General features: G+C 42.9%; 1 protein-coding gene across 4 annotated transcripts; it reads right to left on the bottom strand.

Moving 5' to 3' along the window:
- LOC110256379 (nmrA-like family domain-containing protein 1) lies at positions 28,721-63,754 on the bottom strand. Of its 4 annotated transcripts, none has more exons than XM_021070000.1 (6): positions 63,619-63,741; positions 59,438-59,548; positions 59,095-59,333; positions 56,817-57,066; positions 54,752-54,942; positions 46,910-49,980 (listed from the first exon to the last, which is right to left on the bottom strand). In XM_021070000.1, exons 1-5 carry the CDS (start codon positions 63,656-63,658, stop codon positions 54,761-54,763), a joined length of 822 nt encoding a protein of 273 aa, XP_020925659.1. In that variant the 5' UTR covers positions 63,659-63,741; the 3' UTR covers positions 46,910-49,980; positions 54,752-54,760. The 4 variants fall into 4 exon arrangements, with proteins under 4 accessions (XP_020925661.1, XP_020925659.1, XP_020925658.1 ...); XM_021069999.1 differs by lacking the exon at positions 46,910-49,980 and adding an exon at positions 50,361-50,964 and having other exon boundaries at positions 63,619-63,740; XM_021070001.1 differs by lacking the exons at positions 46,910-49,980; positions 59,438-59,548 and adding an exon at positions 50,361-50,964 and having other exon boundaries at positions 63,619-63,754.

The raw sequence follows: 70,359 nt of genomic DNA, 5'->3' as shown, positions 1-70,359 counted from the left end.
GCTCTCCTAGATATGTTCTTTTCTCCCATTATTTTTTCAGCACGCATCTTTTTTTCTTAGCAGATCTCACAATTTGAATTATTTGCTTATTTGAAAGATTAGTTGATTGTCTTCCCCAAATAGACTGTAAATCCCATGAAGGCAGCACCATATGCACTTTGCTAACTGTTTTATCTCCAACACAGAGCAAGTGATTAAAAACTATCTATTGAACAACTAAACACAGTAATGTACCTTTTTATTCATTTATGACTTTCAGGATAAATTCCTAGAAGGTGGATTGTTTGGGCAAAGTGTAGGCACATTTTAAGGTTATTTATATGGACTTTAAAAGACCCACCAAAAAGATTGTTATAATTTGTACTTGTATCAGGAGACGACCTTGTTCTTACCATCTTTGTCCACATGGACTTTTTATATTTGCACATCTATTTGCCACTCCCTTCTTTATTTATTCCAATGTTATTTATTGAGCACCTATTATACACCATGTACCAAGCCAAATGAATTAGATCAGTAGTTTTTACATTTTTTGCTCATATAACATCTAAAAGAATTTTGAAGAGCAGGATATCCTTTAGTACCAAGTTGACCTTTAGTATTTTCCATTCTATTTTTTAAAAATTGAAGCATATGTAATGTCCAATATGTTGTAAATTCTGACATTTTAAGGTATAATTTGTTCTAATTTAACAATAGATTATATAAACACTAGCAATTTAATTACCACCATCAGTGAATTATCACCATTAATGATCACCAAAACACACAACCTCCTTCTTAACAGAAATTTATGTCCCTCCTTTTTAATCTTGAATCCATATTTCCAAGTATGCCCCAAAAGTATTTTATCCCAATATATCTTTATGCTTGAAGTGTTTATGCTACTTTTTATGTAATCTTACCCATCATACCTGAACACAACAAATTAAACAATTTCCTTTGACGATAAGGCTTTACAAGTTAAAAATTGTTCTGTATGAGTGATCATTACAATTAGTTCACAGTTGATCAAAACTACATAAATATATAGCCAGATCTGTTGTATAATTATAAAACATAAAAAGTAAAACTTTTTCAGAAATAAATCTCAATGATCTCATTAGGATGGGAGTATTATTGTTTGGTTTTTTTTTTTTTTCCATTTATTCACTGCAAGAATGAGATAGGGTTTAGCATCAGTTCTGTTCCTGATTTTCAATTTTAAGTAGGTCCTATGAAATATCATGTGACAGAGAGTGCTAGCTGTCCACCAAAAGTATTTTTCTCCTCCTCCTTTGGTAAAATAAGATGGCAGCCAGATATGTCCTAGCCTGCATTCCCTAGCATCTCTTGCATTGGGCTGCACTGGTTATCAATATATTGCCTCTCAGCTCAAATTCATCCTTTTTGTTTGCTCTGTGAAATGGATCTGGGCCTTTTCAACATTTTTACTTTGCTAGCTGGCACTGAGGCTTTGTCAATGGAGGGCACCAGCGTAACATTAAAGGAGAAGAGGGTTTTACTTCCTAGTTCCTGTGTGCAAACTCCTGATGTAATCACAGATGCTCCAGGGTCCAATCACTGCAGTGCACAGCAGCCAGCTTCCATCGGTTTTCTGCGGCACCACTTATCCTGGGTGATTTTGTAGCAGAGTGCTTCTGACTTCTGCCATGCTCACAGCTTCTCCAGAGTGCCTGTGAGGGCTCCTGCCATGCACAGCAGCCAGCCGCACCAGCCACCAGCAGTTCCCTTGGCATCATACACTCCCAGGCAATTTCACAGCAAAAGGCCTTGAGAAGCTTTCTCTGGCATCCAAGAGGGCAGATTTCCAGGAAGTTCCACCAGTCAGGCATTTCTCTGTCTTTCAGTTAGCCATAGTCATACCCTCTACTGCAGCTTTCATTGTCCAAACTCTTTCCACATGACAAAAAAAAAAAAAAAAAAAAAAGTTTGGCCTTTGCCTGGTTCCTAGGAGATAACTTCTGAGCCCTTGCAATATTCTGCTTGAGATGGATATCTTTGTTTACCTAGGACCTTGGGTTGTGCTGACGATATATGTGATTTATGGGGGCAGGGAGAAGCCTTGGACCACACAGTATAGGTCAACCTCGGGAGGAGCTGGAAACTGAATAACTAGAGTCAGCCATGGGAGGCAGTAAGCCTTGGACAACAAGGCTCAGGTGAGCTTCCCTCATGGGCAGTGCTGCATGAATGTTTTCTCACATCACTGCTGCAAGAGTTGAATGCTGTCCAGATGACTCCACCGAGACAGCACAGGAGGCAACTTGCACCTGTTCTCCCCTGGACTCTGCTCTGGTACCTTTTTCCTTCCTGATTTTAATCTATATCCTTTCATTCTCATAAACCATAACCCACATCTTTTCTGCATTCTTTGAGGCCTCAAAAATCACTGAACCTGAGTATGATTTCAAGGGCTCTCAGATACACCTCTCCAACAAGTGCCAGACTCCTCCCTGAGGGTGGTGGAGAAGGGACCCTTCCTGGGGTCCTCAGCCCTGCGAGTAGTATCTGTTCTTTATCTGTTATTTACTTCTGAACTGCCAATCTCTTGTTACTTCAACCTCCTGCTACGGTTACTAATTCTTCATATTAAACTTTTCCTATTCAAATTACTTTGTGGTTTCTCTCTCTTGACTCTTGACGGAACCAAGATAGATACAGTGGTCACATTACTCAGTTCTCTCTGAGGGAAAATAACATATGCTATTTCTGAGCCAGGGCTATTAGAAAGCACGTACCTCCTGCACGCCCTCTTCCAGTTGGATGTAGGTGATGGCAAGATCCTATAGATGGTGGAGGCACAAGATGAGAGAAGCCAGGGTCTCTGATTCCCTACATGCAGGAGACCACCTGCCAATTAAGAAATAACTTTGGAGTTCCCGTCATGGCGCAGTGGTTAACGAATCCGACTAGGAACCATGAGGTTGCGGGTTTGATCCCTGCCCTTGCTCAGTGGGTTAATGATCCGGCGTTGCCGTGAGCTGTAGTGTAGGTCGCAGATGCGGCTCATATCCCGCGTTGCTGTGGCTCTGGCGTAGGCTGGTGGCTACAGCTCTGATTGGACCCCTAGCCTGGGAACCTCCATATGCCGAGGGAGCGGCCCAAGAAATGGCAAAAAGACAAAAAAAAAAAAAAAAAAATGAAATAACTTTGAGGTCCTGTTGTAGCTCAGTGGTTAATGAACCACACTAGCAGCCATGAGGACGTTGGTTCAATCCCTGGCGTTAAGGATCAGTTGCTGTGAGCTGTGGTGTAGGTCACAGACATGGCTCGGATCCCTCTTTGCTGTGGCTGTGGCGTTAGGCTGGCAGATACAGCTCCAGTTCAACCCCTAGCTTGGAAACGTCCATATGCTGTAGATACAGGCCTAAAAAGACAAGAGAGCAAAAAAGAAAAAAAAGAGAAAAGAAAGAAATAACTTTGACATGTTTGAACCATGTATGAGTCTATTTGTAACAGCAGTTTAACTTACGCAAATACACTTTGTTCACCTAAACAAGTACTTGGGAATGGAAGGAGTTGTGTGCTTGTGTTTTTATTAGAAAGCCATTCCATTCTTGGAAATCTTTCCAACTTATATGCCAAAATTCACACACTGATCTTTCATCAGAAAATATTTTAAATGCTCTATCAATTAACAACTCTATCAGTCCTCCTCCACTTTTCAAAAATAAAAGATTGGAAACAATTAAGCTTACAAAAGTAGAAGTTACCAGTCACTAGGATCTAGTCATTTTCTCAGTTCTGATAAGTATACTGAAAAGTTTACCAAGACTTAGCTACCAAATGCCTCTAAATGCCTCAAATGTGTGCCCTAAAAAAAAGAAGAAAAAAAGAGATGCAAATTTTCAGGCCCCACCCCAGGGCTGCCAAATCAGAAACTAGCTATTGCGCCCTCTAGGCGCTTCTGATGCGTGGTCTCAAGCCTGAGAATAACTGCTGCCGTTAGGTCTGTAATTCTTTCATTTGGACTTGTATTTAATCTGATAGTTTCCAAAAGGGTTCAAATACTGAAATATGAATTTCAACACATCTGTGCCATTTGTACTAGCTATCTGTTGGTGCACAGCAATATTACCACACACATAGTGGCTTAAAACAATATGCATTGGAGTTCCTGCTGTGGGTTAAGAATCCAAATGCAGCTGCCCGGGTCGCTGCGGAGGCACAGGTTAGATCCCTGGCTCAGCACAGTGAGTTAAAGGATCTGGCATTGCCACAGATGCAGTGTAGGTTGCTGCTGCTGCTCAGATTCAATCCCTGGCCCAGGAACTTCCATATGCTGTGGGTGCAGCCATAAAAAAAATTAAAAATTAAAAAAACACCCAACACATTTATTTTCTCCCAGTTTTTGTGGGTCAGAACTCCAGGCATGATTTAACTGGGTCCTCCACAGTCTCCCGTGGCTGCCATCAAGGAGTCAGCTGGGATGGCAGTCTTATCTAAGACCTAGTGGGGACAGGACCCACTTCTAAATTCATGTGGTTGTTGGCAGCACTCAGTTCTTTGCTGTCTGCCAGCTAGAGGCTACCTTGACTTCTTGCCACATGGGTCTTTCCAAGCAGTCACTTGCTTCTTCAAGGTCAGCAAGGGGAAGTCTCTCCTACCAACTCTGGTGCTACCTTGTGTAAGAGTATCGCACACAATGCATTCATCTGCCATAGTATGCTTTAGAAGCAAGTCTTAGGTCCTACACTCAAGAGGAAGGGGTAACAGACCGGAACCCCAGGAAGCAGGGATCATGGAGCAACTTCAGATTCTGCCAGATCACTCAATATTTTTTGTTTAAATGCCTTTGTTGTATCACATGTTCTATTTTATCGAAACTTCAGAGGTCCACTTAGATCATTCCATACTAAATATTCTGAAAAAAATTTACTACAACACCTTTGGCCAAGCTGGAGCTCGTGGTCAAACCTATCAGCCAAATCTGGCTGTGTACTACTTTCTGTCAGAAAGTCTAATGTCATTTTTAAATTCAAATAAATGTGTTAGTACAAATTTTAAGAAACAATATAAAAAGTTTGGGATGGTATGTTTTTATCTTTTATTTCTTAAAGTTTTATTGAAATAGAGTTGATTTATAAGGTGGTGATAATTTCTGCTATAAGAAATAATAGGCTTTGTAGCCCATGATGTAAGAAAGATTACTAAAAACAGTCCGGTCAAGATCAAACTGATGCAGAGCTAATAAAATTAATCATATATGAGTTATCAAGACAAGATGATAATGGTAGTATTCATTATCTTCTAATTATCCAGTGTGATGTGTGGCTAAAGTTATCAATTACTATTGATGTGATGAGTATTGCTGAAGGCAAGGTATTCCTTCAGTAAATGTGTGTTCATGTGAATAGTGAACTCTAGTGGACAGCTTTTGGGGATAATGCAATAAAAAATGCATTAAAAAGCCAAAATAGCTCCATTTATTTCATTAGACATGATTAAATTTCTCATGTATTTAATTAAAAAGAAAGGTATGTATATTGCTAAAACTAATTGGCCTGGCAGCTAGCATATAATTTTATTTTTTGTTAATAGAAGCTGGAAAATCTTATTATAAGCTGAAATAAGATGAGTATTGACTATAATTGTAATGCACATTTCACAATATGATTTGACAAAATAGGCTTTAACTGTTTAATTGAATGATGTACACCAAATTTGCAAGCACGTGAGAATTTTATATAGAATATATCTTGTGTGCTTCTATGAAAGATAATTTATTTCATTTGCAATTTTTTTTCAAGTCTATGAACTTCTGAGGAAAGGCCAACAGCAAATGTATTCTCTGCCTTAAAGACTAACTTACCTATTTTGATTTTATAGAAGAATTCAAAGAGTAGGTGATGAATATGATGAACACATGTAAACATTTTCTTTCAATTCATCTACCCTCCTACCTATGTAGGTACTTTTCAGTGAAAGTGTATGAGGTGCAAGCTTTTAAGTGAAAGGACATTTCCTGAGCCTCCTGTCTAGGAAAAGCTCTCAAAAGCTGAATTTGCCTGATATGTTCTCATGATTGCATTCAGGTTAAACATTTTTGGCAGGACTGCTACTTACATGTTATTTTGTGTTTCCTTTTTTTTTTTAATGATTTTTATTGTTTCCATTAAAGCTGGTTTATAGTATTCTGTCAACTTTCTACTGTACAGCAAGTTGACCCAGTCACACATATATATATACATTCTTTTTTCTCATATTATCATGCTGCATCGTAAGTGAGCAGATATAGTTCCCAGGGCTATACAGCAGGATATTTTGTGTTTCCTATCACATCACTTCAAGAAGCACATGATGTCAGTTTGCCCTGATGTAACTGATACTGAGTGTGGTCATTTGGTTAATGTAGAGATGCCAATTCTTTTGACTTTTTCCCCACTTGCAATTAATAAGCAGCCCGTTCCCCAACTAAATTTCATCTAATGGTTTTACCATCCTCTGATGACCTTGCCTGAATAAATAAATATACATGTTGGTCACTGCCAGGTTAACTTTCTGGTATGTTTTGAAAGGTAAGTAGATCCAGAAAACTGCAGGTACATGTTTTAAAATTAACAACCTTCAGCTGCATTGCTTTTGTTGGCGAGGCTACTCTTGCCAGTCAGCAACAGCTCCTAGGAGTGAGTGTTGAGGAAAGCTGAAACGAACTCCCTCTCTCTTAGGTCAGGCCCCCAAAATCAGGGTCTGACATTGGGATTCTGCTCAGGTGATTATTAAGAAGTACCCTCAGGAGAGGAGGAATAAGGCAGTAGGAAAGGACAAGCAGAAAAGCTAAGCAAGAAGGCTCTAGTTCCACTTTGAGAAAAGAGGATCAGCCTTTTTTACCCTCTGTCAGTCATTGGGAGAGTCTGGGATGGCCAGAGGTCATAGCCTCCCTGGTGAGAGGGCTCCTGTTTAGCCAAGAGCAATTCTCTGAAGAAGGGGATGGCTAAGAACTGTTACCAGCCAAGAGTCAAAGCGTTTTTAAACATTGAGCTAACTAAACAAAAATTATCTGAAAACAATTTCCTCTAATTTATGCCCCTTGGAACAGATAAGGGTTAATGGAACAGATAAGGGTTAATGGAACAGATTAGAGGGATATGCTTATATTAGAATTTTACATATGATAAAAATATTTCAAGTCAGTGGTATTTTTTTTTTTTTCAGTTAGAGGTCTTTTGGTAGCAAGTGAAAATCACAATTGTGTGTGTTTGTATGTATATATGTATACTTATATATATATTTTTTTCCATGTCGCTGAAAAGTTCAGGGGTAAGATACAATTGGATCCAGAGACTCAGGTAATTTCATGGTACCTCGTCTCCATCACACAAGGCTCAACTTTTCATCATGTTAGTTTCATTCTTGGGCTATACGTGATTGTAGTCCCTGGAAACCAGGGCTTACACTTTGACAGCTTCAAGTCCAACAGAAAATGGCTGTCTCTTCCAAAATAATACCAATAAAAGCCTTAAAGCTGAGTCATCTTGACTCTGATCATCTTAGCCTGGGTTATGCCCCAGCCCTGAACCAATGACTGTGGCCAGGAAGATGATACCAAGGTTGATTTAATATCCAACCCTGGAACAGGAGCTAGTGTCAGTTCCAAACAAACCTGGAGGACTGAGAGGTGGTTCCTCAAAGAAAATAGAAGGTCTGTTACTAAAAGAAGAGGCCAGGGATTCTGGTCATGAGGCAAAAACAACAGATGTTTCCTGTAACAGATTATTTAATAAAGATGTTTAGACATCTAAGCCATCTGAAAAGGCCAAGGTGGGGGAGCGGAGAGAGAAGCGAGGCACCTACTTAGTCTTTACATCAAAATAAATTCCAGCTGATTTAAAATGTTTATGTGAAAAACAAAACCGTAAAAGTACAGGAGGAAACCATGGCTAAAGAATTTTAAAAGCTGAGAGTAAAGAGCCTATTTAAGCATGACACAATACACAGAGACCATGATAAAATTTGACCACATAAAACCTTAAAAGCTTTTTTACATCAAAAAATATCATACTGAATGAGATAAGAAAGATCCACAGTGAAGATACAGTAGTTATGAAAATCTATATACCAAGTAATGTAACAACAACCATTATATACCATAAATTATAAAAGATACAAGAAGAAATAGACACAAACACATTAGTAGGAGACTTTAATTTACCTCTTTCAGTCTGTGACAGGTTAAGTGGATAAACAATGATAGGTAAGAAATGATAGATAAGACTATATATATATATATTATATACAAGGTTTCTATCTATCTATATGTTAGTTCCTTAAACTATTATATATATATATAATTAGTTGTAAGGAACTCTGATAAAATTTCAATTCTATACCCTGAAAAAAAGAAGAGTACATTCCCCTCCCATAGGCAAGGCCTATGAAACATTCACAAAGCTCCACCAAGTATTAGGCTATAAGAAAGCATTCTCATATCAATGTACAATAAAACCAGTAACAATATGAAAGCCAGAAAATAAAAATATCTTCCACCTTCAGAAAATAAAAATAGGAGTTCCCATCTTGGCGCAGTGGTTAACAAATCCGACTAGTAACCATGAGGTTGCAGGTTTGATCCCTGATCTTGCTCAGTGGGTTAAGGATCTGGAGTTGCCGTGAGCTGTGGTGTAGGTCATAGACGCAGCTCAGATCCCGCATTGCTGTGACTGTGGCATAGGCCAGTGGCTATAGCTCCGATTAGACCCCTAGCCTGGGAACCTCCACATGCCGTGGGTGTGGCCCCAGAAAAGGCAAAAAGACAAAAAAAAAAAAAAAGAAAAGAAAAGAAAAATGTTGCAATTCTCTTAAACTTTCTTGGACTTAAAGTAGAATAACAAAGGTGTAATCTACCTAGAAACAATAATAATGAAAACATCAGAACCTAGAGTTAAGACAGTGTGCAGAGGAAATCCCATATCTGTATTTGCACTGCTAAAGAAGATGGAAGAGAAACAGATCAAGTACCTGACTCCAAAATTATAAAAAGAACAAATATGAGAATAGAAAAGTAAAAAGAAAGAAAAAATCAATGTGTTGAAAAACTGAAACTAGTAGAAATAAAAATAAATCAAGATGAAATGAATCAAGAGAAAAATAATAAAATAGCCTAAACTTTAACCAATCTTATTAAGAAAAAAGGGTTTGGCAAACAGAATAATGACCTCCCAAAGATGTCCACACTCTAATCCGGAAAACCTGTGAATATCTTACATGGCAAAAGGGACTTGGAAAATGCGATTAGGGTGAAGGACCTTGAGATGGGGTCTGGATTACACAGACAGGTTCACCGTAATCATGGGAGGCCTTAAATCAGAGAACTTTCCTCTGATGTGTCAGAGAGACATGCAAGACTTTGACCTGCCACTGCTGGCTGGAAGATGGAAAGAGGAGACCATAAGCCAAGGAAGGCAGGCAGCCACTGGAAACTGGAAAAGGCAAAGAATGGGCTTCTCGGAGTTCCCGTCGTGGCTCAGTGGTTAAGGAATCCGACTAGGAACCATGAGGTTGCAGGTTCGATCCCTGCCCTTGCTCAGTGGGTTAATGACCCGGCGTTGCTGTGAGCTGTGGTGTAGGTCGCAGACGCGGCTCGGATCTGGCGTTGCTGTGGCTCTGGCATAGGCCAGTGGCAACAGCTCTGATTAGACCTCTAGCCTGGGAACCTCCAAATGCTGCAGGTGCGGCACTAGAAAAGACAGAAAGACAGAAAAAAAAAAAGAATGGGCTTCTCTCCTAGAGCCTCCAGAAAGGAACACAGCCCTGAGAACATCTTGATTTTAGCCTTGCAGCACTCAAGCCAGACTTCTGACATAATGAAATGTAAGATGATAAGCCACTATATTTGTGGTAATTTGTTACTGCAGGGGGGGACAAAAGACTAATACAGTGAGAATATGAAACTTCACAAAATAAGAAATGGCAAGGAAGAAATAAACCTAGAATTAGAGGAAATTTTAAAATCATCAAACTAATTTGCTAATTCTGTGCAGATAACTTTGAAAACCAGAATGAAATGAATAAATTTCTAGAAGAATACAATTCTCTAAAATCAACCCTAGAACAGGTAGAAAATAAAAATAGATTTCCATAAAAAGGAGGTGGGAAATTTATCAGCGTTACTCCCTTAAAAGGCAGCATACTCAGAGAATTTCACAGGGAATTTTTACCAGCTGTTTCAGAGTTGATAATTCCAATGTTAGTTAAACTGTTCCACAGCTTAGGGGAAAAAAGAAACTTTGTAAATGTTTTTTGTAATAAGAATATAATATCAATACAGATAAATGACAAAGACTGCATACACAAAAGATATAAATCAACCTAATTTATAAATATGGGGGCAAAAATCATAAACAAAACATTAGCAAATAGACCCAGCAGTGTTTAAAAAAAACAGCAATAAAGCTTATGCGGGTTTTACTCTGAGAATGCATGGATGGTTCAATACTAGCGCATCTATCAGTATAATTTGTATTAATAGACCTAAGAGGAAAAATATTTTTAAATGTTTTATTATAGTTGATTTACATTGTTCTTGTCAATTCCTGAGGAAAAATAACATCATCGCCCTAGACACTGAGAAGGTATTTGACAGAAGTAAAAGCAGGCATTTAAATCACTAATGAATGTAGAAGGAATGAAGGAATTAGAAAATCATCATTCAGCAACCATTAGGGTAATAAAATTGATTCATGCTAAGAATCTTCAGAGGATGCTAAGAGCAGTACATTAGTACATTAGAATATTTAAATTAGAAATGTTTGAGGACTAACAGGATATTTGCACAGTCTCAGGGTATCTCACCAAAGATACTTACTAATTGCAGTGGAAAAAGTATTGACTTTATAGTGGAAAAACCTAGTTAACACCACCAAGTGATGAAAGTTAATGTCACTGATAATAAGATAAAGGAGTATCATGTGCCCCTTCGTATGATGTACTGAGGAAAGCCAGCATCGCTTTTGTGGTATTCCTGCCAAAGAAATATAACCTTATTCTAACCATGAGGAGACATCAGACAAACTTAAACTGAGGGAGTTTCTAAAACCAAAAATCCTGGCCTCTACAATTTTTTAAATGTCAGTGTCATGAAACACAAAGAAAAAACTGAGAAACTATTTCAGATTTGTTTTTGCTTTTGCCAGGGGCAGTGGTGGGGGTGCGGCTCACATCTGCAGCATATGGAATTTCCCAGGCTAGGGGTCGAATGAGAGCTACAGCTGCCGGCCTACACCACAGCCACAGTGCCATATCTGAGCCACGTCTGCGACCACAGCTCAGAGCAACACTGGCTCTTTGACCCACTTAGCAAGGTCAGGGATCGAACCCCAGTCCTCATGGATACTAGTTGGGTTCATTCCCACTGTGCCACAATGGGAACTCCCAGATTTTTTAAAAATAAAAAACAAAGAAACTTGTAATGAAGCACAACAAATGAATACAAAGTGTGATCCAGAATTTTTCTTTACTTTAAAGGATCTTATCGGAATGGTGATTAAACCTGAACAGTGTCTGCCAACTAAGTAATATTGTGTTAATACTAATTTCCTTATTTTGAAAATTGCACTGATGCTTATAGAAACTACTCAATGAAATATTTAGGGGTAAAGGAGCATCGTGTGTGCAACAGTTCAGGAAAATATATACAAGAATAAGTCCCTGTGTTAGAAAACACATGTAGAAATAAGAAATAAAGACATAAAGACATTAAGGAGAAAATAATAAAATATATACATATAAACATATACATTCATATGTTTAAATTAGAGAAAAAACAAACATTGTAAAATGCAAACATTTGGGAAATCTGGGTGCAGAGTGTGTGGGGATTCTTCGTACTGTTTTTGTAATTTCTTAAACAGTTTGATTGTGATAAGGAAGCAGAGGGAAGTTGGTCAAAGTTTATTTGTTTGTTTCCATGAAAAACTTGAGCATACTTAAACGCCACTGGGAAGATGTGAGTGGAGGGGAAAGAGCACACAGGGTGAGAAAGAGCAAGCATGGAAGAGAGAATTAAAAAGGAGGAGGAAATCACAGTGATTACAAAAAACAGTACCTGTTCCCTGTAGAACACAGAACGGGATACACACACAACACAAATCACCCACAGCATCAAGACCTGACCACCAGTGCTCACTAAGGGAGCCATTTCAGGTGCAGGCAGGGGAGGAGGATGGGACCTCAGAAGCATGAAAAAGATCTCAGGGGGGCCTCTGGACGTGTTCTCTGATTTCTTAGATGAGGAAACTAAGGCTTGGAGACACAGCATTATGTTCTTTGGATGACAGAATCGGCTAGTTAATGGCAAACATCATTTTCTAAGTCCCGATTCAATGTTTTGTACGACCTGTCACTGAAGTTGTCCTCCAGGGAGGTACTGTCCTGGGCATCTGCTAGGGCAGATGTGTGGGAGCTTTTTTGACCACCGTAAGACAAGGCGATGGTACTCCCATTTAGTGGCTGGGGAATAGAGATGTTACACTGGCTACAGTGGCCAGGAAGACCTTCACAATGAACAGGGAACTGTCCAGAACACCACCCCCCTTCACTCAGGCAAAATTCCAGGAACTGTGCCTAGAAATCTGGCTTCTGGGTCAAGGTCCAGCCCCTCATTACTGAGCTATGTGATCAGGCAAGGTACCAGTCCTCCCATTCATCTTGAAAATGAGCATTTTATATACCAGATGGAAACTCATATCCTTCAGCCTTTGACTTGCCCAGATTCTGTCATCACATGTGGTTGGCCCCTCAGAGGAGGTCAGCCATGCCCATAAGCTGATCCTGCCAATGACACACTGGTGCAGGCTGAGTAAATCCCCAAACCCTCCACTTTGCAACCTCCTTGGGCTGGGCTGATTCACAGATTTACTAAGCTAGGAGTCTAAGATCTTAGATGGTAACTATGCTCTTGTTTGTAAAACTCTTTGTAGTTACAAAGCATTTTCACCTGCATGATTTTATTCAATCCTCCCGTTAACCTTGAAATCATTATTGCTACAACTCCAATTTTATAAATGGGAGAAAGTAGATTCAGAGTACAAATGCGTTGTCTAAGCTAACTGGGTCAGTAGTGGAAAGATGGAGCTGGGACAAAGCCCTGCCTTCTGAGGCCAAATTTGGAGCTCTCTTCAGGTCCCCTCCTCACTTCCCCCCACTGCCCTGTGGACAAGTGCTGATCTTGGACCTGCTCCCTTTGGTCAGGCTGAGCAATGATCTCTGTTCCCCCTCTTCCTTCTCTCAGACCACTCTTTGCATTCGGATCAGAAATCAACTAGAGAGCAAGCAGGAGGACCACAGGCTTGCTCTCTCAGCTTCTTTACAGAACAGCTTTCTGATAGCAACAATGGATGGCCAACTGAGTTGAAAGGTAATGAGCCCTCTGTCTCTAGGGGTATTTAAGAAGACACTGGAGGACTATCTGGCAAAGAGGTGGTAGAGGAAATTCCTGACTTGTTAACTGAAAAGTTCCCTGAGGTCCCTCTCGAACTTGAACATAGGCCTCTCTGCTTAGGAAGACAGCATGGTTCAGAAGCTGGCTGGGCAGAGGCCCAGGCTGTGGGATAGGGACAAATCTGGAGAAGGAGAGAAAGAAAAAAAAAAAATCTGAAAGAGATCGTGAAGATGAAAGCAGAGTCTTGTCTTCCAAGAAAAAGACTGGAACCCCAACAGGGATGGGGAGACAAACTGGGTTGATGCCTAAGGAGGAAGTTAGAGGAAATGTCAGTACTTCTCAAATAGCTTTGCCCAGAAAACGTGTCCACAGACACCCAGCCAAAACGTCACTGCCTACAACTCAGGCAACACAGACCAGAAACAGGAGCAGTCTCTTGAGAGAAAAGCACTTGAATTGAGTTAAAAATATATTAAATTCGCTATCAATCAAAATGCTAACGGCTCAGAGAATATCTTTGGATTAAACTTCTTCCAATTCCCTGAGAGTAGGTGGCGTGGGATTCTTTTTAAAGCATTAACTAATCAACATGCGAGGGTGGAGGGGGGCGCTCTGGCCTTCCGTGGGAAATCTGCATTTCACCTTTCTGCCAGGGCCATGTTTTGAATGGAATTCCAGGGAGAGTTCTGGGGCCTACTGCTCTTCTTACAATGGAAACCAGGACCAGAACATATCTTGGCAGCCTAAAGTAATAAACAATTTCGGGTGAAAAAAAGGATTCACGTTTATAGTATCCTACAGAATGCCCTTTCCCCCAAATCTTGTAGAAACCTTGTTCAGTTCTTCCAACCAAGGATACAAAGACTTCAGTAAGTTTAGGAAGAAATGTTTTAAAATAACTCCATTTCCTACACCTGTAAAACACTGAGAAAATACAGATGTACCAAAACAGAAGGAAATAAACATTACATGTTTCTCAACCACCCCCAGATTAGCATTTTGGTATTGTTTACTAGATATCTTAAATTTTAGTCGTTTGAAGAGTACACTGTCAAAGTGGCGTGAAGAAGATATTCCTTAAGAAATATTATTCCCCACCCCATCTCCATCTACATGTTTCTACCCAATCCCACCCTCTTAGGTGAACTCTTTTGGGGTGTTTGTGTATCCTTCTAGTGTTCCTTAATGTAGATACAAGTACAACCATAAATTCCTATTTTACACCTTTCTTACTATAAAAAGAAACATCATCCATATACTGCATCTAGCGTTTTGCACTTGACAGTATATCCTAGTTCAGATTTTTTTTCCATGTGTTTATGCAAACATTTTAGGTTTTTACTAAAATGGGATCTACTTTTGTAATCTGCTTTTTTCACTTAAGACCTTTTTATGGAAATGTTTGCATGCCATCAAATATTCTACAGTATGATTTTTAAGGACTATGATGTCAGGCAAAAAAACCCCTGGAATACTAATATGGCTGGTTTTGGTTTTTGCCTTTCCCAGGATAATCTGTGGAATAATAAAGACAAATGCTCTGGCCCTGGAGTCAAGAGGCTTGTGGATGAGTTCCATCAGCAGTTATTAGCTGGGTGCAAGTAGCCAAGACTGAGGCTGGGAGCATCAGGTTACCAATAGCTACACCTTCTCACCCAGAGTCCTGGCCTCTAACCTAGAAGCGTAGTGAAGATTAAATGAGACAATAGTTAGGAAAAGACTAGGCAATGTGAGGCCAGAAGGTATTAAAATATCAGCTATATCATACACCCGTGCATGCACAAGTATTGGCATTTTAATAAGGAGCTCTTTTTAGTCCTATTGTATGATTTTTCCTATAAACATTTTCTGCCAAAATGTGAGCCTTCTAAAAACATTTTTTGTTTTGCATATTTAATGTATATATAATATAGAGAGATTGGGAGGGGGAGGAGTAAATTTAAATAGCCTATAATTCATTTGTAAAACATTTCACATGTAGACATGTATGAATGTATGTGTACACACACACATATAATTTATAAAATGGGCCTCATATTGCATATTTTGTTTTTGTAATCTTCTATTTCCATTCAATAATATACTATTCACAAATATAGTTTCACATTCATAAATATAATTCTATGGCTATTAATAGCTACATAGAAGTCTGTTGTATTAATTAATGTATCACACTTTGTCTAACCAATCCACTGTGGTTGGAAATTTAGGTTCTTTTGGTATTTCTATTACTCTATATGATGCTCTAGTGGACATCTTTATAGCCAAATATTGATATTCACCGGGGAAGTCAAATTGAGAACTCATGTTGCTTGTTTCATCTTTTATTCACTTGATAGTTGCTTCTGAGCACCTACTATTTATCATGAAATATTGAGGTGCTAGAGTTACAGAGGTGAATCTGGCACAAGAACTGTTAGTCTAAGAAAGGATACAGAAAGAATCATAATTACATCAGGGGCTCACTGAACCCCTTAGGTGTCCTGCTGCTCCTCTCAGGCCCTCTCACAACCCGAAGTCTTACTCAGGCAGCCACCCTACTTCCTCACCAGAAATGACCCTTTTGCTGCCTGGCATATGTCTATTCATCTGTTAAGACCCAATCCAAGAATCCTTTGTTCTACCGGGCCTTCCCTGATGCCCGAATTAAGTCTCTCTTGGAGAACTTTATGGCCCCAGAGCACCTGTCGAATCTCATTTGTAGTTATCCATAGACCCTCCTATCTTATCACTTTCTCTTTGGTGTAGGTTCCTTGGAGTTGAAGACTTTGTCTTACTCTATCCAGGTGTGCCCAGCAAGGCGTCTAACACATAAACGGTACTGTCACACACTGTTTATTGAATGAATCGCTAGTACCATGTGCTTAGTTAAACAACAAATACAACAACTGAAGTTACATTATCGACAAAGCAGGGATCTTATCTTAGCAAAAGCCCATGGTTAGCAATCTGTTTAAGGGAAGGCTCAGTTGTTCTAGTCCGCCAGCTGGGCCAGCTTTTCCCATCTCCATATTTTGTCATTCTCTCTCCTTGACCTTCACTGTTGAAGACCCAGACTTCATTTCTAAGTGACATGGCTCACTTAGGCAGCCAAGGGGCACCTTGGGCTCACCAGGGCCTAAAGCTTACTATAACTGGGGGAACTTTTTAAAAGAAAAATATACAAAATCATGAATATCAAATTAGGTATAAAAGTTATATTTATTTCAACCAAGGAAAGAAATCCCAAGTAACAAATTTTAAAAACTGACCAACATCACAAAATCCATAACTGCCTCACACACTTCTCTAATACTTTTTTAATTTTTAAATTATTCTAAGAAAAACATACACTAATCTGAAGTTAAGGATTATACAAGAACAAATACACTTTAAATGGCTACAGTCTGGGGCAAGAAATATGCATGATGAGCCTGTAGTGTGTTGTTATGGCAGAGAGTAAAGAAGTGCTAAAAAGCAGATAGTCATCTGTCTGAGGGACACAGGAGCTGACGGAAAAAGCTCCCAATGGTCAAAACTGGAACAATTTGAGCAACAAAAATAAAGAAGTATTGTATTATAACCCAAAGTATCAAATAAATGTCCAGAGTCCATACTGATATACACAATTAAATAGGGAGGGGTTCCTGTTGTGGCTCAGTGGTTAATGAACCCGACTAGTATCCATGAGAATGCAGGTTCAATCCCTGGTCTTACTCAGTGGGTTAAGGATCCCACTTTGCGGTAAGCTGTGGTGTAGGTCGCAAATGCGGCTTGGATTCCAAGTTGCTGTGGCTCTGGCATAGGCCAGAAGCTACCATTCCAATTCAACCTCTAGCCTGGAATCTCCTTATGCCGTGGGTACAGCCCTAAAAAAAGATGAAAAAAGTGATTTAATAAGGAGAAAGGAAGGAAGGGAAGGAGGAAGACAGAAAGAAAAGAGAGAAAGAGGTCTTCCAAGTAGACTTTCAATTAATTTCTATAGATACTGCTGCCTCGAGCAGGGTTACCTCCCACCCTATCCTTTACATGTGGGCTGCTCATATTAAGTCCTTTCCAAAGCATGCAGTAGGGGAAGGGCAGGGATGGGAAAAGTGACTGTGCAGTGGAGAAACGTGACAAACACTACCTCAGCCAAATGACCAAGGTCAACATCAACAGTGATAAGTCGTGTTGATAGTACGTACATACCCTTTGTATGATGTGATGAGAATTGCACTTTACCTCTGCAGCTTTCCTTCCCAAAACACTTAACCCCAGTCTAACCATGAGAAAAACAGACAAATTCCAAATAGAGGAACATTCTATAACATCTGACCAGTACTCCTCCAAACTGGTCAAAGCCTTCAAAAGAAAGAAAACTGGAGAAACTGTCACAGCCATGAAGAGTGTTAAGGATACGTGACCAGCAAATCGAATGTGGATTCCTGGTCGGGATCCTGAACTAGAAAAGGGACATTCGGTAAAAACTAAAGAAATCTGAATAAAGTATGAACTTTGGTTAATGACAGTGTACCAGTACTAGTTTGTTAATTATAACAAATATAAATGATTCATGTAAGATATTCATGGTAGGGGGAAATGGATACAGGGTATGTGGGAACTCTGTACTGTCTTCACAACTTTTCTGTAAATCTAAAGGTGTTCTAAAAAATAGTCTAGTAGGAAAAATGGCTACAGTGTTGTACCAAACTCCATAACTGTGTAACTAAACTATTCTTATTAGTGAACATGGAGTTTTTTTTTATCATAAGAATACTTGTTCTTAGGCCATTTTGCTGCATCAGGAGAAATTTTCCCTGTTTTTTAGTCTCAAACGACCAGGCTTGATCAGTATCCGAGTTTCCTGGAAGTATATATTAAAAAATTAACAGGCTGGAGTGCCCATCGTGGTGCAATGGTTAACAAATCTGACTAGGAACCATGAGGTTGCATGTTCGATCCCTGGCCTCACTCAGTGGGTTAAGGATCCAGTGTTGCTGTGAGCTGTGGTGTAGGTGGCAGACGCGGCTCAGATCCAGCGTTGCTGTGGCTCTGGCGTAGGCCGGCAGCTGCAGCTTCAATTCGACCCCTGGCCTGGGAACCTCCATATGCCACAGGAGCGGCCCTAGGAAAAGGCAAAAAGCCAAACACACACACACACACACAAATTAACAGATAGGCATTCCCATCATGACTCAGTGGTTAACAAACCCAACTAGTATCTATGAGGACATGAGTTCGATCCCTAGCCTTGCTCAATGGGTTAGGGATCCAGCATTGCCATGAGCTGTGGTGTAGGTCAAAGAGGCAGCTCGGATCCTGCGTTACTGTGGCTCTGGTGTAGGCCTGCAGCAACAGCTCCAATTAGACCCCTAGCCTGGGAAATCTCCATATGCCTCGGGAACTGCCCTCAAAAAACAAAAGACAAAAAAAAAAAAAAAAAAAAACAACACAGTGACACAATCTTATGTCTGTCATCTTAAATATAGTACGAATATTATAGGTGAAAGTATTCACGGAGTTCCTGTCGTGGCTCAGTGGTTAACAATTCCAACTAGGAACCATGAGGTTGTGGCTTCGATCCCTGGCCTCGCTCAGTGGGTTAAGGATCTAGCATTGCCGTGAGCTGTGGTGCAGGTCAAAGACACGGCTCAGACCCTAAGTGGCTATGGCTATGGTGTAGGTCGGCAGCTGCAGCTCCAATTCAACCCCTAGGCTGGGAACCTCCATATGCTGTGCATGTGGCCCTAAAAAGACAAAAGACCAAAAAAAAAAAAAAAAAATTAACAGATAAAAGTGAGAGTACTCTAAAAGAGGTAAGTTGAAGTGAGAATGAGCCCAGTTAATTGGTTCTCCTCCCCCCAAGGCTCAGTCCCTGTGGCAGGCAAGGGACTGTCTAGTTTGATCATTCACTCAACAAATATTTGTGTTGCTAGGGGATACAGGGGTAAACAAGAAAGACAATACCTCTGCCTTCTACAATGTGGTCTGAAAAGCTTGGGCAGTTGTCAGTTGTCAGTCCCGGCTGGACTTTAGAATCACCTGAGGAGCTTTAAAAAAAAAAAAAAATAGCAATGTCTGGGCCTCTCCTCAGCATCTCTGAGGGTGGGACCCAGGAGTGTATATGCTTTAAAAGCTCCACCAAGAGATTTTAAAGTATAGCCAGGATTGAGAAACGTTTAGGAAACATCTAAGAACGACCTGCTCTAAAATGGGGGTTGTGTGATCTTAGTCATCATGGAAAAGGAGGAGAAAAGGGCTGAAGTCCAGACCCTGGGGCATGTCCCCTCCCCCTGAGGGAGTTGGGGGAAAGGAGAGCAGGTGGCACAGGTGCCTCAGCTGAAGGCAAGGCTGGCGCTGGCAGAAGTGGGGGCGAGGGGTGGCACGAGGAGCAGTGGTGCGTAGCAGCCCACGCACTTGCTCGTTTTAGAACAAATCAGCTCTTCTCAGATATATGTACTGAAGAGGCCTCCTCTGGGAATTTTCCAGACAGAGCTGAAGACTGCTCTCAGCTTAAAAGCATCAAGCCTAGATCTCATGGCTTATCTTGATACAAAGAAACTCTAGACTGGAAGGTCCTTAAGGGGGAACCATCCGGCCCCAAGCCACCCTGCCCACACACACCTCAGTACAGGGTGCCACAAGCTTATGTGTCGCAACTTCTTGCTGCATGTTAACATACCATGCAGATATTTGATCTGCCTTTGGGCATTTTTACAACCGCAACCAGGTATTCGGGTTAAGGAAAAGACTAGAAAATATGGCTGAGGGATAAACAAGGGAAGAACAAAGACCCAGTGGCCTGGAATTAAACAACTTCCCACTCACTTATAACATTATAGGAAAAGTATGACTCTTCCCCACCTTATAAGGGAGGACACGGCCTTAAAGAGTCCGATGTCTTCTCCAGGATTGTTCCACAGGCAGCGAAAAAGCTAGGGCTGACCTCACCTGCACAGCTCTATGAGGGAGGTATTATCATTTGTGTTTGCAGTTGAGAAACCTGAGGCAAGAACGTGGTAGTGGGTTAAATGTTGGTGTCGGTCTCCTACTGAAGGCCCCGCGCTCTCTTGCAGAAAACACAGCTCCCCATTGACCTGGGAGGCACTGTGCTTCCCCCACCCTCCTGGTCCACACCAGAAGAGGCTCTGGAGAATGCTCTCCGTGCTATCTTTGCTACTTTTGTGTGAATGTAAAATTATTCTAAAACAAATTTATGTTAAAACAGAAACTATTCGGAGTTCCTGGTGTAGCACAGCAGGTTAAGAACCCTCCTAGTATCCATGAGGATGCAGGTTTGATCCCTGGCCTTGCTCAGTGGGTTGGCGATCCAGCATTACCGAGGGCTGTGGTGTAGATCACAGATGCGGCTTGGATCCCACATTGCTGGGAAAGAAAGAAAGAAAACAAACTGTTCAATATTATTGCTCTTAAACTCTTTGCATGCAATAAATAAGATAAAATTATTTTTAAATACTACGTTTTTTACCTTCACGTGTTTTCTGTGTCTATTTCTATGTATAGTTTATAATGTGCATAGTATACCAATACAATAGTACTTATGAAAGTTGTTTTAGTTTGTTGGAACTGCTGTAACAAAACACCACACACTGTATAGCTTAAAACAGTAGAAATTCACTGTCTCACAGCTCTGAAGTCTGAAAGTGTGACATCAAGGTGTGGGCAGGGCCTTGCTCTCTAAAGGCTCTGGGAGGGGGAACGTTTTCCATGCCTTTTCCTTTGCTTCTGGTGTCTGGTCTTTGATGTTCTTTGGCTTCTGAATGCATGGCTCCAGTCTCTGCCTTCTTTGTCGTGTGGCCTTTTCCCTGTATGTCTCTCTCTTTGCATCTTCTCTTCTTTTAAGGACACCAATCCTATTGGATTATGGGCCAGCCTACTCCAACATAAGCTTATCCTACCTTAACTATATCTGTGACAATGCTATTTCCAAAGAAGGTCAAAGTCCCGGTTCCAGGAAGGACGTGAATTTGGGGGGACACTAGCCAACCCAGTATAGACTGCCATCTGCTCCCCCAAAATTTCATGTCCATCCCACGTACGAAATATATTAACCTGATCCCAACATCCCCAAAAGTTTTAAGTCATTCCAACATCAACTCTAAATCCAAAATCTCATCTAAATATCATCCATTCAAAAAGTCCCAAGTTTGATTTCTGTCATGGCTCAACAGAAACGAATCTGACTAGTATCTACGAGATATGAGGTCTGATCCCCGGCCTCCATCAATGGGTTGGGGATCCAGTGTTGCTATAGGCTGTGGTGTAAGTGGAAGAAGCGGCTCAGTTCTGGCATTGCTGTGGCTGTGGCGTAGGCCAGCAGCTACAGCTCCGATTCGACCCCTAGCCTGGGAAACTCCATGTGCTGCAGGTGTGGCTCTAAAAAGCAAAAGCAGAAAAACTAAAACAAAACAAACTAAAAAGTCCCGAGTTTCGCAGACATTCCGAGAGAGCTGTGAGTGCTGGCAAGGGCAACGCCACCTCCAACTGGAAGAAGGCACCCCTGAGTACAGGTGGGGCCCTTGCATTTGTCAGCCCGAGCTTGGCAGTGCACAAGACCTCCTCAGCTGTGGACCGCCAGCAGGAGTACCTCCTGGACATGATCCCGCCACACTCCATCCCCCAGTCGGCCACATGGAAATAGTGCGAGCCAGGCCCAGTGGAGAACAGGCTCCCTCCTCCCTCCCACCTGGCCCCACTCACCCTCCACTTGGGAAGACACCCTGCTCCCCGAGAGGGCCAGCAAGCGCAGGCCGTGCTTCGGAAGTGAGAGCTCCGATCTTGGCTGCAAAGTCTTCTCGTGGCTGGAGGGGCCACTTCATAGGTGGACCATGATTATTACTGGGGGACCTTTCCCATGGGCTTTCTTCCTTTCTTTGCCTTTAGTTTGCCCAACACCAGCAGAAAAGTGGACCTCAGGGGCTGGTTCTGCTCCCGGCCCTCCCCTTCGGCCCCCTTGAGGATACACGGACGGCTCACCCTAGACACTGTGACATGCTTGGGCAATGGCGCCCGGGGCTTCTGAAGTTGAGTGGAGCATTCTGTTTTGTTTTTGCTTTTCCCCGTCTTAGTCTCCTGATCTTTGACTGCCTTCCTTCATGGCACTCTCTAGGTTGACAATTTTTTTTTAATCACCCCACGATGATGGAGTTTAATGTAAACCGTGCAGACCCAGGGTTGCCTGCCAAGCACGGCCCCAATGCCCAGAAGAGTGGGCTGCTGACCACCCAGCCCTTGCTCAAGCAGAAGGCCTCTGCTGCTGCTTATCCCGGAGACCCCCAACCTTCCACAGTTAGCAGAAGAACAAACTACAACCCAGACCCAGCCAGAGAGCCCAGGATCCCGAAAAGCCGAGCATCACCGTTAGAGAAGGGAGGAGAGAATCAGCAGCGACATCCAGAGCCTGAGCGGGAAGTTGGAAGGGCTGGCTGTTGTGTTTTTTTGTTGTTGTGGTGGTGTATTTTATTAAATTTTTTCCTTTTCTTTTCCTACTTATGTTGATGGACAACATATTAAGCCCTGACCTGTGCTCATCAGGTGTGTCAGGGTAGGGAGGCACCCCTGCACCCCCCAGACTACAGGGTTTATGTTTGGGTCTAGCTTAGAACCTTCCCTTAAAGCAGGGCTACGCTGCCAGGGGTTTGCCTTTTTAAAAAGAATATTCTCTAGAGTCTGCAGTCTTATTACAAAGGATCAGGTCTGCTCTTAGTTGTGTTGTGTTTTGGTTTCTCCCATCTTTAAAAATTCATCCATGAGGAAAGGCAGAAGCTGTTGTGTGTGTGCTGCACTTGAGCCCATTCTCTGCAAATGTGAGGGTGTCACGTGTATGCACACACGGTTGTGGAGATGGGGTATACTGCTCCCCACTTCAGCCCCAGCCCTGGTTTTCCTGTCTGTGCAGTTAGGAACTTAATTTAAAATCCTTATTTTGTAGGGCCACTTTTGAATACACTGCTGCAACATTCTAATAAAGGCTCATTTAACCCCCCCTCTAAAAAAAAAAAAAAAAAAGTCCCGAGTTTCATCATCTAATCATTTATGGGTGAGACTCGGGATATGATACCTCCCTTCTGGAGCAAAATTCCTCTCTACTGTGGACCTATGAAGCCAGAAAATAAGTTATCTGCTCCCAAAATAAAATGGTGGAATGGGCATGGGATGGAAATTCCCAGTCCAAAAAGAAAAAGAGGAAGAAGATAAGGGCTCGTGTGTCCCACGCATGTCTGAAACCTGGTTCACAACTCTAGATGATGGTCTAGGTTTACTAACCTAGCCTTGCTATGTTTATATTTGTTTAAAAATTTCCAAAATAAAAAAAAATAAGAAAAGGAAAAGTACCTCATTTTTTCCTTCTATTAAAAACTGCTGGCTGGAGTTTCCACTGTGGTACAGCACATTAAGAACCCAGTGTTGTCTCTGCAGTGGCATGGGTTTGATTCCCAGCCCAGCACAGTGGGTAAGGATCCAGCATTGCCACACCTGTGGCATAGGTCACAGCTGCAATTAGGATTTGATCCTTGGCCCAGGAACTTCCATATGCCGTGGATGTGGAAAAAAAGAAAAAAAAAAAAAAGAAAGAAAGAAAAAGTACAGGCTTGGAGTTCCCTCCTGGCTCAGCCAGTTAAGGATGTGATGTTGTCACTGCTGTGGCTTTGGTTATAGCTGTTGCATGGGGTTCAGTCCCTAGCCTGGGACCGTTTGCATGCTACAGGTGTGGCCGGGAAAGAAAAAAAAAGTTGGTAGAAAAAAGTGCAAGCTTGTTGTAGAAAAAATACAAGAGAACAACAACAAATAAATATCAATCCCAATCCCATAACCCACTGTTCACATTTCCATATACACATTGACTTATTTTTAATATTTTATCACTTTTCTACATCATACCTATACCTTCACACATGTGAAAATGGAAAAGGTGTGTTAAAACATAAGATCTAACTACTTCCACGGAGCAGTTTACATCCCATGCCACCTGTTTCCTAGCCATTTTTACAAATAGCCTTGTTGGAAGAGGTGGTAGCAATTTCAAGTGATCTCCAGCTACCAGCCACCAATCCCCACTAATGAAATCTGTTGGATGGAGAAGATATCTAAGAATAGAATTAAAAGTTTCCTTTTTCAGATCCAAATGCTGGGTAGTTAAGCTTTCAGTACAGTGACTTGGTTCTTTCTTTTCTTCTCTGTCCAACTATGGTAGAGGCTCTAAAGAAATTAAACTTTGAAATACATCATCACAAAACATTGTGGAGGAAGAGGATCACAGAAACCATTCTTTCAGCTAAGGTAGCCACAGCTGTCAGGATCCACTGAGTTGTTTATTTTTGTTTCCAAGTAGGGACTAAAATTCTAGGGCTGGACATCAATTCTGGGAGGGATATTACTCCAACAAATAAATGTGGTTTAAAAAGAAACATCCCTACTATGACTAGGAACAAACTAGAATTAGATTAAACTGATAATACAATGTCGAAAATTATTCAAGATACCTCATAAAATTCCATCTTGCATATTTGTATCTCCAAACACTCGCTTAATAAATTCCCTTTCTGAGTTAGAGTTTACAATAACGCTGAAGTTCAACCATTTAATAAACTGTTTTATTTTTCTTTAAAAATAAATAAAATCACAGTTAAATTTAGCAATCCCAGCAACCTAGCATCAATCACCTCCCCTTCCGTCAGACCATGCATCCTTCACCCACGACTGTTTTTATTAACTGGGATACGCTCCACCTCTGTGTAGCTTTATGAAATGTGTTTTGGCTTGGAGCACAGAAAATCCATTTAGACATTAATAGTCTAGCTGCGAGTTATGCTATTCATTCACAAGAGTAACAACAGTGTGCTGTGATTTTTTTTCCAGCATTTTTCCCTTAATTTTATTGGCTAATAAAATCCAAACACTGGAACTTTTCCCCAGAAAGCGGCGCCAAAGGAAAGTAGCTCCCCAACCAGACCCCCAAGGGCTCTCCAAGTAGGACCTGAGCCTTGGGTGCAGCCCCAGGGGAGACAGGAAGACCTGCTCTCTAGCAGATAGGCTTCCCCACAGGGTCAGCCAGAGGTTTTCCCTATGTCTTCCTGACCCAGGGAGGAACACGAGGGGCTCCCTCTGGTTCTGAAAATTCAAAATGGCAGAATCACTATCCAGCATTCCCTCACTTAATTCTTTCACTCAAATGTCCTTTTTCTTCCAAACCTCAACAAGTAATGTTGAGCATATACTATGTAACAGATTCTATGGTAAGGTGCTCCGCACATACAAAGAAGCTTGTCCTTCAATAGGACAGCGAGAGAATGTAAGTAAACCAATAATTGCTGCGCAACCTGATAGGTGCCAGAATGAGACAGAACCAAAGTACATGGACGTAAATTTGGCACAAACTCAGTTAAATTAAGGTTTAAAAAGGAAAACAGCTGGCCAGTACAACCGTTTTGTAAAAAGAATGTTTACAAAGTGCTATTATTTATACTAAATAAAAGTGGGTTAAATATGCATCAGAACATCACCTCAACCCCATTAGACAAACAGTAAGGGACAAAAATAGGCAATTAACACAACAACAACAAAAGTAATGACACAGCAGCTTTGGTTGTTTGGGGTTTTTTTTTTTTTGTCTTTTTAGGGCTGCACCCCATGGCATATGGAGGTTCCCAGGCTAGGGGTCTAATCTGAGCTGTAGCTGCCGGAAGATCTGAGCCACGTCTGGGACCTACACCACAGCTCACTGCAACGCTGGATCCTTGACCCATTGAGCGAGGCCAAGGATGAACCTGCAACCTCACGCTTCCTAGTGGGATTCATTTCTGCTGCACCACAATTGGGAACTCCTGAAACAGCAGTTTTAAAAGAGCCTCTATTTTATTAGTCTTCAAAGCACAAAAATTAAGGCAATAAAAACCAAAAACTTATAAAATCCAGTTCTCAGAACTCTACAGAAAAATCGAAGCTAGTAGCAATGTAAATTTATACAAACCTCTAAGAAAACAATTGGGCAATGTGACACAAGTCAAAATAATAATTATGTTGTTAAAACCAAGGCGCTCAATTCCACAGAATTTATCCTAAGGGAGTAATTATAATGAAGGAAAAAAATTATATGTATACAGATGTTTGTCACTGTTATTTATATTAGTATTATATATTATTGTCACTGCTATTTATATTAGGGATACACTGGATATAAAATACATTCCTAATATAGGGGGGATGTTTTAGTAGATCACCAAAAAGTTAATTATAAAGTCTCTGTAGTAACATGAGAAATGGTTTACTTCTTAATATAAAATTTAATAAAAGGAAAACACAACAGTGTACACAATACTAACTCTAGCCTCCAGATCCAGTTGGGACTCCAGCAGCAAAAACCCTCAGCTAGAACAAGTTTCAAAATGGCTTAGGAAACTTTAGATAATTCCATAGTCAGAGTTAATGAGCCCTTCTCTTTTATGCTTCTTTCTTCCTAGCCACCTCCCACTCTTGTCATCCTCTGCCTGATTTATTCCATTTTAAGATTCTTTTTTACCTCTCTGTCTTCCTCCCTTTAAGGGTGAAAACAATGTCCTGCTCATTTTTGTAACCACCTACCCTTTCACCAGCCGCCAACAAATTCGATAAAGTCATGATTATCCAATTTACTTAGCAATGTACAAATATGTATGAAAGAATGCAGAGAAAAGACAATAATTTTGGTAGGCTGCTAGAACTCAGAGGAGATTTTAAAAATTTTTCTTGGAGTTCCCTTATGCTGCAGCGGGTTAAATATCCCTTGTTGTCACTGCAGCTGCTCGGGTGGTTACTGTGGCAATCAGGTTTAATCCCTGGCCCGGGAATTTCCACATGAGGCAGGCATAGCCAAAGAACATTTTTTTTTTTTTTTATGTTTTGTTTTATGACTTTTTTTTTTTTACCATGGATGGAACCCTGATTGCCTGGGCAGGGTTTCACTGCAGCCTCTGAAATCAGGCTGTAAATATTTATGCTCCAAATGAGCCAGCAAGTTTATCTGGAAAAAGTAAATTGATAAACTTGAAGGACAACCTAAGACTTTTTGGAGAAAAAAGCAAGGAAGAGGCCTTGTTCTGGAGAGGTGATAACTTCTTTTACAGCCATGGTAATATGTGACGGAGAGAGAAGTCAACAATGTGGACAACTGAGTATGACTGTGTGGAATAGGTCTGACTGTAACACACAGAGCATATTTATCCAAGTGTGCAGTAGTGCTGGACACCCACTGCCTTTCATTGTGAGCTTTGTTGACGCTGAAGGGCCACACTTGGCAACGTGGCATAGGACCCAACTTGGACATGAATCAAATTCATGGGAGGCATCATTTATTTCCTTTTTCCGCTCATCAGTAATATTCGAAAATGCTCCCATTTTATGATCTGGCTTTCAAAGAAATTAAACTTGAATAGCTCAAAATTGTATAATCATGTGAGAATTCAATTGCAGTTTTTAACAGATCCAAGTCTGCTACATCGTTATTAGGTAATATGACGCTGATGATAATATTGACAGCTAAAATCCAGAGTCTAGCTACCATGTGCCAAATACAGTGCCAAACAATTGGGAAGATGATTAGGCATACCAGCCTGGCGTTCATGTGTGGTACTTATGTAGCATAGAAAAATTCTAGGAAATTCAGGTGAGTCTGGAGGTAGATAGTCACGTTTAGCTCCCAGAATAAAATTAGATGCGCAGGCCCTAGAGCAGTGCCCTCATTCCACATGGCAGCAATGGGAAGGAGCTAAATTTCTTTTCTTTTTTTTTTTTTTTTTCTCCTCACTTCAGACGGGTAATGTGCCGACAGTCGTAAAGATTTGAGGGAGGCACATGTCACACAAGCGTGTAAACACCCAATCTTCCTGCTCATGAACTACAAAGGGATCCAGGAGCTAAATTTCTAAGTTGCCCTTTAGACAAGGCATGCACTTTCTAGTTCATCATTGTCCCTGCAGCTCCCTATTGAGCTGACGCCCAGCCTTCTTTCACTTACACAGCTTGCCTGTCTCCAATACTCTGGAGTTTTCAACCCCTCCAGCTGGACATTATGACTGCAAGTCAGGCATTGGCCACTACATGAGACAATGCCTATAGGCAGACATAAAGCTAAAAGGGACATTGGCGATCATATAGCCTGATTGTTTTTCCAAACCTTTTATAGCAGCGAAGTATTTCTTCTAATAGTCTTATGCAAAGACCTGATCTCTAAAACAGGAGCTGTTCTGGCTGAGGGTGGGGAAAACCCCAAGGAGCACCCAACCTGCCTGGCCCCCCCCTTCTCCCCTGTTCCCCTGTGGGACTCCTTGACACTTTAGAGGTGCTGGCAACAGTCCTGTCTCCTCATTATAAAGCAGAGGGCATTAAGAGGTGAAGTTACCTGTCCTCAGTCACACAGCCAGTTAGTGGTAGAAAACCCAGGTCTCTGTTAAATGATTCACTGTTTGGCAGCTTCTTCCACGAAAAAGTTGTTGAGTCTGTAGAATGTACAATGATGATTGAATAATGATTACTCCTCTCCTTTTTTCAAGCCTTCTTGTTACCCCATGTCGCATACCAGCAGGTACCTTTGTTTTAAAAGTTTTAAACTAGATAGTCAAGCATTGAATTATGAAAGTACACGGTCTTAGAGCTGAAAGGAATGTTGAAGATTTTTTTCATCCCACCCCCTCATCTTACAGACCAGGAAAATGAGGAACTGCTTGAAACTGATTCCCCCTCTTAAGTGTTCCAAGTTACCCTCCTGTTCAGTATATCCAGGGCTGTTACATTTTGACTTGATGGTAGAAGCCAGAACTTTCTATTTTAACCAGTTTCTCTATGAAAATCACGAAGTTAAGATATAAATTAAAGTTGTGATTTCTTTCTCTTTGTGATTTTCTTCAATCTTTGAAACACACTCTCCCAGCTGGGCTTTCAAATATCTCTTTACTCCAGAAAGTGCATTAACAAACTTATGGAAAGATTATTTCAGACTGAACTTTTCCAAGAGACTGCGAGTCACACTATCTGTGGTCAAAGAGCTTTTATTTTCAAATTTCCAATCCATGACACTGTAGACCAATAATTAATTTTTTTTTCTTTTTGGGGCTACACACTTGCCATATGGAAGTTCCCAGGCTAGGGATCTAATCAGAGCTGCAGCTGCCAGCCACAACTACAGCAATGTGGGATCCAAGCCATATCTGTGACCTACACCACAGCTCACAGCAACATCAGTTCCATCCACTGAGCAAGGCCAGGGATGGAACCCACATCCTCATGGATACTAGTCGGGTTCTTAACCCTCTGAGTCACAACAGGAACTCCCCAATAATTTTAAAATACAATGAAATTCCATGAATGGACAAATGAAATTTTTTAAAGACGCACAAAACACAAACATTTTTTAAATTATTAGATTCTAAACATAAAATTACTCTATCAAATTTTTATAACATTTTCTAAATGCCTAGTTTCTATTCCTGTAATCGCTCCATCCTGAACCAATAATAAATACTTTATGAACCAGTCTTGAAGCTACTCTGCTCCAGGGTAAAGCGCCATCCTAATGGTTGGTCTGGATACAGGGCATGTCGGTAAGACCACTCACATGAACCAGGTACCACTTCCCATCTTTCAATCCAAGCCCCAGACAGCCGTTTTGAGAATGCGGTTATGGTCCTCAAATGTCTGAGGCATGGCCACTTACAGCTCAGGGGGAAAGACAAGCACACAACCTTTTGATGGCACCACCTGGGAAAGAGTAGGGCAGGGCTCAGATAATGGTGAGCTTGGAAAATGGACTAAGGGATTTGGGGACTTCATCCCCAAAGTAAGGGGAAGTTGAATTATATTTGGGTACAAGAAAGATAGTTTTGGGAGTCCCCGTCATAGCACAGTGGAGACAAATCCGACGAGGAACCATGAGGTTGCAGGTTCGATCCCTGGCCTTGCTCAGTGGGTTAAGGATCCAGTGTTGCCGTGAGCCATGGTATAGGTCGAAGATGGGGCTCATATCCGTCATTGCTGTAGCTGTGGTGTAGGCTGGCAGCTGTAGCTCAGATTCGACCCCTAGCCTGGGAACCTCCATATGCCCCAGGTGCAGCCCTAAAAAGACAAAAAAAGAAAGATAGTTTTGGAATTCCCTTCGTAGTTCAGCCGATAATGAACCTGATTAACACCCATAAGGATTAATATTCATGAGAACTCTGGTTAACATCCATGAGGATGCGGTTTTAATCCCTGGCCTTTCTCAGTGGGTTAAGGATCCGTTGTTGCTATGAGCTGTGCAGCTTGGATCACTCGTTGCTGTGGCAGTGGTACAGGCTGGCAGCTGTAGCTCCAATTCACCCCTAGCCTGGGAACCTGGGAATTTCCATGTGCCACAGGTCCAGCCCTAAAAAGCAAAAACAAAAAAAAAGGTAGTTTTGCCTGCACTGTGGAACATGGTTTACAGGAAAACAAGACCTATGAGGAGGCTTCTGCAATAGTTTCAAAAAGAGATAATATGGCCTGAACTAGTAGAGTTCCCAGAGCAATTTAGGGGACTTGGTTATTGATTGAGTGTAGGTGATGAAGGGCAGTTGTAACCCCACCACCAACATATCCTCTGCTTTGGCTCCTCTCTGAAGTACCTAGACCATAGTATCTGATGCACATTTCCTGAGCTGTTTTACAGATGCTAAAACACCCTCCAAATGGAAGACATTAACTACTTAATGACCATGAGCACATGGCCCCTAGACCTACTGGAGCCTGAGAATTAAAAATGTTAACCCTTGTGACATCACCCAGTTACCTCACTATCAACCAATCCATGCAGGAGCTGATCACATACCCTGGAACTCCCTTCCCTCACCAGGCCTTTAAAAATGCTTTGCTGGAGCTCCCGTTGTAGCGCGCAGTGGAAACAAATCCGACTAGTAACCATGAGGTTTCAGGTTTGATCCCTGACTTCACTCAGTGGGTTAAGAATTCGGCATTGTCATGAGCTGTGTTGTGGGTTGCCAGCGGGACTGGGATTTGGCATTGTTGAGCCTCTGATGTAGGCCAGCAGCTATAGCTCAGATTAGACCCCTAACCTGGGAATCTCCATGTGCCCCCAGTGTGGCACTAAAAAGAAAAAAAAAAAAATGCTTTGCTGAGGGAGTTCTCTTGTGGTACAGCAGGTTTCGGATCTGGTGTTGTCACTGCCGTGGCTTGGGTCACTCTGACTTGGGAACTTCCACATGCCGCTGGCGTGGCCAAAATTAAATAATTTAATCAAATTAAAATGCTTTCTCTAAACCCATCAGGGAATCTGGGTATTCTGTGTAATAGCTGCCTTGGACTCCTTGTTCAGTGTCCAGCAATAAACGCTGCACTTTCCTTCATCGCAACCTCGTGTCAGTAGTTTGGCTTGACTGTGGAGTGGGCGAGCAGACCCAAGTGTGGTTTGGTAACACAAGGAGAAGTTGACAATGACATTCAGGCTTTGGCTTGAGTGACCTGATGGCTGGTGGTGGTATTCACTAAGATGGGGAGCCCAGAGGGAGGAGGGTGCTGAGAACAATGAGTTCAGCTCCTGACAGCCTATGCGGAAGCTTTCGTGACCCTCTGCTATGGCTCATGGTGGTCACTAACTGGAAAGCGCTATCCTTATATTCACTCATCAACTCTCAACCACAGAAAGGCTTTGTGACCATAAGAGAGCTTATGAAGAACATTGAAACAACATGGGAAACATTTATTAAGTAATGTTAGGTAAAGTAATAAAAATGCAAATTAAAACCACATAAAGTTCTTCCCCTATTAAACTGGCAAAAAAAATTTTTTTCTTTAATTAAAATGCCCAGAGCTGCCAAGGATATGGGAAAACTGGCACTGTCACACATTGCTGGTGGCAGTGGAAATTGGTATAAACCTTTTAAAAGAAATTTGGCAAAATGCATCAAGAACCGTAAAAGAGTTTGTATCCTATGACCCTGTAATTCCATTTCTGGGAATCTATTCTAAGGAAATAACTCAAAATGTGGGAGAAAGCACTTCGTATTTAGAGATATTTATCACAGCAGAAACTAGAAACAACCAAACTTTTAATAATAGGAATTGGTTAAATAAGTAATGATAAATTTCTTCGCTGGCCTCTCATACATAATGCAACTGTTCAATAATGAAGATGAGTGCTTGTGCTATAGTGGAAAGTATATATGTATAATATATATCTGCTAGGATCTTAATTATATACATAATTTCCATGGGGGAAAAAAACTAGAAGAATCATAACGATTGGGTTAGGGTGAATGCATGGATAACTTCTAAGGTTTTTCTAAACCTCAAAGTCATTGTAAATGGTCAAAATGTTTATATAATAGAAGCCAGAGTGCATTTGGAATAAAACTGTTAAGTGAAAAAAGTAATAAAATTTTATCTGTGTACAAAAAATATGTATGTTTGCTCATAGACCAAGGATGAAAAAGACCATAGGTAAAAGCAAACAGTTGATTTGTTCGGGTAAAGGATTTTTTTAGTTCTTTTTTTTTCTTTTCTTTTCCTTTTAGGGTCACATCCACAGCGTATGGAAGTTCCCAAGCTAGGAGTCAAATCAGAGCTGCAGCTGCCAGCCTATGCCAGAGCCACAGCAACTCCATATCCAAGACTTGTCTGTGACCTACACCAAAATTCACAGCAACCTTGGATCCTTAACCCACTGAGCAGAGCCAGGGATTGAACCCACATCCTCATGGATACTAGTCGGGTTCATTACCACCAAGCCACACAAGAACCCCAGGATTTTTAAAAATTTTTATTGTAGTTACAGAATTATACATGAACTTATATTCATTTCAAGCAATCTAATCAATCTTCAAAATTGATCTCAAAAGACTTCCTATTAAGGCTTCCCCCATCTTCTAATTAGACATTATTGCTTCTTCTTTGAACCACCATTGCATTGGTTTTAGTTGATCATGACTGTGGCCCAGTAATTCTCAAATCTTTGTGTACATAAAGAACACCTGGTGTTCATTGCTGGGCCCCACCCCAAGTTTCTGATTCAGGAAATCTGTGTGAAGTCTAAGCTTTTGCATTTATGACAATTTCCCTGGGATGCACATACTGCTATTGTGGGGACCTACACTTTGAGAAACATTGTAGGAGCAGAGGCAGATACAACAGGATACCCACCCCCAGGAGCCATGTCTCTTCTATTCCTGCCTCAGCCTCTGCACAATGTTAATTAATCCAAGACTAGAGACTATTCACCCAAGCTGTACCGTTCACACTATATCATGTCCCTGGCACATAGCTGGTCCAAAGGGCAGACCAGCTGTTCATGCCAGACCAACTGGAACCCTCCCCTATTATTTTTCAAACATGGAACCGTTAAGATGTATGTGTGGAACCTTCCTGGAATGGAATATAGCCAGCCTTAGAGAAAAACCCAGATGAAATACAGAGTCCCAAAGGTGTTTGTCTGAGCCTGTAGTAATTTGGATACTTTTAGATGAATGTAGTGGACATTGAACTCAAACTATGAACAAAATAATTTTTTTTTAAATTGTCTCACACAACCTTAGATAAGGTGGGCCCTAGGACTGGCGGTTACAACTAATGAACAATTTCATCAAAGACCTGGGTTTTTTCCATCACTCTGCCCTTACTACTTGGAATATCATGATTGGAATAGACGAATCATTGGGGTAGAACATTAAAGGATGTAATACAAGGAATTAGGCAAAGGCGGTGAGTATAACCAGCAGAGACTCAGGCTGTGTCATGGAGTCATGACACAAAGATCTCCAAAGAACCCAGGAATTATCCTTCTGGAAATTTGTTGTTCAATTCTTCTTTTGATCCTGCGACCGTCCACCCACCGCAATATACTTCCAATTGTTATTAGGTTTGGTTTTGGGTTTGCTTTTTGCTTTGCTTGCCTTGGGTTGCTGTTCATTCTAATCAGAGCCCTAGCTGTTATCTTAGTCTACCTTGGAGTACCTCATTTTTTGTCAGCAGTTTCCATTCGCCCTTAAAATAACCATAACCCTATCCCCCTCTGCAAATTACAAGCCTATGGCTTCGGCTGGGGTCCTACCCTTGCCTCAGAAGATGGAGCAGATAACCTAGACCAAAGCTCATCAGCATGCCATTTCTTCTCCCCTACCTATGATGGGTTGAGAAACGAGCATGTTTCCTGTTTCAGCCAGTGATGCATCATGAGGCTTTTGCTCATAATCCTAGTAAAGAAACTTCTTCTATTTCCTATTAGAGAGGAGCCAGATTGGTAGCCCCAGGAGCTGCTAGGAACCATCTGGCAACCACAAGGGTAAAGCCTACCTGAGAGTCAACCCAGAAAGAGAAAAACTGGCCCCTGAGCCCCTGGCCCCTGTTGTGCCTACTGTCTTTGCTTAAGCTGTATGGAAGCAGAATTTTTACCACTTATAAACAGAAGTGTCCTAACTCATAAGTCCTCTTCCCACTCTTCCTGCTGCAGTTAGATCATGTGAGAGCGGAAAGTGGCTCTGGTCTGCAGCGGTGGCCCTGGTAGCCACATTAGTGCCTGGCATACAGTAGGTATCGAAGCAGAGTTTCTCAGATGGGCTTCAGGCTGCCTTCATAAGCACTTCTGATAGAATCCCAGAGCTCAGCATAGCTACGTGAGCCTCTCTCTCTTCCCTGAGCAGGTACCAATGCAAGGCCAAGAACCTCCTGAGTCATCAGCAGAGATGTGCAGGTTTTTGTCCCAAGGGAAGCAGCAATGTGGGTTATGACTAAGAGGTCAACTTGTAGGTTCCAGTTGGAGGAACTGTAGAGGCCAGTTTCACCCACCTCACTGCCCCACTCCCACCCAAAGTAGACCCTGAAATGCAGACGTTTACACAGAGCTGTTTATTTTGCAGCTAAGAGACCCTGCTTATATAATTTGCACGAGGGCCAAATGTTAAACTTGAGGTTGAGGACACGAGGATGGCCATGCACCTAAAGAAAGTAGTTTTTTCCATTTAGCCAGACTCCTGTTGTTTCCCAGGATTCCCATCAGGATTCCCACTTTCCAGCGGAGCTGCATTCTGACAGAGCCTGAAGCTCAGAGCAGAGAGAATTACTGGGACAAGCTTGATCTCTCTTGGACACCAAGGAATCTCACAGCCTTCTCCTTTGGGCTCTGACCTAAGACTCCTGCAGCCTGTTTGCAGGAGACTAGGGGCCTCTTGATTTTCAATATGTCCTCACCCACCTAAAATGCCCAGCACCTGCAGAACTTAACTTTCTAAAAACACATTAGCCTAGAAAGGAGCACTCAGCTTCTTCTTTCAGGGGCCTGACCTTGAGGTGACTGTCTTCCAGAGCGCAGAACAGCATGCTTTGTCCTCAGCATCTTAGCACCCTGGGGCCCTGGGTTGCTTTAATTACTACCTCTACTGCTAGGAGATGGGCAAGCTTAACCATACCAATAGGAACTGAGAGGATGAGAGCAGAACTGATGAACCTGCTGCAGTTTTGCTAGTTGATATTAGTGTGGACTGAGCCCAAGGCCCCCTGTGTCCCAGCTCTGCAGACCCTACTTGTTAGCAGGAGATCATCAGGATATACTAGTCTCACCTTTTAGACCCTCTTGTGACCTGGATCCTTGTCTCTCTTCAGCCCATCTCTCCCCATATCCCCATGATCCAGACCCCAGTGATAACCGTCTTGGAGTTGACCCCCTTGGAGCAAGTTGTATCACTGCCCCATGCCTTTGCCCAAACTGTTCCTCTGCCCAGATTGTCCTCTGACCTCTATCCTATTCAGAGCTCTCAGCCTTCAATGTTCAGCTCAAACGCCATCATCCTCTCTATCCATCTCTCTCTTTTTCTTCATCTCACCCCCTCCCCCCACCCCATCAATAATCTTTCAGTCCTGAATGCTCATTGGTAGCTTGAGGCTGTGTTGTTTAGCCTCACCATCTTTGCCTGGCTAGCTCCTATACATTCTTTATTGTTTGTTCAGGTTATCATCTCCTTGAAAAAGTTTACCCTGATGTTCCCAGGCTGGACTGAGTGCCCCATCAAGCTTCCGCCTTGTCTTAAAATTATGTGTATGTCTTTTCCCCACTATCTTTGAGGGCCTCCATGGCAGGGACAGAGTCACAGTCATATGCATGTCCCCAGAGTCCAAGACAGGGTCTGCCACATAATGGGGATTACTTCCATCAGCTTAGATGGGCTGAGGTACCTGCTGGTTGGGACACTTTCTCAGAGCTACATCTCAGGGAGCAGTTGCCCAGGGTAAAGTAGAAGATGTTTACCCCGTCCGCTGCACCTCTCTGGAGAGAAGGGAAGGCAGAATCAGCGAGCCTGATACAGCAACAACTCAGTCTACTACTCTGGCTCCTCCCTGGCATTGTGGGAGTTTGTCCTTCCAGCTTTCAAAAATTCAAATAAAGTAGCATACACCAACCAAGGCACTAGGTAGGGATCAGGGAGACATAAATAAGGCTTATCCTATCCCCAAGGTCACCTAGTGGCACACACGAACACGTGCAGTACACAGTCCCTTGGAGTAGAAACGAGGTGGCACCAGCTCTGCCCAGAGGAGCTGACGAAGGCTTCGCAGAAGGAGCCATCCCTGAACTGGGCCCTAGAGACTGAGGATGAATCCAGGCGAAGATGGGAACTAGCGTAGAGCAGTCCAGGCAGAGGGACCAGCCTGGGCAAAGGCTCAAAGGCTGGAAGGCTGGAATGCACTGGCAAGTGGGTGGGCGAGCACATGTCTCCCCGGCTGGTGTCAGAGGCTTGGTGGAGGATGAGGGGTGACATGAGGACAGATGGTAGTTTGCAGCCTGCTTGGGGGGAGGGAGGCCTTGAGCACTCACCGAAAGGTGAGGCTTTTGTTTGATAAGCACTGAAGAGCCTTGAGGGTTATTAAGCCGAAGAATGAAAACTAGCAGCCATGTTTAGGGTGAGGAGGTGTATTAGAAAGTATTGCTATTGTCGCTAAGGATGATGAGGGCCAGGTCAGGCGCTGCGCTAGAGAAGGAAAGGTAGGGATGGCTTAAGAGATGTTATGGGGGTGGGAGTACAGGAGCCAAGCCTGTTCAGCATCCCAAATCCTTCCAAGCCCTCAGCTCCCCACCACCGGCTCCTAGCTCCCCAGCATCCTTCTTCCCTCCTTGGCTGTTAGCTTCTAAGGCAAGGAGATTCCAAATGCTGACTACATCGTCCTTGGCCCATCTCAGCTTCTGGCAAATGAATTGGTGTCGTTCCCCAGAAAGCTTTTCTTGAACTTCATCAAGTTAGCAAAGAGGAGAAGTGTTAACAGTATGATCTGTTGAGTCTCAAATTCTAATCCCAGCCCTAACACTCACCCAGCTTTTTCACTCCCTGAAGTTCTGCCAAAATCAAAAGAGAAGGTCTGTGCCAGACACAAGTAATTTCAGCTGAACAAGCACTTGGAGGGTCACAGAGCACTGCTGTGCCTGCAGAATGTTTTGCCGCTTCAGAACGGGCTTGGGGCGGCTGGTGGCAGTGCCTGTGGGTGACATGGTCAAAAGGAGCATGAAGACTATTTTTCTTTGGTAAATAAATGTTCCACTGTTGATGCTGCAGTAAATCAGAAGTTCCAAGAAGACAGGTGCCATTCATTTCTTAAAAGGATGGAGGGAGAGAGAAGGCACGATTCTGGACAGCCTTTTTCTAGTGAAAGACAAGGATAATTTAGCCTCAGCAGCTGGAGAAAAATCAAGGTTTGAGAGACATGCAGTGCACACTCTTGAGTGCCTAGTCCTTTAAAAACACTATTACATTTAATCCCCACAATCGTCCAATAAGGCTGATGGTATTATGCCCATTTCACAGACGAAGGAGCTGAGGTTTGGAAAGGTGAGATCATGTGCGAGGGTATAAAAACAAATGCTGTTTATATACAGCACAGGCTGTATAGAAATGTTTTTACGCTGGGAAATGTGAATTTAAAATTATATTGATTCCCTTTCATTTGCATAGGGCTCTAGAGTTTTCTTTTTGTCTTTTTAGCCCCACCCCAGCCCCCGAGGCATATGGAAATTCCCAGGCTAAGGGTCGAATCGGAGCTGTTGCTGCTTGAGTACACTGTGTGGCCACAGAAACATGGGATCCAAGACGTGTCTGCGACCTACACCACAGCTCACGGCAACATCGGATCCTTAACCCACTGCGTGAGGCCAGGGATCCAACCCACATCCTCACAGATACTAGTCGGGTTCATTACTACTGAGCCACGACAGGAACTCCATGGGTTGTAGTTTTCAAAATACACTCACATACATTATTCTCAAGTCATACTCAGAAAGACCCCATGAGGAGGACCATAAAATTCCCAAGTAGAGACAGGGGAACTGAGAGTCAGGGAGAAGAAAGAGTCTGACAGCTGGGAACTGGGACTTGAACATGGGACTGAGTCCAGAGTCAGCTCTTTTTCCATAGAAGGATGCTCTGTGAAAGGTAAGGGGTTTAATAAGAAAGAGAAGGGGAGGGAGGACCAGGGGAAGGCTTCCCGGGGAGAATTTATTGTGTCAGTGTCGGTAGAAAGCTGCACTGACATGCAGTGGTTTTGTGGTCATGGGTCAGGCCGGGAGCCACAACACTGGAATTTGACTCCAGCTCCTGCCCTTAGCCCACCCATGCCTCAGTTTCCTTCCCTGTAAGTGGTGATAGCAATGGTGCCTCCTTCACAGAGAATGCTCTGACCATGAATTTGGAAGAAGCATGATGAAGATGGCCTGAGGCATATAAAATCATAATGAAGTTTTGCCAGTACTGCTATTGTTATGACTGCTGCTGCCGCTACTACTTCTGCCATCAGAGAGTCCGGGGATAAGGCTGAGCTGAAGAGGGAGGGCATAGCATTTCAGGTTGCCAAGTTTGAACCTTGTCTTAGTCTGCTTGGGTTGCTCTAACAACGTACCACGGACTGCGTGGCTTCTAAACCACAGACATTTATTCCTCATAGTTCTGGAGCCTGGAAGTCTGAGATCAGGGCGCCATCAGGGTCAGGTTCTGGGGAGGACCCTCTTCCAGGTGGTGACTGCTGTTTTCTCCTTGTGTTCTCACATAGTAGAAAGAGGGCAAGAGAGCTTTCTGGGGTCTCTTTTTGGTTTTTGGCTTGTTTTTGTTTTTTCTGGGGTCTCTTTTATAAGGGCACTAATCCCATGCCTGAGGGCTTCACCCTCATGACCTCATCACCTCCCAAATATCCCACCTTGCAACAATAGCACCTTGGGGGGAGGGGGTCAGGGTTTCTACATATGAGCTGGGCAGGGGCAGGGAGGACACATTCAGCCCATTGCAAATCCAAAGGAGCAAAAGTTCAGTTGTAGTTAAAACAGAATAAGTGTTATTTGATGATGCTGAGTCTGGCAAGAGTGTGCAAGCCTCCCTATCACCTTTCGCCATCTGGACTGCATGCCACCCCCCACCCTGAGGACTTCTAGCAGCTCATGCTTCCTCCCGCACCGCACTCACCCCAAGGGACTGTTATTGCCCAAAAGTTACCTGCCTTCCCAACTCCCCAGTGAGTAAAACCATGTCTCTCTTTTCACTAGTACATCTTTTGTCCAATTCATTGTCTGGCACTTAGTAGGTGCTCAATAAATATTCTTGTGATAAATGAATTATAAATGGATGTGGGATGATAGCTTGAAGAGGAAAAAGCCTATACGGAGACCAGCCAAGAGGCAGATGCAAGATGTTGCTTAGGATGGGGACAGAAGGATTAAAAAAAAAAAAAATTGAGAAATGCAATAGACATATGGAAGAAGGGACAGATAGATAAGACTTTGTGAAGGATAGACTATGAGAGTTCAAGGGAAAGGAAATGTCATTGTTGACTCCAATCTTGGCCTCTTGGACACTGATAATGACCATTTAAAAATGGAAAGAAAGAGGGAGTTCCCATCGTGGCTCAGCAGAAGCGAATCTGACTAGTATCCATGAGGATGCAGGTTTGATCCCTGGCCCTGCTCAGTGGGTTAAGGATCTGGTGTTGCTGTGAACTGTGGTGTAGATTGCAGATGTGGCTCGGGTCCCACGTTGCTGTGGCTGTGATGTAGGCCGGCAGCTGTAGCTCCAACTGGACCCCTAGCCTGGGAACTTCCATATGCCCAAAAAAAAAAAAAAATTAATTAAAACAATTAAAATGGAAAGAAAGGAGAAATTGTCTTGTGAGAAGATTTGGCAGTGACTGTGCCCTTGCTGAGCTTCATAAAATTGCTGGTGATGAAAATGGAGGAATACGGGGCAGTATGGGGTGAGAGGTGCTGACTGGAGATGGGGATTTGGGAAGAACCAACTTGATAAACTTCAGTGAGCACCTCTTCCCTGGGAAAGGGGCAAGCACCAAGAGGCAGGTGAGACTGACAGTCAGAGGAGACAGGCAGCAGGTACAGGGCAATATGGTCTTGGAGGTAATATCATTCCTAACCTGTCAGTTTTGCCTTGGGCAGTGTGCTAGAGCTGGCTTTAAGCCAACCTTTGGCTCTGCACAGACACAGTCTTTCACTCTGCCTCCTCCCACTGCCCATCCTTGCTCTTCCCTTCGCTTGGGCGGTCACCCCCCCTTTTCCCTGCTTTACAAAGAAAAACATAAATAAAATACAAGCAAGAATAAGGCATAAGCACCTAGTGTTCTAAAAGAAGAAAGGCAGCCCTTAGCTCTTGGGACCACTCACTCCCCTCTTCCTCGATCCACACTTTGCCCAAGTGCCAATGGGAGAATTACATCAGGAAGGAAAGCCATTTTGTAACAGAAAGCCAATTTTGCCTAAAGTGAAGCCCCAAAAGAACAAGCCATTTCATTTTTCTTTTGTTTTCTTTTTTTCTTTTTTCTCTTTTTCTTTGGGTCATTTTTTAAGGGCTGCACCTGTGGCGTATGGAAGTTCATAGCAATGCCAGACCCAAGCTGCGTCTGCAACCTACACCACAGCTCATAGCAGCACCAGATCCTTAACCTACTGAGTGAGGCCAGGGATCCAAACAGCATCCTCATGGATACTAGTCAGGTTTGTTGCTGCTGAGCCAGGACAGGAACTCCTTTTTTGTTTTCTTGAAATATTTTATTACAATCATGGCTACTGTGAACCCACAACTTCTCCTTTCTTCATTTCTGCAGGAAAACTAGCTGCTGGGGCTCTCAAGAAAGCAAAAGCACAGAGACGTTTCTTCATGTTTCTGCCTCCCCCTAGGTAGAGAATTAGGGAAAAGAAAACTAATACTCATCTTCATTATGAGACAATGGACAAAAATTGGCTTTGGAGTCAAATAATCTCCTTTTTCACTGAAGTGTAGTTGATTTACCATATTTTGTTAGTTTCAAGTGTGCAGCAAAGTGATTCAGGTTTTTTTTTCAGATTATTTTCCATTATAAGTTACTACAGAATATTGGATATAGTTCCCTGTGCTATACAGTGGGTCCTTGTTGTTTATCTATTTTATGTATAGTAGTTTGTATCTATTAATCCCATACTCCTAATTTAGCCTCCCCCCTTGCCCTTTTGGTAACCATAAGTTTCTGTGAGTCTGTTTCTGTTTTGTGTATAGGCTCATTTGTATTATTTTTTAGATTCCACATATCTAAAAAATGATATGATATGGTATGGTATGGTATTGATGTTATATATTGATTGATATCTATTGATTGATATACCATACCATATCTAAAAAATGATATGATATGGTATGGTGATATGATATGGTATTTGTCATTCTCTGTCTGACTTACTTCACTTGGTATGAAATCCTCTGGATCCATCCATGTTGCTGTAAATGGCATTATTTCATTCTTTTTTAAGGCTGATTAATATTCCACTGTATATTTTTATATATATATATATATGTATATATTTGTTTATATATATGTATATATACGTACCACATCTTCCTTATCCAGTCCTCTGTTGGCGGGTACTTAGGCTGCTTCCATCAATTGGCTGCTGTAAATGGTATTGCTATGAACATTGCAGTGCATGCATCTTTTCCAATTAGAATTTTCATATTTTCCAGGTATATTCCCAGGAGTGGGATTGCTGGATCATATGGTAACTCTATTTTCAGCATTTTAAGGAACCTCCATACTGTTGCCCATAAAGCCTACACCAATTTACATTCCCACCAAAAGTGCAGGAGGGTTCTCTTTTCTCACACCCTCTCTAGCATTCATTGTTTGTACACTTTTTGATAATGGCCATTCTGACTGGTGTGAGGTGATACCGCATTGTGGTTTTAATTTACATTTCTCTAATAATTAGCAATATTGAGCATATTTTCATGTGCCTGTTGGCCACCTATTTGTCTTCTTTAGAGAAATGTCTGTTTAATCTTTTGCCTATTTTTTGATTGGATTGTTTGTTTTTTGATATTGAGTTATATGAATTATTTGTATATTTTGGATACTAACCTCTTGTCAGTTGCATCATTTGCAAATATTTTCTCCCATTCTGTAGGTTGTCTTTTCTTTTTGTCGATGATTTCCTTTGCTGTACCAAAGTTTTTGAGTAGGTCCCATTTGTTTATTATTGTTTTTATTTCTTTTGCCGTGGGTGACCAATCTGAGAAAATAGTGCTATGATTTATGTCAGAGAACCTCTTGCCCACGTTCTCTCCCAAGAGTTTTATGGTATCATGTCTTATATTTTGATCTTCAAACCATTTTGAGTAGATTTTTGTATATGGCGTGAGAGCGTGTTCTAACTTCATTGCTTTACATATAGCTGTCCAGCTTTCCCAACACCACTTGCTGACGAGACTGTCTTTTTAGTCATTGTATATTCTTGCCTTCTTTGCCATAGATTAAGTCACCTCAGGTGTGTGGGTTTGGAGTCAAATAATCTCAGGTGTGTGCTCTGAAATGCAGGGGCTGACTTTCTACCTCTCGGAGCTGGTTCCCTCATTGATCAAACACAGCTGATAAAGACTGTACCTCCCGAGATGATATGATGGAGAGAGAGCCTGGTCAAGTACTCTGCAAAAGGAAGGCAGTCGCAAAGGCCTGCTCCTGGTGGACCTTGCTGTTTTCCCAGGGAACTTGCAGCCTCTGCTGTCTGCAGACAACTGGAGGAGAGACTGAGGAGGGCTGATCGAGGGGGCCACTCCAAAGGGAGCTTTTCACCTAATAATTCCCAAGAATTTTCACTTTAGTACACACGTTTCCAGGCTCCACATTCTAACAAGCAAAGAAACCGCACATATTTGGGGGGCCAGAGCCACATGCCTTCCTTCCTAAGCTTATCCCATTCTGTCAACCCAAGGTGAACACCATCTCCAAACAAAATGTCTATTTCTGGCCAAACAAAGGCCCCAAAAAGACTGAACTGTCTACCTCATCAATGGTGCACTTGCTTGGAAAAGATCCAAGTATGTTGGAGTCCCAGCCAGCTAAAAGCACCCAAGCCACTTTTGGAGAGAGTGGGCGGAAGTGAGGGCTCTGATTTTCATGTCGAATCCCCATGTGGCCTTGGAAATGTTAAAAATAAACTTTCACCTGCATCTGATTTTCCTCTTTGTTACTGCAACCATTGTCCGTTTGAACAAAGAGGTAGCAAGAGCCTCTTTGAGCAGTTCACAGAGTTCAAGCCAGAGCCCAAATTGGAGGGACACAGATGTTAATGAACCAGGGGACCAGGAAGAGTGCTATTGGGAATAGAAAAACCTCCCCAGGACTGTCAGGCCCCCTCTGCTCTGCCAGCAGCCCCACCTGGCTCTTGGGAGGAAGACCTCGGAGTTGCCTGCGCCTCTCCCTGTCTGTGACTTGATGCTGGGACAAGATCTTGGTGAGTCAGCACCCCCCAACACGTCAATCTTTCTTCCTACTTGCTTGCATTCTGGAGGCACCCATCAGATTTGGGGATGGGTGGGTTGGTTAAAATAAGATGCAAAATCACAAACTAGGACTACAGCATTTCTTGGAAGCAATATGTTGTAGAAAGAACCTGGGCTTGGGAGCTGGATAAACCTGGGTTCAAATTCTTTCATTTTCAATTGTGTGGCCATACTTGATTTCTCTGAGTCTTAGTTTGCATCTCTAGAAAATGGGCATTAAAAATGCCATATTGGGAGTTCCCGTTGTGGCTCAGCAGAAACGAATCTGACTAGTATCCATGAGAACACGGGTTCAATCCCTGGCCTCGATCTGTGGGTTAAGGATCCGATGTTGCCATGAGCTGTAGTGTAGCTCACAGATGCAGCTTGGATCCTGTGTGGCTGTGGCTGTGGTGTAGGCCAGCAGCTGTGGAGTTTCCATACGCTATGGTTGCAGCCATAGAGAGAAAAGAAAGAAAGAAAGAAAGAAAGAAAGAAAGAAAGAAAGAAAGAAAGAAAGAAAGAAAGAAAGAAAGAAAGAAAGAAAGAAAGAAAGAAAGAAAGAAAGAAAGAAAGAAAGAAAGAAAGAAAGAAAGAAAGAAAGAAAGAAAGAGAAAGAAAGAAAGAAAGAAAGAAAGAAAGAAAGAAAGAAAGAAAGAAAGAAAGAAAGAAAGAAGCCATATTGATTCAAGTGCTGCTAGCTGCTGTGATAAACACACTCAAATTTAATTGGCTCTAACCTTATGGCAGTTTATTCCTGATCTGCAGCAAGTCCAGAGCAGGTGTTTCTAATCCATGGGCTGCTCTCCTCCAACAGGGGAGTTAGGTGCCTGTGTCCTTTCTTTGACCTCACCATTTTCTAAGCATGGCTTTCAAGGTCACCAGGCTTGTAGAAGTCCATCCAAAGGTAGGAGGAAGACCACACTGGACTGTGGCAAGTGGAAGAGTTTTCTGCCAGGCCTAGAAATGTCCCATATCACTTCCACTCCCAGGTTCGTGTCTGTATCACAGCTACACGGCTGCAGCGAATCGGTCCAGCTGTGTGCTCCGGGAAGATGGGGAAACAGGTTTGGTAAACATCTAGCTAGTCTTTTCCACGTACAACTTTTCAGGGAGATAATAAGGCTTAAATGGAAAGATTACGAAAAAAACAGTGTAGCTCTCAGCAAATGTTTGTTCCTTTCTCCCTTCTCTTCCCCACTGGCCAAACTTTTGTGAGAAGCAATGAGGGAATACTCCATTTGAAATGACATACAAATAGGAGTAGCTGCTGCCACCAACTCCCCGACCCCCACAGCCTTTGCCCAATATTGTCCCTGTTGCCAAAGCAGGGGACCCTGAAGTCTTATTATTGCTCCTTCCTCTCATGAGCAAGCCCTCTACCCACAGTCCTTTCAGCCTCACCGTGTACCTAGGCTTCCACAAAATCAGGAGATTCAGTGTTAAACCCTAAGTTTGGAAAACTATCCTGTTAGGAACTGCTGATGCAAGTGATGTTTGGTGATGCTGTGTTTATGTTAAATTCTATTCTTAATGCCTGTAGTTGGTCATGTAGGCTCCCTTTGCCATGATCCCGCTGTCCCCTATTGTGTTACATCTGGCTGCTTCTTTCATTTACCTGCCTGGCTCTTGGAAACATTTGGATCTGATATCCCGCAAGACCTCCTGGGGGCGCCCTGGGTTTCCATGCTGGGCTTCCACCTTTGAGCCCACCACCCCTATCCTGGATGCCTTCACACAATCAGCCATTCAGACCTCTCGGCTTTTGCCTGTGCCGAGGGTCACACCTTGACTCTGCTTTCTCTTTCTCTACACACACATGGCTTAGGGGATACCCTCTTCATGACTTCCCCAAGGACCGCCTCGTCCTCACTCCAACATTGGTTTCACTCTTCTCTTGTGTGTGCATCTAGGAGGAAGGGTTAGCAATAAACACCTTATGGAAAGTTGTGGTTTCACAGCATACGAGTAGATGTGGTTTCACCAGTTTTGGAGAGTTGATCTTCTCCCATGTTGCAGGTTAGAATTTCTACAGTATTTCTATGAGAAAAATAGGTCCCAAATTCCGAACAACTGAACTCTAAATGCATGTGATGACCCAGTCCTTTCATAAGTTGAGAATTGCATTGATCAAGGTTCTGATATGATGGAAAGCTCATAGACTTTGCAGACATAGACTTAGAGATGAATTTAAATCCTGGCTCTGGCACCTATGGGCAAATTACCTAAACTCTCCAAAGTATCTTTCTTTTTTGTTTGTTTGTTTTAATGATTTTTTTTCCATTATATCTGGTTTACAGTGTTCTGTCAATTTTCTACTGTACAGCAAGGTGACCCAGTCACACATACATATATACATTCTTTTTTCTCACATTATCATGCTCCATCATAAGTGACTAGATACAGTTCCCAGGGCTATACAGCAGGCAAAGTATCTTTCTTTATCAGTAAAATGAGGAGAAAATGTTGTTTAGAGTGTTGGTACAAAGATTTAGTGAAAGTATATACATATAGCTCCTATCATAGTGACTGCTACATAATAAATAACAACTATTATCGCTGTCATAACATAAGAAAGAATTAAGATTGTCTATGATATTTGTTAAACTTTGAAAGTAACTTTGTGGGAGTCCCTGTTGTGGTGCAAAGGAAACGAATCCGACTGGGAACCATGAGGTTGTGGGTTCGATCTCTGGCCTTGCTCAGTGGGTTAGGGATGCGGCATTGCCGTGAGCTGTGGTGTAGGTCACAGACACAGCTCAGATCTGGCCTGGCTGTGGCTATGGCATAGGCCAGCAGCTGTATCTCAGATTGGACCCCTAGCTCCATATGCTGCGGGTGTGAGGGTCCCCCCCAAAAAAAGCCAAAAAAAAAAGAAAGTAACTTTGTAACATAAAATTTCAATATCTAATTAATATGTTTTTATTATGGAAAACTGGAGGAAAGGAGAAACTTGAAAGGAGAAAGTAGAAACCAATCAAAATCTCATTATTCAATAAAAACCACTCTTACCATTCTGGTGGTATTTCTCTCAATATTTAACTATGTACTTTATACTTTACACAATTGGAACTAAGCTATATTAACATTATTTTACAACCAACATTTTTTTTTTTTTTTTTTTGGCCGCAACCATGGCATGCGGAAATTCCCAGGCCAGGGATCGAACCTGTGTCACAGCAGTGATAAAACTGTATTATCAACCCACTGCACCACCAAGGGAACTCCTTACATCCAACATTTTTCATTGAAAACATAGTAAGCTTTTTTTCAGTAAAGTTATTTACAAATTCTTGTCTTAAAGAATTTAAATTTTAAGAGAATTTTAAAAGCATTTAATAATTTATCTATTCCTTTAATGCTGAACATTTAGCTTATTTCTATTTTTTTATTCTGAACAGCACTTCCATATAAAATCCTGGAAATTTTATTTTATCTATATTTGTGTTCATTTACTTAAAATAGCTTCCTAGAAGTATTGCCAAGTCAAAGGGTGTGCACATTTTTAGTCCTCTTGCAACAGTTAACTGAGTAGCCCTTCAGAAATGCGCTAACAACTTATACTCTGGGGTGTTTTAAAGTTTATGCTCTTGCCTTCCTGTTCACTTCTCAGAGGAGTCCAGGAGTTGATTCCATTGCCAGGGAACAGCTACTTTGGAGGGCACACTGCTTAGCCCAGCAGGCACTTCCTTTTCCTAACAGTGCCCAGGTTTCCTTTCGGGGAGTTGTCTCTGCCCCTTGTACAGTTTGGTGGGACATCAGAGTTGGAAGGGTCCCCTGGGTGGGAGAAAGGATGCGGTGGAGAAGCCAGATGCAGGCGCCAAGCCAGATCCAGTCTCCGCCCACTGGGGGCCCAGCTCTGTGCAGGGGCCTCAGGCCCCCTTTCCATAGAAACCTCATCCTAGACCTGAGGGCCTCCCACTGCATGGGTTAGGACAGTGCTGGAGTTTTTGGATAATACCCCCGACTCTTCCTTTCCTTTCCTTAATCCCAAACCAGGCACAGAGAAGGCACATAATCCCACAGTACCAGGCACAGGGAAGATGTCCAGCACACGTAAGTTGAAATGGCCATAGAGGGTGGCTGAGAGAGACTGAAGGGCTGTAATTTGCACCATATAGCTGTCTCCTGGAGCCTTGTTCTCAAAGGGAGCCTCTGGAGAAATCCCCCTGGATAAGGTTGGAGCAACATTTTCTTATACTAGATGCTAGACTTGTCCTGCCATCTAGTGGTGGGTAAAGGGAGCTGGCAGGGACCAGCGGCGCCCCCCCCCCCCCGCCCCCGCCACGGCTGAGGGTGGTGAGTGTGAATCTGTGGTCCAGGAGGCCACGAGTGGATGGCAGGTCATGGGGAGACCCAGAACACTCCATGGGCACCTCAGAACTCAGGGTGCTGTATGAAGGAGGCAAGGGCACAAATCATTCTCAGTAATAATTGCAGCTACTATTTACCTAGCATGTACTCTCTGCCGAAGACTGTAGAGCATTTTTAAGCCTTTTTTTTTCTTTTTATTTTTCCCCCCTTTTGGCTGCCCCAAGGTATATGGAGTTTCCTGGCCAGGGATCAGATCCAAGCTGTAGTTTCAACCCAAGCTGCAGTGGTGGCAACACAGGATCCCCAATCCACTGCACAGGTCCTGGAGTCGAACCTGCATCCCATCACTACAAGACGCAGGGGATACTGTTGCAGGAACTCCCACTTTTTTACTCTTTTAACTTTGTAGCCCTTCCAGCAGCCCCTTGTGAGGATGGGGAAACTAAAGCCCAGAGAAATTAAGAGACTTGCCCAAATTCACACAACTAGTCAGTGGCAGAGGCAGGAATCAAATCCAGCACATTTGACTTCATTCATAGCTTACATTTCTAGAAACACTTCTAATATCAGAGTATACCTCCTTCTGTATCCCTACTTCCCCATCACCTCTACTCTCACCCCTACCCAACCCATTCCCTGGACCACAGGTGGTGGTTCCATTCACTGTGGAACCCCATCTCCCCTGTCTGTGCCTCTCTAGGATCCCCAAGCCTCTACTCTGAGCAACTCGGAAGGGAAGCTTTTCTCTCCCTCAGCCTGGAGATTGTAGGCAGAGAAACGAGAAGGTGGTGGTGGAGTCCCTCATCTACTGTCAACAAATACTGAAATGTTTTAGACTAACTGTAACAGCTCTTTCCACTTATTGGTGGTGTGAGATGCAAACAAGGCCCCTAAAAGGGTGTTTGGTTTCAAGTCGGCCACTGTAAAATCTGCTTCTAAACACAGGAAGGATTTCTTGTGCTTTCCAGGAAGAATAGGGAAACCATCCCAGGGCTACCCCAGCCTTGTCCCAAAGGCTGGAAGAACCAGCCTGCCACACCAGTGAGCACACATAGGGGCCAGGGACCTGCCAGCCTGCAGACACTCGAATTTAGGCTTATTTAGGAGACAGCAGCCATTCTTCCTGCCTGGCCTACCCAGACAAGTAATAAATCACCTATTTTTAGTTTAGAGTTTTGTTGTTCTTTTCCCTTTTTAGAAATTTATCCAGGCCTGTTTCCCAGGGTTGAGAGCTTGAGCTGCTCCAGTTGATGGCTTGGGGGATAAGGAGAGCACCCTTCAGAAACAAGCGTGGTCCTCAAATTGACTGTGATTCCCCTGTCCAGGAATCCAAATTTGTCTGCAATAACCTCAACATCATTTGTTCAACGAATACTTACCACTCGATGCCTGGGGACATCAGGCTGATGTTTCGCATTGCTTAACCTCCTCCTCTGAGCCAGATCCCAGGTCGCCACATCCTTCACACAAGCACTGCTACCTTGCTCAGCTGCTCCCAGCCCCTCTGATTGCCTGCCCCAGAGTAGAGGCTCACCTCCTTTCCTGGAAGTGGACAACATTTTGCCCTTTATGTTTCAGAGCTGCTTCTTACCGCTCTCCAATCCATGCCCCTACTTCCTTTTTCTTGTAATGGTGTGATCAATTAACTTTATTCACTCATTTAGTCTATCTATTTTTTTTTTTTTTTTGTCTTTTTGCCTTTTCTAGGGCCACTCCTGCGGCATATGGAGGTTCCCAGGCTAGGGGTCCAATCGGAGCTGTAGCCACCGGCCTGCGCCGCAGCCACAGCAACGCCAGATCCGAGCCGCATCTGCAAGCTACACAGCTCACGGCAATGCTGGATCCTTAGCAAGGGCAGGGATCGAACCCGCAACCTCATGGTTCCTAGTCAGATTCGTTAACCACTGAGCTACAACGGGAACTGCAAGTCAATCTATCTTTATTGATGTCTATCACGTGCCAGGCACTGGAATAAAAAACAGGGGAAGTCTCACAGCCAAGAGGAAAACCAGGGAACACAGAATTACAATATGGGGTAGAAAATGCTAAGCAGATACACACAAAGATATCATGGGGGCCCTTCCACCACCTTCGCTTTCGCCAGTCATTGCCTTAAGCTCCTGGCCTTCACCCACTGCAGAGCCTCTGAGCTTCACTTGCAACTAAATGGTGAGATGGCCCCTCTCACCCTGTGGCCCCAACCCAACCACAAACTGAAAAGGTCATGGCAGCCTTTGGAGAGAGGACCACTCCAATAAGAAATACACAGGAAGCGTTCCCTTGCTGTAAAGAGGACTGGAATCAGGGAGAAAGGATTTTGTGTGCTCAGGGGCCTGCGTGAACAGCTTAATTGACCTTCAGGGCTGCCTGGTTCTCTGAGACAAACTGGCTGAAGCTTTTGACTTTGGGGTTTAGTCGGCGGGTGAGCTCAATATCACGGTCTGGCTTCATTTGATAGAAACGACACATGTTGGCCACTTCCTTCACTGCAGGAACTCCCAGTTTCTCGTAAGCTTCCGGGGTAATCTTTCCAGAACAAGTGAAAAAAAATTTTTTTTAATAAATTTTATAGCCCTCATCTAAAGCAGTTTGAGAAGAAATTGTTCACTTCTGGACAATACAGATTCACAATTCTTTAGGAGGCTAAAGAATTAGGACTCTAGAACCCAGGAAACACTGAATTTTTTTTTCATAAGAAATTTGGCAACAAACTGACTTTTCTGAACTAATTTGGTGGCAAAACCCAATCTGAACGTATGTGAAGTTATTTACACTCCTTAATTATCCCATTTGGTGGAAATAGTCATGTATTTTTCTGCAGAGATATTGATGTGTTTGATGATGGGATCCTGCCCCGGGTCCCTGATAGTGATGTCACATAGTATTTGTAGACATAAACTACCTAAAAGCTGACAGATTCTGAAAGCTGAATTGATTCCAGCCCCAGCACTCAGGATAAGGTATGGTGGATTTATAGCCCCTCCATATGACCTGCTTTCATATATATACATCTCCTCCTGGGATTCCCTCGGCAACCCTCCGAGCTACACTGCCTCGGGCTTGTTTTCCTTCCTTCCTGACTGATGTCCCTTCCACCGTCACTCCGCTCCTTAATTAGAAATGAGCGTCTTGACTTCAGCCATCCCAGCATCCACCAGGGCCAGCCTGACAAACGCTGCCCATAACCCATGAGCCACCTTCTCTCTCCCTCCATAAACCCACCCCTTGAGGCACTTCTGACACTAACTAGATCAAGAGTCCCCCCGCCCGAATCAGCTAAGACCATTTCTAGCTATTGGACCCTGTATAATCAGTCTTTAACCCCCACAGATAAACTCTAACCTTCCTATTTCAAATGTGACAGATATAAACAATGGTTGTCATATGCCATTGATGATAATGAAAAATCAAGAACAACCTACATGTCCAAACAGAGGAATGATAAAATAAGTTGTGATATATCTACTCTAAAAAATCCTGCATTTATTAAAATTAATTCTTTTGAAGACATTGCTCATAATGTTAACTGAAACAAAATGGTGCATATTTCATTGTTTTAATTTTACTACATATATACTGGAAAAGGACTAGAAGAAAATGTGCAAATATCAGTAGTTTCTATCTGATAAATTAAACAATATGATTTTAATTTTCTTTTTTTATAATTTTCTGTATTTTCCGCAATAAGCACTTGTTATTTTTGAAAGCAAAAAAAATTAATTTTAATGAGTCTGTAAATAGAAGACTATAAGAGGAATGTGGAAGATGCCTTCTAAAATGTTTCTGTCCTTGAGTCACTCTCTTATCCTGTAACTTTGGTAACTAACAGCCCTCTGTAAAATAAGGGAATCTTATTCTTGAAGGAGAGAGATTTGTTCTGTTGTGTCTCACTTTCTGAGAGAATCACATTCCTTTTGGGGCTAGATAGGCATTTTCAGCCAGATCAGAGTTTCTGATGGGAGTTTGTTCTGGGGTGTGCATATGCTGAAGTAATAAAGCAAACAGGCTCATTCTGACCAGATTGAGCAAAAGTCAGACTTCCAGTGCTGGAGTGCCACCTTGTGGCCACATGCATCCTTCCCCAGAGTAGCATAGCCTGTAAGCATTTCCTCACTGCAGTTCAGTCGACAGCAACTCCAAGTCAAACTAGTTACGAAAAACAGCATTAACCATTCTGCAGAACTTCCAGCCTCTAATGCCCTAAAACTTCAGGTGCCAGCTGCGCTGTGAAATAGCTTGATGTACCAAGACCAGAAACCAAGAAATTTGAGTGAGAAACTCTTGGATGGTCCTGAGCCATCCCAAGCAATGTCTACCCTGTCCTCTGAGAATGAACCACACACACACACACCATATGCCCACACTCCTTCACCCTGCTCCTCTTCTTCTTTACAGAGTCCAGACCTCAGAGACAAAAATGAATATAAGAGCCAAATGCAAATTCACTGGGAGAGGGATCCATCGCTGAAAAGTAAATCTGCACCCAAGTATAAATTTGCAGGCTTTCTCATGAGTCCATCTTTTGAGTGGGTGGTGCCTTCTTGGGCTTGGGAGTAACATCTTCTCCATAAAATTTCTGTGGGTTTCAGTGAGATACCCAGATGTGGTTTTATGGCTGGCTTGACACCTACAATGTTTTTCCCCTACCAAATATCACTCTGCCTCCTCACAGCTCCAGTACTGAAGGTAAACTGGGAATCTAGGTGTCCCCTCAAGACTCACTGGCCCAAGAGTTGAAGATGAAAACAAAAACCAATCCTCTATCCCTAACTCCAGGAAACATTCTGGAGCAGAGGTCAACAAACTTTTTCTCGAAGAGCTAGACATAAATATTTTGGGCTTTCCGGTCTTATGGTTTCTGTCACAAGTACTCAGCTCTACGACTGTATCGGGAAAACAGCCACAGACAACACATAAACAAGGGTGCGGTTGTGGCCCAATAAATCTTTATTTATAAAAGCAGGCTTGAACTCTGTAAGGAAGAAGGCACTCCATATTATGGAGAGATGTCAATGACCAACTGAACCTTAGAAGGTATCCAAACCACACTCTCCTTTCACAGATGGGAGAACAGCAGCCCAGATAGGCAAAGAGCTGTGCTGGTTAATGCCTGCCAGCTCAAGGAAAAGTACGATTCCTCCTCTCAGCTGCAATGGTGTCTCTTCCAGGCACACACACACACACACACACAAACACACACACACACTTCCTTCTGGAAACCTGTCCCTCTCCTCCCGCTTATCAATACCTACCTGGAGAAATGGCTGGGACCGCTCAGTATCATTCCTCTCACATCTCTAGGAAAGGTCTGTCTGAGCTACACTTGAGTCCAGGCCATTCCAGCCTGCTGAGTTACTGGGGGTTTACTAAGGGTCACAACAGTGCCAGGCGCTGCCCATAGGAGTCTGACTGCATCCTTACAACAATCCTATGACAGGTGTGACCATCTTTTTTAACACGTGAATAAATGGAAGCCAGAGAGATTCAGTAACTTGCCAAGATTATTCAGATAGATAAGGGCAGAGCCAGGATATGCTTACCTCCCCAGACTGTCTCTGTTTCATTCCTGTTGATTCTTCAGTTTAGCCAGGCCAGCCCTATAGCTTGCTCCACTCGTACCCAAGACTTGCCCACAGCAGGACTGCCTCAAGGCTACTCCTTCCATGAAGACTTCTCCCACCCCTCTCTGACCACCAACAGCACAGAGAGTGTGAGCAACACAGTTAAGCACCCACAGCATTCTGTTTTGTATTGATCACTGGGACTTCATGTGTGTTGGCATTTTCATCCCCAAACTCCTCAAAGATAGCACCAGGCTCATAATAGGTACTTGAGATATACTTATCATGTGCCAAGCCCCTTAAGTGTATTCTCTCTAATTTTTGCAACATGTCCTGAGGTAGATGCTCTCATACACTTTATGAATGAAGAAGCTGAGTCTCAGGGAGGCTCAGTGCTTGCCCCACACCAGCCAGCTCCAGCAGACTGATCAGCAATGAGAGCTAGTCAGAGGGAAGTCAGGATGGTGTATATGGAAAACATTGTACTTCCATCTTCAGAGGCTAAGTTCTTTCCACCCAAAGGAATTTTACTTTAATAAGCTGATTTGCCCTGAAGCCAAAGAAATAAAGTCGGAAGGGTGGGATTCAGATGTACCAACAGATGAAGATAGATTTAGGGAGCTGGAGTCCTCTTTGATTTCTTCTGACAACCCAAGCTCAGCCCTGCTAGATCCATCAAAAGTCTACCAGAATTTATAGATTAGAGAGATGTCACTTCCTGTGATCATGTTGATGCATCTTTAAGGACTCACCTTTGCATCTCAAACCTCTTTCCCCATACTCTTGGACAAGATATCAGCATATTGTTGTATCGTTAGGGCTTCTGCACTGAGACCAACCGCCTTGCCTATAAACTCTTCTGGAGAATTAAAAATGCTGCAGACGGCCACTCCAACATCAGCAACAGAGATACCATACATCGGTACATCCCCCATAGGCAGTGCTAGTTTTTAAAACGGGGGGGGGGGAGAGATAAAAATAGCTAATTACTTCACATCCTTGGTAGGTCCCACCAACCTGAATGAATCAACCACTTAAACAAAAGGTATAGGAACACCATGTAATACTGAGAAGCTACCATTTATGCACAGTTATAAGGTTTTTTTGAGAAAATACCATAATGCCTGTGTATTGATTTTTTTTAAATGACTATTTACTAAGCACCTCCTGTGTGCAAGGCATGATTAATTGCATCTGTAACTCAGATGTCTCTGTTCAACTCCAGACTCATGTGTTCAGCTTCCTACTCAACATCCTTACTTGAATATTTAATAGACATTTTAAACTCAGCATGCACCAGGATGAATTCCTACACAACCTGCACCCCCAGTGCATTTCCCCATCTCAGTTAATGGCACCTCTATCCTTCCAGAGTCATTCTTGGAGTCAGGAGTTCTCTGGTGACCTGGTGGTTAAGGATCTGGCATTGTCAACTGCAGTGGCTCGGGTCACTGCTATGGCATGGGTTTGATCCCTGGCCCTGGAAATTCTGAATGCTTGCAGGTTGCAGGCAGGGCCAAAAAAAAAAAAATTCTGGAGTCAGCCTTAACGTGTTTCTCCCGCCACATATTTTTTTGGAAGTCCCGTTCACAGTATGTCCAGAATCAAATCCATAGATTACAATGTCTCCGTTCAGGACCTGGGAAACATGAGGTGAGCTGGGTCCTAAAACCTGGTAGGAGCATAGGAAGAAGTAGTGTGGCGTGGAGGGTGAAGAGAGATAGCACATCTATACATTTATCTAGTCACTTGTTGACCTATTACCCAAGTCACCTGTGATGTGTGGCAGGTGCTTCTGGCTCTAGTTCAGGTCCACTTTGCCACTAGTTATGCCCCAGTGAGGCTTAATTATGTGCCAAGGAAGAAAGACTGACTCACTGGCACTGATTCTTCCATATCCCCTCCACTCCATTCCACCTCGGAAGGGTGGCCTTCCCCTCAGAGCCACCTTGGACTATGGGCAAAGAAATGTCCCCAAGGGCAGGGGAATGGCAGCCGTGGACCTGCAGCCTGGCAATAACCAGGGGTCCTGGTGAAAACGATGGTCCTCCAGGCTCCAGCCCAGACTTAAGGAATCAGACTCTGCAGGCAAGGCTGGAAACATTTCCCCGGCAGAGTCAGGGTCCCTCTAAGGATTCTTTTTTTTTTTTTTTTTTTTTGTCTTTTTGTCTTTTTTGTTGTTGTTGTTGTTGTTGCTATTTCTTGGGCCGCTTCCGCGGCATACGGAGGTTCCCAGGCTAGGGGTCGAATCGGAGCTGTAGCCACCGGCCTACGCCAGAGCCACAGCAATGTGGGATCCGAGCCGCGTCTGCAACCTACACCACAGCTCACGGCAATGCCGGATCCTAAACCCACTGAGCAAGGCCAGGGACCGAACCCGCAACCTCATGGTTCCTAGTCGGATTCGTTAACCACTGCGCCACAACAGGAACTCCTCCTCTAAGGATTCTGACCCTGGAACTCAGGTCAAGAAGAAGAAGAGAATGTTTTCCCTGTTGCTAGCAGGGGAAGACATCTTGTCCACCTCTCCCATGAGATGTGAGGAAGCTGAGGTTTGTGGCTCAGTGCTTACATGAGAAGCTTCAGCACAGTAAGACTGGAGGTATAATCCTTTGTGTTTCTGGCCCAAGAGTCAGCTCTCTCGAAGTCTGGGACACTGTGGAGTCCCTCGCAGCACCTCACACAGAGCTGAGCACACAGTAGGCACTCAGATGGCATGTGTCCACTGAACAGAGGAAGGAGGGGAGAGACCTGGGTGGAGGAGTGGAGGCAAGGACAGCGGGTGTCTGGTGAGTTTCACTACAACCTTCCACTTACCCAGGGTGTAGTAATCTCCATCAGAGGCTTTCACTGGCTTCCACGGGCCGAGGAAGTTTTCAAAGTAAGCTGCTATGCGGACACTGGTCATGGGAACGCCAATGGACCAGAAATATTCCTCCACCTCTCCCTTGCCGTCGAAGTGCGGCACCTCCAGCTTACCGCCCGTCAGGCGCCAGACATTCTCCAGGCCGCTGTACACCACGTGCTTCAGACCCAGGCTCTTGGCAGTATCAGCCACCAGCTTTCCCTAAGGGGCAAAGGTAGATGCCTTATAGAGAAGGCTGAGTGGGCACACAGACCGGAGGGCAGGCACTGGCCCCCTGCTCCCCCTCCTTTTCTCATGGTTCTCCTTGGAGGGGAGCTCTACCCACATCAGACCATGTGAGAGGCCACCAGCATCAACCAGCAAGGATCCACTATGCCAAAGTGCTCAACTCCCATCTAGCTGAGAGGTAACCTGGCAGGAACAGTCAGGAACATCTGGCCACTTCCCCTGGGCTGTCAGTAACTTTGTGATCAACTATCACATTTATATATGTATAAAAGACTCAGGCATACCTGAAGAAACAGTATGTAATGTTTTCTGGTAATGGACTATATCTGCACACCAGTTGGATATTGAGGGCAAAATGGAGGGAGATATACATTATTCATACACACACACACACACACACACACACACACATGTATGTGTATATATACATTTATTTTCTTTTTGTGGTTTTAGTTCCAAAGCTCCTTCATCATTTCCCTCCCTCATCTTTCTTTTCACTGTTCCCTTCTTTCTTGCCTTTCAAAACCCCATGTAGCAAATAGAGAAGACATAATTTATCTGCCTTAGTAGGTGGAACAAAAGAAACAGAGAAATGACTTGTACCCCTATATTCCATGGTGAGTGAATATCAGAATCAGAACCTATAGTTCCTAAAATAAGCCCTACCAACGTTCATCACTAAAAGACAAGCTGTAAATGATGTAATTACCTTAACAGACATTCCTAAAATGGTTTGATCTTGCTCTTTATTTTTTAAGTTGTATCATTTCTGAAAGAGTCTGGTCCCATCCATTACATTTTTAAAATCCCGTTTTCATACTTTTTTCTGATTTATACATATGTATAATTTTCAAATAGTTCTGTCATGAGGAGGGAAAGTAGATCTTATAATGGTAAAGAAGTTCCCTGTACCCCCAGGCTGATAACCACTTTTTAGAAATAATCATGTTCATCTCTTTTAGCTGCTTGTGTATTTTTTTTTTTTTTTGGTCTTTTTAGGGCCACACCTGCAGCATATGGAGGGTCAGAGTCAGGAGTCTAATAGGAGCTACAGCTGCTGGCCTACACCAGAGCCACAGCAACACAAGATCCGAGCCTCGTTTGCAACCTACACCACAGCTCACAGCAACGCTGGATCCGTAACCCACTAAGCAAGGCCAAAGATTGAACCTGCAACCTCATGGTTCCTAGTCAGATTCACTTCCCCGCGCCAAGACGGGAACTTCTGCTCGTCTATTTCTAAATAACATGTTTATACTGCTAATTCTTGATTTTTCTCACTTTATTATCTGCTAAATTTCTACTATGACAAACGAGCCCTCATCTTCAGCTCACTCTCTCAATTTCTCTCTCTCCCTTCTCTCTCTCACACATGCAGCCCACCACCATCATCACCATTACACACCTACACAATTCCCTTTTTTCATCCTCAGAATATCATCATTTAATCAGTGCTCACATAGCTGAAGCTGAGCCAGGTGATATTCTACAGTTACGTTTACTTTTTCTACAAATTGTCATTTTCCCCATGGTTAATCACTGTGGGCGTATTTGCTTGTTTGCTTACTTCTTTTCCAGTGTACTCATCATTCTTTCATCTCCAAATTCTCTGCTGTAGGTCTAAAGATATTCATTACTTTTTTGTTCTTCCCATTTCACTCTGAGTCGTTTGTGGGTGTCCTTGCTGCCACCCCTCATGTGCCATCTACAAACACGTGGGGAGAATCAGAGCAGCTAGTGGCTGACTCCACTACCTAGTTCCTCTCAGATCTGCAAGGTCACATTTGGACATTGATTTCTCAATCACCACTCCAACAATCCACCCCTCCAACTTACAGTCATACCTCTAACAAATACCAGAAGTGCATGTACTTCATAAGCACCAGAGAAACATTACGAGATGAGGCTGACATTTTTGCCCGGGGTTGAATACCTACCCCCTTTCAGGGAGGGCAGAGTACCCGGGAGGAGAAGAAGAAAGGGCTCAAAGGTGGTTCCCACCTGAAACACTTCTTTCTCTTTGCTGAAATCGTCCCAGAAGTTGGTCACCATGAAGGACCCATAGGCTCCTTTCAAGACAGCCTCCACCGATGCTTTGTCGTTCAGGTCCCCTTTTACCCACTCAGCCCCAAGTTCCCGAAGCATCTGCACGTTTGGTCGGGTCTCATCCCTGATCAGGGCTCTCACCTTGAACTTTTTGCTCTCCAAAATGGCCCTGGCCACAGAGCCGCCCTGAGCTCCTGCAAGATTGGGGAAGAAGCAATACAGGAAGATCAGAAAGCAAGTTCCCTAAAAGAAGAGTAGGGAGTCCTATTATTCAGAGTAAAGGTGCTGTTGTAATTACTTTGGGTGGTATCCCCACGGCTTGAAAGAGTGGTTTTCAAAGTAGGTTTCTCACAGCATCTTTGGAGGTAGCTTTGCCGAAGCCACTGGGGGAGAGGAAGCACGGGAGAGGCTGGAAGCAAATAGGAAGCCAAGTAAGCAGGTTCAATGAAGCAGTTCTGCTTTTATCTGACTATAGATTTTATTTTGAGGTTCTTCATACAATTTTACTTTCAAAAGTGGTTTTATATATATATATACATATATATAATTTATATATTTTTATATATTTATATATAATATATTTATATTATGCATTTATATTATATATTTATATATATATAATTTTTTTTCGTCTTTTTAGGGCTACACTCGTGGCATGTAGAAGTTCCCAGCCTAGGGGTCTAATTGGAGCTGTTGCTGCCGGCTTACGCCAGAGCCACAGCAATGCCAGATCCAAACTGCATCTGCAACCTATACCACAGTTCATGGCAATGCCATATCCTTAACCCACTGAACGAGGCCAGGGATCAAACCCGCAACCTCATGGTTCCTAGATGGATTCGTTTCCACTGCACCACAATGGGAACTCCATATATTTATATTTTATATATAAACAATATATTTTTGTTTTATTTATATTTAATATGATATTTATTTTAAGGTTAAAAACTTGTAGAAATTTCTTTTTATGGTGTTCAAGGCCATTCACGGTGTGATATCTACTTGCCCAGTTTACAAATATTTACTGAATTCCCTGTAATATATGCCAGGTACTGTGCAGTTACTGACATTTGGGAGCCTCCATCAAATTGGCCGGCTGCTTGTCCTGAATTTTTTATGTGTGTGCCTCAAAATCCACCTTCACCTTCTCTCTATCCTGCCTAGTGCCCTGGACTCCATCAGTGGGCTCTCTTGCCCTCAGTTTGGCTTTGGCCCAAGGGAGGTATCAGCAAGGAACCCAAGGGTTGGAAGAGAGGTGACCCTCTCCACATTGCTACTTTCCCCAGATTTTGGTCATCTCTCTTGCCCTTTGCTTCTTTCATATTGTTTCTTAGTCTTTACTGCTCTATTCACTGTCTATCTTTATTAAATTTTCTCAACTTCTCTGAAAGAGTATGGCACCTGTTTCTTGGGTTACCCCTACTGATAGACCACTGATAACCCTATGAGTCTGCCAGTCCGTGATCTCCACCTTTGCACATGGAGCTCTAGCCAGTTTCATGCTGTCATGAATGTGAACAGATAGCCAAATTTCAAGGAAACCCTCCAACATGAAAGGCAAAACCAAAACAAGCAAACTGCTGAAAGGAAACAGAAACAATGGAGGGAACAGAAGAAAAATTGTAAAGAATTAATATCCCCAGAAATTGGAGAAGATATTGCATTCGGAAGTTCCCACTGTGGCTCAGCAGGTTTAGGACCCTACTAGTATTCATGAGAATGCAGGTTGGATTCCTGGCCTCGTTCAGTGGCTTATGGATCTGACGTTGCCATGAGCTGTGGTGTAAGCCGGCAGCTGCAGCTCTGATTCAATCCCTAGCCTGGGAACTTCCATATGCTGTGGGTGTGGCCCTAAAAAACAAACCAAAACAAACAAAAAACAAACAAAAAAATTACTTTTGCGTGCTGTATCTATAAAAATTAAAATTCAATAATAAGTATTTGTTGACCACATGAGTTTGCTAGGGCTGTCATAATAAAATTCCACAGATTCGTGGCTTAAACAACCAAATTGTATTTCTAAAAGTTCTGGAAGCCGGAGGTCCACAATCAAGATGTTGATAGGTTCAGTTTCTCCTAAGGCCTCTCTCCTTGGATCGTAAATAAAGAGGCTTCTTACTGTGTCTTCACATGGCCTTTCCTGTATGCGTTTGAGCCCCTCTTGTCTCTTTCTCTGTCAAAATTCCATCTTGTTATGGACATCAGTCAAATTGGGTTATGGCCCAAGCTCATGGCTTCACTTTAACTTTAAAGGCCCTATCTGCAAATGCTGTCACACTCAGAGGTGTTAAGATTAGGGCTGCAACATATGAATTTGGGAGGGGACACAATTCAACCCACAATACAACTGTTGTAATGATTTCCTCACAACCATACTATAAACATTCTCTCCAGAAACTGGTTATTCAGTCAGCATGCCTCCTTAGCTAACTACCAGTCAACTTTCTTCAACTCTGATTCATCTAACCTGATTCCTTTAGGAGCCACTCCCCAAGGATCTTATCCAACCTCTTACTCTGGATGCCTAGGTGGTAACTAAAATTTAAGGAGACTAAAAGAGAGCTCCTGACCTTCCTTGACCCGTTGGTCTTCCCCATTTCAGTGAACCACAACTTTTTTCTTCTGGTTGCTCAAGCCTGAATGCTTATGAATCATTCTTTTCTCCTCTCCTCTTACCTCTGATACCTGGTCCCTCAGGGAACCCTGTCAACTCTCTTTAAAACATAACAGGGGAGTTTCCTGGTGGTCTACTTGTTAGGACTTGGTGCTTTCACTGCTGAGACCTGGGTTCAATGCCTGGTCTACGAACTGAGATCCCGCATCAAGCCACTGCATGATGCAGCCAAACGGACAAGCAAAAATTATATCTGGAATCAGACTATTCCCGGATCTAAGGTCTAAGCTACTATCATCTTGCCTGGTTTAGGGCAACAGCCTCATAAGAGGTCTCCCTGATTCAGCCCTTGCCCCCATAGTCACTTCACAAAACAGAAGCTAAAATGAGCCTTTAAACACCTAATCTTATCATTCATACTCTGTCCAAAACCCTCCCCTGGCTTCTCAACTCTTTCAGGAAAAACCAACCATGTCACCATCACTGTAATGCGACAATCATCTCCTTTTCTCTACTTTTATTTCCTTCAACAGGCAATGTCATATCTGGCTGTTGATTTTTGAGAATTTGCTTCTCTCTTCTCCCTGTTTGGGGCTTTGCCTCCCTTCAGACAAAATCCCTAACCTCACAGAGCTTCTATCCTATGTGGAGAGACAGACAGTAATGGGAGAAATCAAGCAGGGAGGGGAGTCAGACAGGCAACGTGGAGAGGGGTTGCAATTTTATTTTATTTTACTGTCTTTTTAGGGCTGTACCGATGGCATATGGAAGTTCCCAGGATAACGGTCGAATTTGAGCTGTAGCCGCCAGCCTACACCACAGCCACAGCAACAAGGAATCCGAGCCGTGTCTGCACAACCTACACCACAGGTCAGGCACCGCCGGATCCCTAACCCACTGAGCGAGGCCAGGGATCCAACCTGCGTCCTCACGGATGCTAGTCAGATTCCTTTCTGCTGAGCCAGGACAAGAACTGGCTTAAAATTTAAAATTGGCTGCAATTTTAAATACCGAGCTCTGGAAAGTGCACATGGAGAGGACACCAGCTGGTGGCAGACAGGAGGGAGAAAGCAGTGTGGGTAACTGGAGGAAGATTACTCTAGGTTGTGGGAGCAACCAATGCTAAGGCCTTAAGGTGGAGTGAGTCTGAGAAACACACAGAATGAGCAAGGGTGAACGGAAGAAGATGAGGTCCACAAGGGTCTCATAGGTGATCCGCTGGGCTTTGCATTTTACCTGGAGTGAGACAGAGGGTTTTGAGCAAAGCTTGCCATGCTATGACAGTTTCAAATAGATCAAAAGGCAGATGTGAGAATTTGACAGAGGAGAAAGACCTGACTAGAATTACATTTTGCCAAGATAGCTCTGGCTGTTGGAGAGCAGAGTGCAAGGGAGGCAGAGTGGAAGCAGCAATGCTGGCTAAAGGCTCTTGGGCAGCTGTCCAAGAGGGAGAAGTCCCTCCCCCAGAGAGTCGCTGGAATACAGGTTAGGCACAAGGCTGTCCCTACATACCCATGGGCTCTCACACTTGCTCATTTTGCTTGTCAGAAAGCGAGCAGAGAAAAGTCTCCAGAGTAGAGCTAATGCTGATGTGCAACTTCTACGAAAAAAGAAAGAAAAAGAAATACAGACAGACAGCTGTCCTTGTTCTGCTGAGATCCTTTTTGACCAATCAAGCCAAATCACCCTGCCCCATTACTACATCAGAAATGATGTATCAAGCAAATGATACTTTTCTCAGTTTTCCTTCAAAGGGCCCTTTGTTCTGTCCCTGCTTGCAAACTCTGAAATGAAAATCAGGAAGACAAGAAAGTAAGCAAAGTGAGCATGCACTTTAAAAGTGAGGAGTTTGGGGGGTTTTTTACCTGTTGCTCCAAACACTGCAATGGTTTTCTTGCTGGCCATGTTACTGAACACAGAATTAGTTCAGAAGCAGGAGTTTCCTCCAAACAGTGAAGCAGATGAAATGCGAAGTTCCACTGACTGTGAGATTTATAAACCACAACTAGCCACCACACCCCTAATTTTCACTTGTAAAACCTTTATCGCTAGATACCTTAGTCACTCTGACACAGCGGTTTTCTAAATGAGGATTCATTTAGTCGCTGTCATGTGTACAGCAAATTTGTATGAAGTACACTAGGCATAGAACTAGAGACCCTGGTTAGAGAGAGAAGCTAGTAAGTAAAAGCAAAGCAGAGAGGAGCATAGAGGGGACATAGGTCCTAGCGGAAAGACAGGAAACTCAGACTGGGGGGGTGTTAGAGAAGGCATTTAGACGAGGTGATGCTGAAGCTGACCAGAAGTCCCCTTGAGTTGTTCAGTCAGGAAGAGTAGAAAGAGAGACCACCCTAGGCAGGAGGAATGGAGGAATCAAGGAACCAAGGAACTTGAACTTTGCCTATTTAAGTTCAAAGACAAGGTAATCATGACACAGGGCTCATGCTGGGTGCAGTAATGCTATATGAATGGCAGGAAATCAGACTGGGAAGGATGGCGGAGTCCAGAACACAATGGCCTGGCAAGTCTGTCAAGGAGCTTGGATTTATCCTGGCGGCCACAGCAGGTGTCATGTGATCCTCTGGCAGCAGAATGGAGGATGCGTTGAAACAAGACAATGCTGGAAGCGGAAACTCTCCTAAGGAGACTTAAGAAATGATACATGTGAGAAATGACAAAACTTGAATGGAGGCAAGCCTTTTTTGGGTGGATTGTGTCCCTCCAAAATTCAAAGGTTGAAGTTTTAACTCCCCATGCCTCAGAATGTGATCTTTCTTGGAGAGAAAGTGTAGGCAGAGGTCATCAAGGTAAAGTGAGATCATTGGCATGTGCCTGGCCCAGTATGACAGGTGTCCTTATAAAAGGGGGAAATTTGAAAACAGAGGTGAGTACAGAGGGAAGAGGATGCGGAGATACAGGGAGACTGCCATGCGAATGCAAAGACGGCCATCTGTAAGGCAAGGAGAGAGGCCTGGAGCAGATCCTTCCCTCATAGCCATCAGAAGGAGCCAACCCTGCCAACATCTGAATCTTGGACTTCCCTTCTCCAGAATCATGAGACAATATGCTTCTGCCTTGTGGTTCTTTGTTGCAGAAGCCCTAGCAGACTATCGAGTCAGTGACAATGGGGGTGAAGTGAAACATATTCAGGAGGTAAACTGAGAAGATCTTCATGGTTGGATGTGGGGAAAGGGAAAATGAAGAGAAAGGACTAAAAATGACTCTGCCCACTGGAGGAGTTGGCAACAGAGGAAATGAACACAGAACTGGGCAAGTTGCGTTGGAGGCTGCAACTGGTTGAGACATTGGGAGGTGAGGAAGTGAGGAAAGCACTGTAGATATCTGCTTTAAGGAGATTGCTGTAAAGGAAGTGAGAGCAAACTGTGGTTACATGAGGAAATAAAGTTTTCTTTCCGTCGGAAAGACTTGAATACACATGAGGATTAAGGGTGGCGTACTACCTCCCTCATACTTTGCTTTATTTTTCTTCATAACATTTATAACATGACATGCTACAGGCGTGTTTCTTTGCCCTTATGTTTATTTCCCCCCCTCCCTAGCAATTGGACTGTGTACTCAACGAGGGCACTGACTTTGTTTTATTCACTTATGTGTGTCTCCAATGCCTGCCACTCTGGCACACAGCAGGTGCACATGAAATATTTGTGAAATGAATGAAGGAATAATTAGTGGAGTTAGGTTACTGGGAAATATGTAGGGCACAGACTCTGCAGCTGATGAAGAGGAGCTGGAAAGAGCACCTACCCCAGGAATACCTGGGTCCCTCTCCTGAAAAGGCATGAAGATGGATCTAAAACAGGAGGCAGATCATGGGTCTTCAGCCTGTCGGCCTTTCCTTTTCCCTCCAGGCTCCTACTTGTATCACCTGCTTCTGCCTAATTATCCTTATAAGAGAGAGCAATTCTCCTGTGTTTCTCTATAGTTTCCACAGGGAAACTGAAGGGTAAGCTCTGGAGTTGTTGAGGTTGAAAGAGCTGGTCATGCACATCTGTCCATTTCTTGAGGGCAAAGGTGCACAGGCTAAGCTGGACACGCTAAATCCAGAAGAATCAGTAAGTGGGGCACTGTATGTTCTCACTTCTAAGATAAAAATGCTAATTGAATAAAGTCAGCAATGTCACAAAAAAGACATATGTAGCCTCTGCTACCCTACACTACATAAAATCCTACCATAGCCGTATGGAGAATTCTCTTTGTCTTTTTTTTTTTTTTTTTGTTGTTGTTGTTGTTGTTGTTGTTGTTGTTGTTGCTATTTCTTGGGCCACTCCCACGGCATATGGAGGTTCCCAGGCTAGGGGTTGAATCGTAGCTGTAGCCACCGGCCTACGCCAGAGGTACAGCAACACAGGATCCGAGCCGCGTCTGCAACCTACACCACAGCTCACGGCAACGCCGGATCGTTAACCCACTGAGCAAGGGCAGGGACCGAACCCGCAACCTCATGGTTCCTAGTCGGATTCGTTAACCACTGCGCCACGACGGGAACTCCGTATGGAGAATTCTCAATACCATTCCAAGTAGACTTGCACAAGAGACAAAGGTTTATTTTCAAGGAAGTTTATCCATAGTATTATTTGTATTGAAAAGAACTAGAGACAATCTAAAATTCTGCCACAAGAGGATGAATTAAATAAATAAAGGCGAAGCCATGAGACAGAGTGGTGTAGCTCCATTAAAAATTACATTTTCTTGAGTTCCCGTCGTGGTGCAGTGGTTAACAAATCCGACTAGGAACCATGAAGTTGTGGGTTCGATCCCTGCCCTTGCTCAGTGGGTTAACGATCCGGCATTGCCATGAGCTGTGGTGTAGGTCGCAGACTCGGCTCGGATCCAACGTTGCTGTGGCTCTGGCGTAGGCTGGCAGCTACAGCTCCGATTAGACCCCTAGCCTGGGAAACTCCATATGCCAAGGGAGCGGCCCAAGAAATGGCAAAAAGACCAAAAAAAAAAAAAATTACATTTTCTGGAGTTCTCATTGTGGCGCAGCAGCAGCAAATCCAACTAGTATCCATGAGGATGTAGGTTCAATCCCTGGCCTCACTCAGTGGGTTAAGGATCCGGTGTTGCCATGACCTGTGATGTAGGTCACAGCCGTGGCTTGGATCCCACGTTGCTGTGGCTGTGTCGTAGGCCAGCAGCTGTTGCTCCGATTCCACCCCTAGCCTGGGAACTTCCATGCTGCAGGTGCGGCCCTAAAAAGCAAAAAAAAAAAAAAAAAATTACATATTCTAAGAATTTTCACAATATGGGAAAATACAATATAAAGTTATATGAAATCAGCAGAATAGAGAACCACATATATATTGTGATTCCATGTTGTAAACAAAAATACACACACACATATATGGTCTAAGAAGAGTTAAGTGATGTTATGCAATATATTGCTGGTAAAACCAGAGGACTGGGCATGACATGACATGATTGCCCTCACATCCTGATTACAGCATAGTACTATGACATGCACTTTCTGAGAGTTAAATGCAAAAAAAATTAAAAGTTTATGAGGATATAAAAGCACAGTTCCTAGTGGCCAAAAGTCAGAAACATCCCAAATATCCATCAAGAGTGGGATGGTTAAAGTGTGGCATATTCATACACTAGTATACCTTACAGCAACAAGAATAAATGAACTACTGCAACACACACCAGTCTGGGAGAATCACACAAATAAAACGTTGAGCAAAAGAGTATGGGAATTGGAGTTCCCTTCATGGCTCAGTGGTTAAAGAATCTGATTAGGAACCAAGAGGTTGTGGGTTTGATCCCTGGCCTCGCTCAGTGGGTTAAGGATCCGGCGTTGCCGTGAGCTGTGGTGTAGGTCACAGACGCGGCTCAGATCCCACGTTGCTGTGGCTCTGGTGTAGGCCAGCAGCCACAGCTCTGATTAGACCCCTAGCCTGGGAACCTCCATGTGCCGTGGGAGCGGCCCTAGAAAAAGCAAAGAGACCAAAAAAAAAAAAAAGGACAGGAATATCTAGCATATAATTCAATGTATAGTCAAGCCGAAAGCAGGATAAACAAATATGTGCTGAGAGAAATCAGAATAGTGAGGGTGGTGATTAGAGGGAGCTCAAGGATGGGGCTTCTGCCCAGCTGGTAAGGCTCTCTTTCTTGATCCAGGGGTTGATTGCATGATTGAGATCATGTTGTGAAAATTTATTGAACTGTACCGTTAAGATAAGTCCAATTTTCTGCATCATACTTCATTAAAAAGTTTACTTTAAAAATCATCTTTAAAGAAAAATAAGTTTAAGGTGACCAAATAGGAAAAGATAAAGAGGGCAGATACCAGCCTATAAGCATTTACACTTGGTGGGGAAAAAAATGGCTGCAGCTGTTTAACTAGGTTAATCCCTATCTGGGCAAGTAGCAACACATTAAGAGACCATGTGCTCACAGAGAAAAGTCAGTGATGCCTTTTTCTTTTCCTTTTTTTCCCCTTAGTATTCCTTTTTTTAATTTTTATTAAAGTATAGTTGATTTATGGTGTTGTGTCAATTTCTGCTGTAGAGCATAGTGACCCAGCCATACATACATATATATATATATATACACACACATTCTTTTTCTCATATGCTCTTCTTCCATCATGTTCCATCCCAAGAGATTGGATATAGTTCCCTATGCTGTACAGTAGGACCTCATTGTTTACCCATCCAAAATATAATAGTTTGCATATACCAACCCCAAATTTCCCAACCATCCAACTTCTTCCCCCACCCCCTTGGCAACCACAAGTTTGTCCTCCATGTCTGTGAGTCTGTTTCTATTTTGTAGATTTGTTAATTTGTGCCATATTTTAGATTCCGCATATAAGTGATATCATATGGAATTTGTCTTTCTCTTTCTTACCTCATTTAATAGAAGAATCTCTAGTTGAATCCATGTTGTGGCAAATGGCATTATTTTGTTCTTTTTATAGCTGGATAGTATTCTACTGTATAAGCATCCTAAGCTGACTTCATAGCATTTATTTATGGCCCCATGATGGAAGGAGTCTGCTTTTTGGTCCACCTGATAAAGAGAATGGGCAGGATTTTTATTCTCCCAACATTCAGCCATGCACTCTCTTGCCTATGTTTGCCTCGTACTTCCAAGTGTAATTAAATCAACAAGGTCAACCCTCAACAAGAAAGCTGTACAACCCAATGACTAAAGCTTTGTAATAGGACTATCCAAGGTTTAAAACCCAATTCTACCCCGTACTAGCTGTGTGACTTTGAGTACATTTTTTTAAAGTTCCCTAAAATTCAATTTTCCTTATCTACAAAATGAGGGGTGATTATGGCATCTACCTCATATAGATGTAGTGAGGATTAAATGAAATTAAACCACTTACCCTACATGGTTCACTCAAAAAAATTAGCTGTTGTTATTTCTAAACACATTTTTCGCTGCCGGTCTGCTTTCCTCCCCTTACTCAACTTCTCACCCTGTAACACAACTTATCTTCTTCCACTGCACTAAACTGATATATCCTCAAAGAATATAAATTAGCTTATTTTTTTCCATATTAAAAATCTTTATTGAAGTGGAGTTGATTTACCGGTTGTGATCATTTCTGCTGTACAACAAAGTGATTCAGTTACACATATACACACATCCATTCTCTTTCAGATTCTTTTCCCATGTAGATGATCACAGAATATTGATTGTGTAGAGTTCCCTGTGCTGTACAGCATGGCCAGGCATTCAAAATACAGTGTGCATGTGCCAATCTCAAATCCCTAGTTCACCCCTTCCCCCACCCCACCTGTCTCCTTTGGTAACTATAAGTTTGTTTACAAAATCTATGAGTCTGTGTCTGTTCTGCAACAAGTTCATTTGTATCTTTTTTTTAGATTCCACATATAAGTGATATCATGTGATGTTTTTCACTGTCCAACTTCACTTGGTATCTCTAGGTCCCATCCATGTTGCTGCAAATGGTATTATTTTATTCCTTTTTATGGCTGAGTAATATTCCATTGTGTGTGTGTATACACACACCACATCTTCTTTATACAGCATATATATGGGTCTTGTTTTTGTATCCATTCAGCCAGTCTACGTCTTTTGGTTGGTGCATTTAGTCCATTTACATTTAAGGTAATTATTGATCCATATGTTCTTATTGCCTTTTGTTAATTGTTTTGGATTTGTTTATGTTGATTTTCTCTGGCGCTTTATCTCTTGGCCTTTTTTCTTCCCTTTTATTCTCTTGTGATTTGATGACTATCTTGAGTGTTGTGTTTGAATTGCATCTATTGTAGATTTTTGGTTTGTGGTGACTATGAGGTTTTGATATAGGAGTCTATATATACACACAAGATTGCTTTAAGTTGCTGGTCTCTTAAATTGCAAATGCATTTCCAGGATCCTGCATTTGTACCTTCCTCTTCTCAGAATTGTTTTTTTTTGGTGGCATATTTATGTGTGGATGATTTTCTACCTTTACTCTTGTTTGCCTTTACTGGTGAGCCTCCTCATTTGTAATTTTCTTCTTTCTAGTTGTGGCCTTTTCTTTCTGCCTAGAGAAGTTCCTTTAATATTTGCTGTAAAGCTGGTTTGGTGGTGCTGAATTCTCTTAGCCTTTGCTTGTCTGT

Source organism: Sus scrofa, chromosome 13 (genome assembly GCF_000003025.6).
Source record: "Sus scrofa isolate TJ Tabasco breed Duroc chromosome 13, Sscrofa11.1, whole genome shotgun sequence".
NCBI classification, from domain to species: domain Eukaryota; kingdom Metazoa; phylum Chordata; class Mammalia; order Artiodactyla; family Suidae; genus Sus; species Sus scrofa.
Note: the sequence above shows the minus strand (reverse complement) of the source record. Positions and strands in the feature narration are given on the sequence as shown.

Coding starts and splice junctions, on each gene's coding strand:
- LOC110256379 (XM_021070000.1), bottom strand. CDS start 63,658: ATGGCCAGCAAGAAAACCATTGCAGTGTTTGGAGCAACAG. Junction 59,549..63,618: donor TGCAGTGTTTGGAGCAACAG/GTAAAAAACCCC, acceptor ATTTGCTTCCAG/CCTCTCCCGTGCTTCCTCTC. Junction 57,067..59,094: donor AAGAGAAAGAAGTGTTTCAG/GTGGGAACCACC, acceptor TTTGCCCCTTAG/GGAAAGCTGGTGGCTGATAC.